Raw genomic sequence first — 52,489 nt, forward strand, 5'->3', positions numbered from 1 at the left:
GAAGGCAAGCCCAAAGCCACACCAGATGCACTCAGGCTGTGTCAGTCGCAGCACTCTTACCGCAGTCTCTGGATGTTGGACGCGACGCCGGACAGGCGGTATATCCCCTGCACCACGCCGTGCTGCTCAATGAACTCAGCGCAGCTCTGGAGGACCTGGGGGACTGAAGAACACGTGCCAGCCGTCAGTGGAGCTCCTGATTCAGTCGTGCTGCAGGCTGTGCTTCACATCCCATCCACTAAGCCCAGCCAGGCTTGGCTGAAGCAAATACAGATGTGCTTGTCTCTTAGGAGCATCCGCCTCACTTTATCCTTCAGCCATCAACTCCCATTACACGTGTCTCCACGGCTATCAGCCTGCCCCCTGCTAGATATGAGCTCCCTTTCATCTTCTTTAGATGCCCAGCAGAGGAAGATCTCAGGAATGGGCAGCTCCTTACCATCACGACCGGAGTGGAGAAGATGCTCTCCCAGGTCACCGCCAAACACCCTTTCCTTCTCCACCTCCCGCTCGGTCGGTTTCTTTGGGCGGGCCTTCACCAAGGAACGAAGGAAGGTGAGGATCTTGCTGCGTTTCTTGGGCACTGCACAACAAAAGGAAGAAACCAGGTCATTTCAGGTCTGGCTCCGTTGTACGAGGCCGAGCACAGCACATTCTACAGAGCACGTCAGAACGGGAAGAACATTACCAACCAGTACATACAAAAAGGGATTTTCCCCATCTCTGGAGGAGCACAAGGCCAGGCTGGATGGGGCCCTGGGCAGCCTGATCTAGTCTCACATTAACTGTGGGGGCTGGGAGACCATCCTGAGGCAGGAGGGTTGGAGCATGATGATCCCTGAGGTTCCTTTCCATCCCAAGCTATTCCATGAGTATTCTATAGTTTCCCCAAGTCCAATCATAAAATCAGGAGGATTGGGCCAAATCTCTGCCCCATGGTGTGCATGAAGAATCATCAACTCAGAGGACAATGTGGGATGGATAAAGGAGGTACTAAACATGGAACGCACCCCCAAAAAGACTTCATTTTGCTTCCCCACACCATCAAATGTAACATCCCTACCTGGCTTTGGCACAGAGTTGATGAGTGCCTCAGGAATGTTCTTATTAATGAGTTCCACACACTCCCCTGGGAAAAATCCAACCTGTAACAAGAAGAAAAGAGAGGCCAACTATTGCATGCAGCACTTCTCAGATCTGAACTGTTAAACCAAAAGCCACGTAACATTTCCCTCGGAACGTGCTTGCCTGACGTTCCATAAGACTATCCAGCAGAAAATGGCCATAGTTCACAGCATAAAGGTAATAATTTTTCAACATTTGCAGCCAAAGGCAAGGTCCTCTGATACCGACACAGGGAAACTGTTTATGTCCTTTAGGCATCCTGAGCAGGCAGAGCAGCTCTAAGCTGAGATTCCTGCCTTTACTGCAGTTGCACTCTCCAGTCTGAAGCTTGTGCCTACCTGGAAGCCGAGCTTGCCTCTCCACCAGGGGGTCAGCTCCTTTGGTGGCATGTCGATGACACACACGATGTCTCCCACCTGCAAGAGATTGCAGCGTCAATCCCAGCTTCAGCACGGCTGGGAGGAAAGCACAGCTCAAATGACTGCATTCTTCTGCACTGCCAAACATCGCCGAGCATGAGAGCACTTGCACCAGTGCAGCTCTGAAGGCATTTGCCACTGTAAAATTGAACAACAAGGAACGCCTTGAACTGCTTACCTCAAAGGAGAGTTCATCCGCTGCCTGGGCAATGTATCTCTTAATAGCATGGGCAGCAGCAATAGCTGGAACATTCACAGGTGCCACCTCATGGTCCAGCAGGGGCTTCCCCTTGTTCTCAGTCTGAAACAGAGAGCACAGGCCACGGTGAGGAGCTGGGAACCAACAAGGAGGATTTCAAGGTGAGGAGCACATCTGCAGAGAAAGCTGCAGGAAATGCACTCGGTCCTTATCATGGGCACTTCAGAAGGAACTGCAAGTCTAATAACGGCTGTTTCTCTCCCTGGTGTGCAGCAGGCACACGCCAGGCAATGCAAAGATGCATCTCTCCCCACCCAGACTAATCAGCAATGGCACTGACGCAGACAGGTGGCCTTGTCCATTTTGCCCCCTCCTTTCCTGCGCTCTTTGTGCAGGAAGGCTGGCTGTTTAAGATGCTAGGAGACCGTGAAGAGGGAAACCAAAGCTACGGCTGCAGTTACAAGGTGCAAACAGTGCCATTGCAAGCACCAAGCAGCTCTCTTGAGCAGTCCAACCAACAGCGAGGCCAAACAGAGCAGAGAATGATTGTTGTTTCTGCAGCCATTTCAAGGGAAAAGTCAGTAGAGGACAAACACAACACCCGAGATGGCTCTGGTACTTTGATAAACTTGCCACACTTGCACTGCTGTCTTGCCACAGAGGAGCTCTCTTGGAAAGCAGGAGAGCACATCTGCGGCTCACTCTGCTGGCTGCAGTCAGGGAACAAAGACCAATCAGAGCTTCATACTCTACCTCTGTCCATGCCAGGTCAGGCCCACAGCTGATCTCGCTGCACGCCACAGCCATCAGCGTAGGTGTGACAAGCTGGAACTGAAAAGAAACACACTTTTATTTTCTCTGTTCACACCTCTGCTGTGCTCCCTACAGCTGTCGGGCACACTCACGCAGCCCAAGCACGCCTGCTGGTGTCCCTGGTGATGCTGTGCAGCTCTGCACAAGCTGGGGCTGGGACTCTTTGCCTAAGGGATTGGTTTCCTGTAGACCAGCTGGTCACAGCACCACAGACAGCATCCTTTTGAGGGCTGAGCTGCAGAGCACGTGGAGAAAACCCACACGTGACCAGCGTCCCATCAAAGCTGGATGAGGCTGTGTTACTAAACACGGGGCGTCACGGGCTGCTAAAGCATGTGGGGGGACAAACCATGGCAGGTACCTGGCAAGAGATCAGAACGAGGGAGACAAATCTCTCGAATCCGCAGCCGTTCCTTGTCACTTTGCTCTGATCTTCCACGAGCAAAAGCTGCAGCAGGGAAGCAGGCAGAGGGTGGAGAGAGGAGAGAGAAAGAGCAGGTCAGTTTGCTTCCACGGTTTAGCAAAGACTACGAGGGAAAAAACAAAATCTGCCCTCCCTCAACTTAAAAACTTAAGTTTTCAACTTAAAACCATTTCCCCTTGTCCTGCTGTTATCTACCCTTTCAAAGAGGTGATTCCCCTCCTCTTTTTAGGCTCCCTTGAGGTACTGAAGGCTGCCATGAGGTCACCCCACAGCCTCCATTTCTCCAGGCTGAACAAGCCCAGCTCCCTCAGCCTGTCTTTGCAGGGGAGGTGCTCCTGTCCCCTGATCATCTCTGTGGCTCGCCTCTGGACTCTCTCCAACAGCTCCCTGTCTTTCTGGACACTGTAGTGCAGCTGGGGCCTCACAAGAGCAGAGCAGGGGGGGACGATCACCTCCCTGTCCCTCATGGCCACCCCTCTGCTGATGGAGATAATGTGATCCTATGAGCTCCGCCAGCCAGCAGTTCTCAGCACTCACTGTCCCCCCGTCTCTCCCACACTGTCTCAGCTTACCTACAAGGTGCTGCACAGGACGGTGTGAAGACAAAGGGACGCAGTCGGTGCACAAGTGCAACAAGCGAGCTGCTCAGTCAGAGCTCCAGCGCTCCAATGAATGGACGCAGCACGCACTGCTCCTCCCCTCATTCTAGCCCTTATGACATCACTGAGGGCCACCAGGCTGCTCCACCACGACGGACAGGGTGGGGAGGCAAGACCAGTCACAAGGGCAGAAGATTCCAACAGCCCAGCCCAACGTTCTGGAATCAGGGGCTGCTTGGAATTCTACCCCAGCCAAATCCTGGAGAAGCTGGCACGGGGTCGTCATGACCAAAGCGCAGGACCTGGCGCTTGCTCTTGTTGAGCCTCGCACAACTGGCCTCAGTGCATCCCTCTGGAGGGCCTTCCTGCCCTCAGCCAGATGGACGCTTCCTCCCAGCAGCGTACCTTGCAGTGCTGGGCCCATGTCAAATCCACACTAGAGTGGCTTTTGTTACATTCAAGGGCATGTTGCAGCACCAAGCTATTTCACCTGGAAGGAAATAAAGCAGGAGATGGGAGAAACACAGAACTGCTGCCAGACTGCTTTATCCCTTTCTCAGCCCAACTTCCGTTGCCTCATCCCCTACCCCAACTCCTGGATGATGCCCACAGGCTGATAGTTGGATCTCAAATCCATAGGACTCCTTTCACAGGGCTCCATCAAAAAGGCTGTCACACTTGTTCCGTACACTCACACTGACCCAGCAGTGGTATCACAGTCACTTAACACACACACAACAACCAAACCCCGAGCATGCACATCCCTTCCTGCGTGACTGCAGCCCACAGCTCCCCTTCACACCTCCGTGGATCTCTGGTGTTTTACACTGATGCAGCCTCGCTGCAGCTCCGTGGCTGTCACACAAGGCCTGCAGGACCTCTTTCTCTGCAAACCCCGTCTGCAGGCATTGGTTCACGAGGTTCACCTCCTGCCCTCCTGAGCAAAAACAAGCACTAAGAGCAAGAGCAAAGCACACTGGACTCGACCTGGCCCGATCCCCAACCCTCAGTCCTGTCAGACGGACCCTGGTGTGGAGACTCATCCCCAAAGCCTGGCTGGACATCAGCACAGGCATCCTTCTTCAAACGCCCCATCCAAGCAGCAAGGGATCAAAGCGTTGGCACAGCTGAAACAGAAATGCTGTGTGAGTTTCCTGTTAGCACTGAGCAGGAACAAATCTACCGCTGAGCAGCAGGATGTGAGACAAGCAGCAGAAGACACCCAACCTGCAGAACCAGCTCGTTTGGGGTCGGTCCAGATGTTTGTCTGCTCCCTTCCCTGGCCCAGGCCAAGCTTGTGAGCTGCTCCTCCTTGGTGCAGGGGGAAATGGTGCAGATGCCATGTGGTGGCTATGCACAGCATGCCTTGCACTTGCTTTTCCTCTCTCCATCTGCCATTAGCAAACAGCATCTCCAGCCTCCAGAGATCACTGAGTCCAACCCCTGCACAACAGTGAAAAAAAGATATGATAAGTGGTACTTAAAGCACAGCATCTGTAATCAGATCTGTAATCCCCCTGCACCCAGGGCTGCAATAAAGTCCTGTTGGGTTTCTGACCTGCCAACCAGCAGCCCAGGCTGCCCAGAGCCACATCCAGCCTGGCCTTGGATGCCTGCAGGGATGGGGCATCCACAGCCTCCCTGGGCAACCTGTTCCAGTGCCTCACCACCCTCTGGCTGAAAAACTTCCTCCTCACATCCAACCTGAACCTCAACACCCCCCGTCTCAGTTTAAAGCCATTCCCCACTTGTCCCATCACTGTCCACCCTCCAAAACAAAACACCTCGGCTGTTCAACACTGAAAGAGCAAAATAACCCACAGCTCTTACTTCCACTGTATGCATTTAATTCCAGACTTAAGGTCACAGGTTAATTACTCAGGTGATCCTTCCTGACAGAAGAACTACTCGTAGTGATGTGTAGGAGTAAGGAACAGTTTGAAAAGGTCATGGACATATTAGAACTTGCAGCATTTATCTTAATAGATGCCTACATTGCACAGCATTTTGTAAAACACACGTTACAAGTACTGTGCATTGGATTACACTATATCAAACTCTAAGTAACAATACAGGTTGCTTTTAAATCTACACTTACATGTTTTCTTCTAACTCCTTGATAAAATTCCTTACTACCTTCAGTTTTACAGCCAAAGCAGTGTTTGAGCTGGTAATGTACTCTTGAACAGCACTGCTGCCTTCAGCATTTGTATGTTTAGATATGAAAAGAGAACTTGGTCATTATTTCATGATGAGAGAATCTTATATGACACAACAGAATTTCAAAAATCTGACAATACTGTAAAATGCCAGCGTAAGAATGTGGCTTTGATTTTTTTTTTTTTCTTTTTTTTTTTATATGGTGAGTGTACCATTAATTCAAGACAAGAATTTTGTTTGTAAGTCGATCTCTATAACTGTTCTTGGCATCATTCTGGAGCATGAACTAGATACATGGAATTTGGCACTGGCTCCCCAGGGCAGTGGTTTGGCACTGAGCTGACAAAGGCCAAAGAGCATTTGCACAATGCTCTCAGACACAGGGCTTGACCCATAGGAGGTCCGGTGTGGAACCAGGAGGTGGAATACATGATCCTCGAGGTCCCTTCCAAATACAGATATTCCATGATCCTCTAATACTTATATTCCCAAGTCCTGTACACAGTGCTCAGATGCTTAATTGAAAGGTTCCATGAAACAGTGAGGTATCTATGTCCCTTTACCACTCAGTTATTCAATTTGCCACATGGATCTTTTGTCCAGTCACATTAAAAAACCACTCAAAGTATTTCCTTCAGTCTTCCATTCTGATAGAGCTTTCTGGAGCAAATAAAGAGTTGCAACTAAGAATGTCCACACCTCCCTTCCTGCACCCTGCATACTTTTTTCATTGCACTGTGATTACGTACCATTCTATTGTCACCCTCATTCTGTCATTATCGAGGCAGTTTACTGCCATTAAATTTTCCAGCAACAGATGCCCACAAGTACAGCCAGCCTGGACTTATTTCCAATACTTATCTTTGTCCTGATGTCCTTGTAGGAGGTGGGACATTTCTCCATCTCAGCAGCAGAGGGCAGGAGGGGTCCAAGGTGAGGGCACACTCTCCTCTATTTTTCTGGCACTCAGAGACAAAGGGAACAAGAAAACCAGCTGTGTTTCCCTGCCCATGGCAAACACCAGCCTTTCCATCCTTACAGTCCTTCCTGCCATCAGCAGAGATATTTTGCTTTCTTGTGCCACTTCATCCCTTTAGCATCTGGCATTCCAACAAAAAAGTACTTACAAGGAATTTTAATATTTTCATATTAAATGTCAGAATTAGAACCTTATATTTACCAAATATTTAAAACGTTCAACCCAGTGAGAAGTGAAGTGATGTTGTATTTAGCATTCAGATAAGAACTTGTAAAGGAAGTAAAAAGTGCTGCTTTCATAAACTATAGTCTCATTGTCAAGCCTTGCACTGTGTCAGCAGATTATTACAGAATGTTCATTCAAGCAGGAATTAAGAGATGCGTCTGAATTGATAACAACAACGAGTAATTAAGAAAGCTTGACTGCAGTCTGCTTGAGGATTCCAGTCTGAAGTGTGTTCCACCTGATGACAACTGGGAATGTCTTTCTCTCACCATTAGAACCATTGCACCTCTGACTAAACACATAGCTAATCACCACTGAAAACCTAGGTGCAATTTCTGCAGTGCACAGACCAACTACGTGTTGGTTAACATTCAGAGAGATTGTGCAGGTGTCCTTTTAGGAACTGGCCTACAGTATGCTAAGAGGGATGGATGTGGGGACATTAGGATAACGTGCCCTCTGCCTTTTAAGACAGCCCCAGCAGAGCAGGTCAGCAGGCTGAAGAGCTGCGTGGGTCACCAGGGCTCAGAGACTTCACTCGGCCATCTGAAAGTGGAGGGACTTCAGCCCAAGCTGCCCTTTTCCATGCAGGCAAGGAGGCCAAGAGAAGGTGGATCGGCACGGTTCTGGTGCAGACAGGGGCTGCAGTGTGAGCAGGCCTACACAGACAAGGCTGTGCCCACACAGAGTGACAGCAGCTTTCGCTGTGAGCAGATTCCCAGGGGGCCTGAGCCATGGCAGTTCTTGATGGCAGCATGTTCCAATCAGCCCTGGAAGTCTTCTCTGGACGTCTGTCGCATTCTGGAATCCACACTGAGGACGCAGTCGCTGTGTCAGAGCAGCTGGCAGAGTCACGGGGAACCGTGACGTAGTTGGCCCAGGGAGCAACAACAAGGCCTGCACTGCTCAGCCAGCCCAGGCCAAAGGGGAGCACGAGAGAGAGCAGAGGAGAGAGGGGGGGAAAGAGGGCCAGGAAGGAAAGGCCTGTGCCTGAATGGACGTGTAGCAGCAGCTGCTGACAGCAAACTCGGTGATGGCAGGGGCACAGCAGAGCAGTGCAATGCTGGCAGCTTCCTGTGTCTTTCACACAGGCACTGCAGACATGGCCAGCACTGGGAGATCAGCAGAACTGCTGCACACCTCTGCCAGCCCAGGCCAGAGGAGTGCAGAACAGTGAGCTGCTGCTGAGGGGAGAGAGGATGGCCTGAGAGCTGACCTGAGAGGCAGGGCTGGCTGTGTGACAGCAGCCTCTGTGTCCTCCTCCTGTGTCTGTGAGGGCCAGAGGGCCAGAAGAGAACATGCCCAGACAACGAAGCCCTGCTGTCCTCTGCTGCTCAGCTGGAGAGATGTTCCGCCTTCCTGAAGGACGCTGATCCAAAGGGAAGGAATCAAAGGAAGTCCAGGCTGGCTGTCCTTGTGGGCATCAGCTGCTGGCAGCTGCCTCTGTGCTGCCATGGGCAGGGCACAGCACACACAGTGTTTGCAGTTCCCTGTGTGACACTGGCCCTGGTGACCTGACAGCCATAGGGAGACAATAGAAAGAGCTGCCTCCCTCTGCCAGATGAGGCAAAGGTGAGAATCCCAGAATCACAGCATGGCCCGGGTTGGAAAGGAGCTCAAGGTTCATGAATCTCCAACCCTTGGCTCTCCAAGGGTGCACAGGGGGCTTTGTTCTCCCTGTGGTGCAGCTTCAGTGCCAACTCACAGCTGAGCTGGTTGGCACACTGTGACAGCCTGCCGCTCTGAAGCTCTTGGGGCAGTGCTCAGTTCTTTCTGAAGTACTCTGGAAAATGCTGCTTCTCCTTCACCAAGTCTGTTTTCAGACAGACGTCTTTTTCTCCTCTGTACACACAAACAGTATCTTGTAACTCCCTGGCACAGTGCTCAGAAGTGATACTTCTGGAAGCACGTCAGAGAAAAGTGGCCTTGTCCCAGTGGACTTTCAGAGCAGATGAGAACAAGTCTTGGTTGACGGCTTTCTTCTGCTTCTGGAACTGCACAGGCAGGTTGTGTGTTGTCATACTTTATGCCAGAGTGCCAAACTGAAGCAGTTTCTGCAACTTCTTTTTTTCATACTTGTCACTCTTTGCTGAGACCTTAACTTAGTCATTTTTAATGCGCTCTCATCTAAACTACTGTGTCCTCCAGTGTCAGTGTTGTATGAATCAGGACTGTGGGATTTCATCAGTGAAAGGATTCTGCTCTAATGACTGTCATTCTAAAGCTGATATTGTTTCTACCGCATCAGGCTTGCATGAAGCATCTTTGATCAACAGAGAAATCAGAAAAATTGCTTTTCCTATTGCAGTTTCCTTTTAACTAGTGATGAAAGCTGTCAGTTTATTTTTGGCACCAGAAATCCTGGGATGCAACCAGGTTAGATAAGAAGTGACACTGAGTCAACAGTAAAGGAACATAGATGAGATAGCATCACACAGCTCTGGAAAAGATGTTCCAGCTCTGTGTCTACCTACACCTTCAGGAGATGAAAAGTACTGGCTTACTGAGGTGTCCTGGGTTGCAGGTTCTGTTAATCTCCATTTTTGGAAGAGCTGCTTGCAATAAATACCTTGTAAGGTGAATGAGCTTGATAGAAGTAGGGTGTGAAAGAGATGGATTTGCTGTTTCCCTGAAGGTGCAGGAGTATTGCTGTGCCTACAGTCAGTAAACAAGGCAGAAATCACTGTGTTCCTCAGAATGAAAAGCAAAAGAATAAAAATCTTTTTGGGAGTGACAGCACGCCTGAATGAAGCACAAATCTAAACATTTAAAATAAGGGCTAGTGTCAAAGGGACTTGCAGTATTTCTCGTGAAGAAATATTTGATGCTTCTTTATGAAAGTCATCCTAACAAAAGTGTACTGATGTCTTTGCTGAGGATTTCCTTGGTTCCAGCCTGAAGGTGTGCGCAGGCATGAGCAGGCAGTGCTGAGCTGCAGGTGAGTGCCTGTGTCCCACAGCAGGAAACCCGTGGATGTCTTCAGGGGTTTGAAATGGGCAGAGCTGTAAAACCTGAAGGCTTTCACTGAAATTGTCCTCTGCTTCATTTTGTAATCTTAGTTTCACCAATGCTTTCCAATATGATTTTCGTATGAATGCAGATACATGGGATAGGATTTAAAGTTTTTATGGTGCTGCTGTATAATTTTCTGTAGTCATCATTAGACAATAAAAAAAATAAATGGTAATCAGGCAATCTGTTAACAACCTGTGGCACGTGTCAAAACAATGAAATTCCTTGCAGGAAGACAATATTGCTATATAATACTGTGGCTATCCAAAACTGTTAATTATACTTGATGAGCTGGAGATAATCCTGAAATGCAGGACTTTGATCTTAGCCAAGAAAAATAAAACTTATTATCATTCTTAAATTGGCAGCTGCTATAAAAAGCCTGTGTCTTATTTCCCTTTTAGTAACACTGGCTAAATCAGAGAAAGTGATAAAAGAATTTCATGATTGCAGCTTAGTGATTCTTTCCCACTTGACCAGAAGTAATCAATGTCCAAAAATGTCGGTAAATACTTTTTCTATATTCTTTGGCCAGGTGTATTGATATTTGAGATGAATGGCAAAAACATTTTGCGTACATAGATAAGCAATGCAAATTTCCTGGATTGTTTTAGAGAAAAAAGCTCTGGTTATCAGATCGTTTCCATGCAGAAATAAGATTTACAGAAAAATTCTCATTATGATTATTCATGCATGAATAAGTTCAAAAAAGAGATGTGGGGGATGTTGTTTCAATTCCAGGTGATTGTAGGAAGGACTGTCAGGATGGAAAGGCTAGTGTCTGCATGGGCAAAGAAACACTTCTGGTTTTCATGTTCCCTTTGTCTTTGAGTGCAAGAGGCCATGAGGAGAGTGTGCCCTAAACTTGGACCCTTTTTGACCATTGCAGCAGAGATGGAGAAGTGTTCAACCTTCTAGAAGGACTTCAGCACAAAGATATGTAATGAAAATAAGTCCAGGTTGGCTGTCCTTGTGGGCATCAGCTGCTGACATCTGCATAGTTGTTACTATGGGAATGGCAGAACAGCTGGAATGTTGCATTTCCTTGTGTGACACAAGCACTGGTGAATTCAAAGCAAGAGGGGTATAATAGAAAGAGCATCACCTCCCTGCCAGATTAGGCAAAGGTGAGTGGGATGTTGTTTCAATTAGTGCTGATGGCAGGAAGGACTGTAAGGATGGAAAGGCTGGTGTTTGCCATGGGCAGGGAAACACATTTGCTTTTCATTTTGTCTTAATCTTTCAGTGCTAGATAAATAGAAAAGAGTGTGCCCTCACCTTGGAACTCTCCTGCCCTCGTCTGCTGCGACGGAGAAATGTTCCAGCTTGTAGAAGGACAACAGGACAAAGATATGTAATGAAAATAAGTCCAAGATGGCTGTCCTTGTGGGCATCAGCTGCTGGCATCTGCATTGCTGCTGCCATGAGCATGGCAAAGCAGGTAAAAGATTGCTTTTCCTTGTGTGACACAGGAGCTCTTGACTTGAAAGCTAGAGGGATGCAATAGCAAGAGCTGCAACCTCTGCCAGACATGGCAAAGGTGAGTGGGATGTTGTTTCAATTAGTGCTGCTGATGTCAGGAAGACTGTAAGGATGGAAAGTCTGGTGTTTGCCATGGGCTGGGAAACACATCTTGTTTTCATTTTCTCTTTCTCTTTCAGTGCCAGATAAAGAGCAGAGTGTGCCCTAACCTTGGAACACTCCTGCCTTCTTCTGCTGAGATGGAGAAATGTCCAAGCTTCAAGAAGGACATCAGGACAAAGATATGTAATGAAAATAAGTCCAGGCTGGCTGCCCTTGTGGGCATCAGATGCTGGCATCTGCATTGCTGCTGCCATGAGCATGGCACAGCAGGTCAAAGATTGCTTTTCCTTGTGTGACACAGGAGCTCTTGACTTGAAAGCTAGAGGGATGCAATAGAAAGAGCTGCAACCTCTGCCTGACATGGCAAAGGTGAGTGGGATGTTCTTTCAATTAGTGCTGATGTCAGGAAGGACTGTAAGGATGGAAAGTCTGGTGTTTGCCAAGGGCAGGGAAACACATCTGGTTTTCATTTTCTCTTTCTCTTTGAGTGCCAGATAAACAGGGGAGAGTGTGCCCTCACGTTGGACCCATCCTGCCCTCTTCTGCTGAGATGGAGAAATGTTCCAGCTTGTAGAAGGACATCAGGACAAAGATATGTAATGGAAATAAGTCCAGGCTGTCTGTCCTTGTGGGCATCAGCTGCAGGCATCTGCATTGCTGCTGCCAAGAGCATGGCACAGCAGGTAACAGATTGCTTTTCCTTGTGTGACACAGGAGCTCTTGACTTGAAAGCTAGAGGGATGCAATAGAAAGAGCTGCAACCTCTGCCAGACATGGCAAAGGTGAGTGGGATGTTGTTTCCATTGCTGCTGATGTCAGGAAGACTGTAAGGATGGAAAGTCTGGTGTTTCCCATGAGCTGGGAAACACATCTTGTTTTCATTTTCTCTTTCTCTTTGAGTGCCAGATAAACAGGGGAGAGTGTGCCCTCACCTTGGAACTCTCCTGCCCCCTGCTGCTCAGAGGGAGAATGTTCCAGCTTGTAGAAGGACATCAGGACAAAGATATGTAATGGAAATAAGTCCAGGCTGGCTGTCCTTGTGGGCATCAGCTGCTGGCATCTGCATTGCTACTGCCATGAGCATGGCACAGGAGGTAAAAGATTGCTTTTCCTTGTGTGATACAGGAGCTCTTGACTTGAAAGCTAGAGGGATGCAATAGAAAGAGCTGCAACCTCTGCCTGACATGGCAAAGGTGAGTGGGATGTTGTTTCAATTAGTGCTGATGACTGGAAGACTGTAAGGATGGAAAGGCTGGTGTTTGCCATGGGCTGGGAAAAACACTATTTTCATGTTCTCTTAATCTTTCAGTGCTAGGTAAATAGAGGAGAGTGTGCCCTCAACTTGGAACTCTCCTGCCCTCTGCTGCTCAGAGGGAGAAATGTCCAAGCTTCTAGAAGGACATCAGGACAAAGATATGTAATGAAAATAAGTCCAGGCTGGCTGTCCTTGTGGGCATCAGCTGCTGGCATCTGCATTGCTGCTGCCATGAGCATGGCAAAGCAGGTAAAAGGTTGCTTTTCCTTGTGTGACCCAGGAGCTCTTGACTTGAAAGCTAGAGGGATGCAACAGAAAGAGCTGCAACCTCTGGCAGACATGGCAAAGGTGAGTGGGATGTGGTTTCAATTAGTGCTGATGTCAGGAATGACTGTAAGGATGGAAAGTCTGGTGTTTGCCATGGGCAGAGAAACACATCTGGTTTTCATTTTCTCTTTCTCTTTGAGTGCAAGATAAACAGGGGAGAGTGTGCCCTCACCTTGGACCCATCCTGCCCTCTTCTGCTGAGATGGAGAAATGTTCCAGCTTCTAGAAGGACATCAGGACAAAGATATGTAATGAAAATAAGTCCAGGCTGGCTGTCCTTGTGGGCATCAGCTGCTGGCATCTGCATTGCTGCTGCCATGAGGATGGCAGAGCAGGTAAAAGATTGCTTTTCCTTGTGTGACACAGGAGCTCTTGACTTGAAAGCTAGAGGGATGCAATAGAAAGAGCTGCAACCTCTGCCAGACATGGCAAAGGTGAGTGGGATGTTGTTTCAATTAGTGCTGATGTCAGGAAGACTGTAAGGATGGAAAGGCTTGTGTTTGCCATGGGCGGGAAAAAACATCTATTTTCATGTTCTCCTAATCTTTCAGTGCTAGGTAAATAGAGGAGAGTGTGCCCTCACCTTGGAACCCTCCTGCCCTCTTCTGCTGCGATGGAGAGATGTTCCAGCTTCTAGAAGGACATCAGGACAAAGATATGTAATGAAAATAAGTCCCGGCTGCCTGCCCTTGTGGGCTTCAGCTGCTGGCATCTGCATTGCTGCTGCCATGATCATGGCAAAGCAGGTAAAAGGTTGCTTTTCCTTTTGTGACACAGGAGGTCTTGACTTGAAAGCTAGAGGGATGCAATAGAAAGACTGCAACCTCTGCCAGACATGGCAAAGGTGAGTGGGATGTTGTTTCCATTTCTGCTGATGTCAGGAAGGACTGTAAGTATGGAAAGTCTGGTGTTTGCCATGGGCTGGGAAAAACATCTATTTTCTTGTTCTCTTAATCTTTCAGTGCTAGGTAAATAGAGGAGAGTGTGCCCTCACCTTGGAACTCTCCTGCCCTCTGCTGCTCAGAGGAAGAAATGTCCCAGCTTCTAGAAGGACATCAGGACAAAGATATGTAATGAAAATAAGTCCAGGCTGGCCGCCCTTGTGGGCATCACCTGCTGGCATCTGCATTGCTGCTGCCATGAGCATGGCAAAGCAGGTAAAAGGTTGCTTTTCCTTGTGTGACACAGGAGCTCTTGACTTGAAAGCTAGAGGGATGCAATAGCAAGAGCTGCAACCTCTGCCAGACATGGCAAAGGTGAGTGGGATGTTGTTTCAATTAGTGCTGACGACAGGAAGACTGTAAGGATGGAAAGGCTGGTGTTTGCCATGGGCAGGGAAACACATCTTGTTTTCATTTTCTCTTTCTCTTTGAGTGCCAGATAAAGAGCAGAGTGTGCCCTCACCTTGGAACCCTCCTGCCCTCTTCTGCTGAGATGGTGAAATGTTCTAGCTTCTAGAAGGACATCAGGACAAAGATATGTAATGAAAATAAGTCCAGGCTGGCTGTCCCTGTGGGCATCAGCTGCAGGAAACTGCATTGCTGCTGCCATGAGCATGGCAAAGCAGGTAAAAGATTGCTTTTCCTTGAGTGCCCAGAAGCTCTTGACTTGAAAGCTAGAGGGATGCAATAGAAAGAGCTGCAACCTCTGCCTGACATGGCAAAGGTGAGTGGGATGTTGTTTCAATTAGTGCTGATGACAGGAAGACTGTAAGGATGGAAAGGCTGGTGTTTGCCATGGGCTGGGAAACTCATCTGGTTTTCATTTTCTCTTTGTGTGCCAGAAAAAGAGGGGAGTGTGCCCTCACCTTGGACCCCTCCTGCCCTCTTCTGCTAAGGTGGAGAAATGTTCCAGCTTCTAGAAGGACATCAGGACAAAGATATGTAATGAAAATAAGTCCAGGCTGGCTCTCCTTGTGGGCATCAGCTGCTGGCATCTGCATTGCTGCTGCCATGAGCATGGCAAAGCAGGTAAAAGATTGCTTTTCCTTGTGTGACACAGGAGCTCTTGACTTGAAAGCTAGAGGGATGCAATAGAAAGAGCTGCAACCTCTGCCAGACATGGCAAAGGTGAGTGGGATGTTGTTTCAATTAGTGCTGAAGTCAGGAAGACTGTAAGGATGGAAAGGCTGGTGTTTGCCATGGGCTGGGAAAAACGTCTGGTTTTCATTTTCTCTTTCTCTTTGTGTGCCAGATAAACAGGGGAGAGTGTGCCCTCACGTTGGAACCATCCTGCCCTCTTCTGCTGAGATGGAGAAATGTTCCAGCTTCTAGAAGGACATCAGGACAAAGATATGTATTGAAAATAAGTCCCGGCTGGCTGCCCTTGTGGGCTTCAGCTGCTGGCATCTGCATTGCTGCTGCCATGAGCATGGCACAGGAGGTAAAAGATTGCTTTTCCTTTTGTGACACAGGAGCTCTTGACTTGAAAGCTAGAGGGATGCAATAGAAAGAGCTGCAACCTCTGCCAGACATGGCAAAGGTGAGTGGGATGTTGTTTCAGTTGCTGCTGATGTCAGGAGGACTGTTAGGATGGAAAGGCTGGTGTTTGCCATGGGCAGGGAAACACATCTGGTTTTCATTTTCTCTTTCTCTTTGAGTGCCAGATAAACAGGGGAGAGTGTGCCCTCACCTTGGAACTCTCCTGCCCTCTGCTGCTCAGAGGGAGAATGGCCAAGCTTCTAGAAGGACATCAAGACAAAGATATGTAATGAAAATAAGTCCAGGCTGGCTGTCCTTGTGGGCATCAGCTGCTGGCATCTGCACTGCTGCTGCCATGAGCATGGCAAAGCAGGTAAAAGATTACATTTCCTTCTGTGACACAGGAGCTCTTGACTTGAAAGCTAGAGGGAAGCAATAGAAAGAGCTGCAACCTCTGCCAGACATGGCAAAGGTGAGTGGGATGTTGTTTCCATTGCTGCTGATGTCAGGAAGGACTGTAAGGATGGAAAGGCTGGTGTTTGCCTTGGGCAGGGAAACACATCGATTTTCATTTTCTCTTTCACTTTGAGTGCCAGATAAACAGGGGAGAGTGTGCCCTCACCTTGATCCCCTACTGCCCTCTGCTGCTCAGAGGGAGAATGGCCAAGCTTCTAGAAGGACATCAAGAAAAAGATATGTAATGAAAATAAGTCCAGGCTGGCTGTCCTTGTGGGCATCAGCTGCTGGCATCTGCATTGCTGCTGCCATGAGCATGGCAAAGCAGGTAAAAGATTGCTTTTCCTTGTGTGACACAGGAGCTCTTGACTTGAAAGCTAGAGGGATGCAATAAAAAGAGCTGCAACCTCTGCCAGACATGGCAAAGGTGAGTGGGATGTTGTTTCCATTGCTGCTGATGTCAGGAGGACTGTAAGGATGGAAAGGTTGGTGTTTGCCATGGGCAGGGAAACACATCTGGTTTTCATTTTCTCTTTCTCTTTGAGTGCCAGATAAACAGGGGAGAGTGTGCCCTCCCCTTGGAACTCTCCTGCCCTCTGCTGCTCAGAGGGAGAAATGTCCAAGCTTCTAGAAGGACATCAGGACAAAGATATGTAATGAAAATAAGTCCAGGCTGGCCGCCCTTGTGGGCATCAGCTGCTGCCATCTGCATTGCTGCTGCCATGAGCATGGCAAAGCAGGTAAAAGGTTGCTTTTCCTTGTGTGACACAGGAGCTCTTGACTTGAAAGCTAGAGGGATGCAATAGAAAGAGCTGCAACCTCTGCCAGACATGGCAAAGGTGAGTGGGATGTTGTTTCAATTAGTGCTGATGACAGGAAGACTGTAAGGATGGAAAGGCTGGTGTTTGCCATGGGCAGGGAAACACATCTCGTTTTCATTTTCTCTTTGTGTGCCAGGAAAAGAGCAGAGTATGCCCTCACCTTGGAGCTCTCCTGCCCTCTGCTGCTCAGAGGGAGAAATGTCCAAGCTTCTAGAAGGACATCAGGACAAAGATATGTAATGAAAATAAGTCCAGGCTGGCTGTCCCTGTGGGCATCAGCTGCTGGCATCTGCATTGCTGCTGCCATGAGCATGACACAGCAGGTAAAAGATTGCTTTTCCTTGAGTGACATAGACTCTGTTGACTTGTAAGCAAGAAGAATGCAATAGAAAGAGCTGCAACCTCTGGCAGACAAGGCAAAGGTGAGTGGGATGTTGTTTCAGTTGCTGCTGATGTCAGGAAGGACTTTAAGGATGGAAAGGATGGTGTTTGCCATGGACAGAGAAACACATCTGGTTTTCATCTTCTCTTTTTCTTTGTGTGCCAGATAAAGAGGAGAGTGTGCCCTCAGCTTGGACCCCTCCTGCCCTCTGCTGCTGAGATGGAGAAATGTTCCAGCTTGTAGAAGGACATCAGGACAAAGATATGTAATGAAAATAAGTCCAGGCTGGCTGTCCTTGTGGGCATCAGCTGCTGGCATCTGCATTGCTGCTGCCATGAGGATGGCAGAGCAGGTAAAAGATTGCTTTTCCTTGTGTGACACAGGAGCTCTTGACTTGAAAGCTAGAGGGATGCAATAGAAAGAGCTGTAAACTCTGCCAGACATGGCAAAGGTGAGTGGGATGTTGTTTCAATTAGTGCTGATGTCAGGAAGGACTATAAGGATGGAAAGGCTGGTGTTTGCCATGGGCAGGGAAACACATCTGGTTTTCATTTTCTCTTTGTGTGCCAGGAAAAGAGCAGAGTATGCCCTCACCTTGGACCCATCCTGCCCTCTGCTGCTCAGAGGGAGAAATGTCCCAGCTTCTAGAAGGACATCAGGACAAAGATATTTAATGAAAATAAGTCCAGGCTGGCTGTCCTTGTGGGCATCAGCTGCTCGCATCTGCATTGCTGCTGCCATGAGCATGGCACAGGAGGTAAAAGATTGCTTTTCCTTGTGTGACACAGGAGCTCTTGACTTGAAAGCTAGAGGGATGCAATAGAAAGAGCTGCAACCTCTGCCAGACAAGGCAAAGGTGAGTGGGATGTTGTTTCAATTATTGCTGAAGTCAGGAAGACTGTAAGGATGGAAAGTCTGGTGTTTGCCATAGGCAGGGAAATAATGCTGGTTTTCATCTTCTCTTTCTCTTTGAGTGCCAGAAAAATAGAGGAGAGTGTGCGTGCTTTCTACCCGTCTTGCCCTCTTCTGCTGAGATGGAGAAATGTCCCAGGTTCTACAAGGACATCAGGACAAAGATATGTAGTGAAAATAAGTCCAGGCTGGCTGTCCTTGTGGGCATCAGCTGCTGGCTTCTGCATTGCTGCTGCCATGAGCATGTCACAGCAGGTAAGGGATTGCTTTTCCTTGTGGGACAGCTGTTAAGCCATTCTGATTCACCCTTTGCATCCACAGCATACAGTTTTTTCCCACACTGCTGTTTCTATCCAGCAGTGTGCATATGTGCAGTGCTACAGATGTTGGTGGTCCTGCCTGTGGCAGGGGGTTCGCGATTCCTGATCCTTGAGGTCCCTTCCAACCCGGGCCATTCTGTGTGTGTGTGTGTGACTGGCTAAACACCAATTGTTGCTAGCTCAGCAGGTATACTGCTAATTATTGAACGTCTGACAGCTGCTTATCAACACTTGGCCACTATTTCTGGACACCTGCTCATCCCTGAAGAGAGAGAAGTTTGGAAGGAGGACAGAGGGGAGTCTCTTGATGCCTGCCTGTTGCATCCCAACCTGCCCACAGAGTGAGTCAGTTCGGCCTTGTGTGGAGGCCCTGGCTTCTTTGGAGTCTGTTTTTCTTTTGCTGAGCTTCTCCTATCCAAACAGAATGGCCTTACAACATGCTTTCTGGTCCTTAATACTAAACACATGCAATTTGTAACTATTACAGTTCTGTAAGTGAGAATTGATCACATGATTGAACAACTGTATTTCTAAAATATGTTATGAAATAACTTCTTTTTACTAATACTAATACTAATAAAGTCTTTCTACTTTTTCAAACTGTTTCTAAGGGCAAATTACAAAACACATCGTGCTGTACTGCTTCAGAGCAATCCCACATTTGATAGCCAGTGCAGAAACAACATTCCATCCTACAGCATTAGCTAGTTCAGAGGTACCAGACGTGTATCTGGATGTGGCTGTTGTGCATAACTGGGGCTGAGGGATCAGAAATGACAGCTCCACTCTTGGAGACCACAGAGTTAAAATGGAAAGATAAAATAGTTGCAGGGCAATTGTTCTCTGTGCCTGAAGCAGGGACCGATTTATGGGGGAGAGATTTAACAGTTAAATGAGCATTACAGCTGCAAGTCTGTGAAACAGATATCAGGTGTCAATGAATGTGTTAACAGGTGGTGATGAGAAGAAATGAATCCAAAGGTGTGGGCAGGGGAAGGAAATTGGGGTGGACTCACAATTTTCCCTTACAAAGAACTGCCCAAGGAGGGAGTGGAGCTGTGAAACAGCAACAATATCCCATAGCCTTAGAAGGGAGAGTGGGTCTAAAAGCTGTAACACAGACAGTGGTTAAGGATGGTCTTCTGGAACCTTGTCTGTGGCCTTATAACACCCCAATCCTGTCGGCACGGAAGGCAGACGGCACGTATCGGCTGGTGCAAGATGTAAGGAAATGACTGAACCCGTTCTCAAAAGACAGCCTGTGGTTCCTAACCCCTATACCCTAATGAGTCAGATCCCACACGGACAGCAGTGGTTTGGTGTGAGAGACCTCAAAGATGCTTTCCGGACAGCCTTTGGACTCAGAGAGAAATGGCTGCGTTTGTATGAGGACACATTGTAATCCTATCGTGATTCGTGATGATACTGTAGATACTGGAACTCCTGCTAATCCTTGTCTTTGCAGCGTTTGAAGCAAGCAACTGGTGCTGCTGTCATGCAGAAAGCTCCCTTCCAACCACTCAGCAAGCATTTGGATGAGACAGCTTCCTGCTGGGGAGCCCTCCGACATCACTGCTGCCTCCTCCAGAACCATACCTGCAGATGCTTCAGAGCTCTTCAGCATGGACTTCCTTCCTCCCATCAGCAGCTGCTCCTGCACTGACCTTCATTCACACTGGGATACCATCTGCTTCCAGCAGGAGCTGACCTGCGAGACAGAGAAAGGAAACGTGGGATGAGCACCAATGCAGAAGCACAAGGCTGTGTCACCACCACGTCTTGCAGCCTTGGGAAGTCAGCTGCAACTGCAGCCTTGGTCAGAATTACAACGGGCACCGTAAATTAAGTGTGACCTCTGAAGTTGTTGCCATGATCAGAAATAGACGCTGAAATCGCTCACATAACTGTCGGTGGTTCCCTCCAAATTCTTTTGCTTTGGGGAACAGATGGACTCGGAATGGAAGGACACGAGAAAAATGACATCTGTTTGAGCTCAGCAGACTTGAGAGGTGGGCCTGGGTGAACCTCATGAGGTTCAGCACAGCCAAGTGCAAGGTTTGGCATTTGGGCCGGAGGAATCCCAGGCATTCTTTTGTCATCGTGGTGGTTTCCAATAGACCCCAACAATGAGACATCAGGTCGCCGTGTGGGCTCCTGGGTGACACTGCCATTTCCCAGCCATTGCAGCCTAGGGGCAAATAAAGTAAAATACTTCAGAAAGATCTCACACTGATTGCATATTTTACTGTTCTTTTACACAAAACAGAAGGGGAGGGCAGCAGATGCATGCAGCTGCATCAACACCCAGGCTGCTAAAGGAATGGAAAGACAGAAACAGCAAATATCAATGCCTTATTCTAATGCAAGGAGGGAAGCTTTTTTCAATGTTACTTTTTATCACTTAAAATAAGCAGTTGGCACTCTAAGGAAAATCCTGGGCCCCAAGTTCTGGCAGTGTGGCAATCTGGCACGGACTCCGCTGTGACTGATCCAAACAGTCTGTTCCAGATTTTAACATCCCTTATATGCATTCACAAGTTTTCTCTCTTGACTTCCCCTTACAGCCGTTAGATGCCAGCAAAACATCCCACAAACACTCCTTACCTCTGTGCACACAGGCACCCATCCAACCAGAGCCATCAGTCATTCCCAGCCATGCGCTCTTCCTCCAATCATGGTCAGCATCACACGGCCGTCACGCAGCTCACTTGACTCCGTTTTTCTCTTCTTTCTGGAGGTGTCCTTGCTTCTCAGCCTTACCTTCTCGTGATGTTTATCTCGCTCTGCAGCTCCTGCTCTGAATAGGCTTTCTTGGATTCCCGCATGACAGGCACAAAATGCAGCCACAGCCCCTGCCACCAAGGTCAGCTCTTCAGCACACATTACCTGAGGAGCACTTGGCAACTCCTGCAACCTGAGCAGTGCCAGGAAGACTGTTTCACTTCTGCTTCTCCTGGCTCAGAAATTCATTTTCCTACCTAGAAAATGGAAAAAGAAAAGAAAGAAAAAAAATCCTGACATTAGCAGACACAATTGATACTATGGAATTCTGGAAGGCAAGGGATTTGCCCTCTATGATGAGAAGTTGAGTGCAAAGAACTAAGAAGAGCCATGAGCAGGTTGTGAACTTGTGGGTAAAATTAGGAAGTGCAGCAGTGCAGGGCTTCTGGAGGTGAGGGTCTGCTACAGCCGCCTGGAAAGAGAGCCTGTTGGTGGGAGCTGCTTACTGCAGCCAGCAGAAGCATCGCACTCACTGACTCTCATCCTGATGGGGGATTCCAGTCAGTCTGGGAAATCAGCATGGCTGGCTGCAAGCAATCTGACAGACTCCTGGAGTGCAGTGAGAATCACTCTGTGGTGCAGGCATTGGGCACAGCAAGCAGAAGGGAAGCATTGCTGGACATGGTGCACACCAGGGGTTACGACAGGAGGCGGTCAGGGCTGCAGTGACCATGCCCTCCTTGAGTTGGTGATCTCAAGGAATGCGGGCCTGGCAGGAAGCAAAGGCAGGAGCCTGAACTTCAGGAGAGCCAGCTGCAGGCTGTTCCAGGAATTCTTGGACGAGATCCTCTGGACAACTGTTTGTAGGGGCAAAGGGATGGAAAAGAGATGGTCACTTTCTCAGAAAAAAACTTGCTCAGGTTGCAGGCTGAGCTGCAGGAGAGGAAGGGGAGGAGGTGCCAGCACGGCTCTGCACGATGCTCTGCCACACTGGGCAGCTTGATCATGGCTCAGCAGTGGGATCAGACGAGGAGAAGGGGAGAAGGAAATCAATGATGGGAGGGAACCATCAGACACAGCCGGTGAGTGTCTGTGAAGTCTTGCAAACCAGAGATTCCCAGGTTGTTTCTGCTTTTGCAGCATTTGTGTGGTGCAGGGTGAGCAAAAGGTTCTCCTGCTTGATTCTTCTGCAGGAGCCGCCTAAAAGGGAAATGGCCACTGAGCTGCAGACCAAGCAGTACTGCCTGACGTTGGCCAGGGGAGCTTCTCCTGCCGCAGTGTGCTGATGACAGGTCTGGAGATGATCTGCAGGGCCAGCTCGTAGATGGGAGCCAGGAAAGGACATGATGGGAAGAGAGAGGTGTTAAGCAACATCCAAGGCATCAAAATGCATCAGAAGGCCCTGAAAAGCATCACAAAGCCACAGCCAGGAAGCTTGGGAGTATCATGAGCAGCATCCAGGATGCGAGAGATTATTTGCTACCATGCCAAATGGTAGCAGAGCTCCCCCTGCAGACATCCCAAAGCCAGACAAAACAGGAACAAACCCGGAGCTGTGCTGCACGCACCCCACAGCCACAGCATTGCAAGCTGGGGTGCCTTGCTGTGTGCTGCATTCATCCCAGTCCGTGTGAATGAAGACTCTGGAGGCAGTCAAGGCGTTGATTGAGCACGAGTGTGCTTTTATTATTATAGAAAGGACAGGAGGGTGTGAGAGGTCCATGGTGAAGTAGGGACTCATCCTGTTTTGTCATGGAGAGAGTGGCTCAGAGCTCTCAGTGCTGCTGTCCGGTGCCTGGGACTGGAGGCCTGATTGAAAGTCCCCCTGCAAGAGGCTCTGCTCCTCCTCACTGACGCTGACCTGCTCCTGCATGGAGGTGCTGCTGTCAGGGCACTCACACAGTGCCTGGGCTGGGCTGTACTGCAGAGACTCTGGGTGACAGACCTCACTTGTGACTGTGGTGTCTGGGAGGCTCACGTCACCAATTTCAGCAGAGCCAGGTGTAATGAGAGCTTGAACTTCGATGAGCTCCTTCTCTCCATCACTGTTGTCATGTGTAAGGCTGCTGTTGGAACTGCAGCGATTCGTGCTCCCTATGAGCTCTCCACTGATGGAAGCACAGAGAGCATCCTCGCTACTTGCCCTGGATCTTGTGGGTTGGCAAGGGCTCGATTCACCTAGAAAGGATACACAGGGGTTAGTGTCAAACTTTCACAAGCTGAATTACGACAGTAGTTCTTGATCAGGGGTGAACTGAAGATGCTAGGCAGGGGCTGGAATGCCAGGAGGAGCTACAAGTGCACTGCAAGCTTGAATTCGATGTTCCTGAAAAGCAGGGATTTGGAAGCTGCATTTGCACCCTTACCTGCCAGGACTACCACTTCTGTTTCTGAGGGCTGCCTGGCATTGCGCTGCAGTTGGCATTTGCTCCCAGAGGATGGCTTTCTGAGGCTGAAGCAGCAACACCAACTGCTAGCTGGTGATTCCTCAGTTTTGCTGGGTGGATTTTGCCTGGAGAGAGAAAACAGCCAATGCTGTGAGTCGTGCGTGGTGCAGGGTGAGGGAAGAGCTGCACTGAGCTCATGGCAGCAGTTGCTTGTTCCTAGCACTGCCTGGTTTCTGCAGAAAAACAGAAAAACCCACCCAAACAATGATGCTAGGTGCTGGAAAAGAAAGTCCTCTTTACCTGTCAGATGGAAAGTCGATGACGGTGTGGAATTTGCCCTGCCCAGCTGCAGGGCTTTCTTCCACTTCAATGTCCCGGCTGCTCTCTGTCACAGGGGGAGAGCTGCTGTGGCCTCGCCTCTGTGCCTGTGCCTCCTCCAGGCTGAGCAGCTTTGTGGCAGCAGAAGAGACCCCCACAGACTTGGGCCCTGGGAGAGAATTGTGCCCTGTCAGGGAAAACCACAGGTAAGAGCGAGGATCAGAAAGCAGCAGCACAGCCACCACGGTTCTGGGGGAGGTGCTGTATTTTTCTCAGGCTTGCTTATCCGAGCCACTGGAAGAAGAGGAGCTCAAAATAACCATGTGGGCAGAGGTGTGTTTATGGCAAAGGACACGGTCATCATTAAGAGCAGCTTACTGTATCAAAATAGGCAAGGAAAAACCCAAGGAAATGGGGGCAGGGAACTGAGAAAGCTTCGCTGCCACACTTGCATCAATCTTCTCCTGCGTGCAAACATAATAATGACAGTTTCCTCCTTGTGAAGTTTGGGCTTGGACATTCTCAGCATCCAGCAACAGGATGCCATATCCTAATGGAAGTCCAGAGGTCTGCTGTCCCCTTGATGGTAAAAGAGTATCTCAAACATCCTGGAGAAGGCCTGCATTTGGTCAAGGTGTCAGGTCATGATCAAGCTAATGGAGGAAGAAACTCACCTGCTGCATCTGCGATGTCTGTTCCGGATTTGGAGCCGAAGAGGACGTCGGTGTGGTTGATGATGAATTCCACCACATCCGACTGCGTCTGCAGCTCCATGCAGGCAGCTCTTCCGCTGGCGCAGGCAGACTCGTTCTGCTGTGATCTGTAGAAAAGGCAGATTTTAGAAGTCATTTCTCCAAGACCGTTTCCCCGAGTCTGAATTGTTGCAGCCAAAAGCTGTCAGCTGAGGCTCTGGAGACTTCCGCAGTGGGCAATCAGTGATGCCACTGCAGAAATTCCCCTGGATGATCAAGGACACGTCAGTCCCATCTCAACAAGACTGCAGAAATTGTCACCTAGACATTGTGCCCGTGAGGATGGAGAACAGCTCAGGCTCCTGCTCTTCTGTCAGCCACAGATTTTACAGGAGAAGAGCACATTTGATGGAGAAAAAGGGAGCACTGTTGTTTTTTTTACTGGAGAACAGATGTAAGCGTTGTGTTGAAACAGAAGCAGAAGTTTACCTTAAGAGGTTTGGAGCCCACACAATGGCTAGGTTCTTGGCATGCATGTTTGTGATGGTGGAGCTCCCAGCCAGACACGCCAAGTGTCTCATCAGGAACTCCAGTGTCCTGGAAAACAAGAGAGGCAAACGTTCAGCACCAACGAGCATGCCGTGCTGCAATTCAGAAAGCAAACCTCCATTCATGCTACTTCTTGTGATTGCTACTGTCACCGAAGATGAAGTAGATCCAACCTGACTGAGTGCCACGCTGCAGCACCAAGCCCCAGCACAGCACAGCCGCAGCCATCAGCTGCACCAAGCGTGCCCCCGTGCCCAGGAACTGACCCCATAAAGTAAGCCCATGGAGCCTTCAACCCTTCAGCATACACAGGCATCGTGTTGCCGGCGTGAGACAGAGCCTGGAACCGCATCGTTGCCCTCTGCAATGCAGCAGGGCTGAGCTCAGCAGGCTGAGGGCAGCACTGACCTGTAGTGAGGAGCGGGCAGCTGCTGGATGACGTCCTGCATTCTGAGCAGCCGCTCCTCCTCTGTAGCGGCACCAACAGCATCCTGGAGTAGTGCAGAAAGGGAGCGAGACACCAATCAGGCTAGTACACCACTGCGAGTAAACCTCGTGGGGCTGACAGCAAAAGGGCCTCCGAGCTGGGGCACTGCTGCAGCCATCTGCCAAGAGGCCCAGGAAGAGGGAAATGAAAGACGTGGCCTTGTGCTTACCGAGAACTTGCCGTACAGCTGGTGGGTGAGCAGAGGGTTCGGGAGCTCCCTGAAGTACATCTTGCAGAGGGAGCTCACGCTGTGAATGTCGCGGACGGTGAGCTCAGGAATCTGCTCAGACTCAAATTCCTGCCTGGAGAGAGGGACGCAAACCCGGTTGAGCGAGAGGAAGGCAAGCCCAAAGCCACACCAGATGCACTCAGGCTGTGTCAGTCGCAGCACTCTTACCGCAGTCTCTGGATGTTGGACGCGACGCCGGACAGGCGGTATATCCCCTGCACCACGCCGTGCTGCTCAATGAACTCAGCGCAGCTCTGGAGGACCTGGGGGACTGAAGAACACGTGCCAGCCGTCAGTGGAGCTCCTGATTCAAGTCCTGCTGCAGCTTGTGCTTCCGGGAGTCACATCCCATCCACTAAGCCCAGCCAGGCGTGGCTGAAGCAAATACAGATGTGCTTGTCTCTTAGGAGCATCCGCCTCACTTGATCCTTCAGCCATCACCTCCCATTACACGTGTCTCCACGGCTATCAGCCTGCCCCCTGCTAGATATGAGCTCCCTTTCATCTTCTTTAGATGCCCAGCAGAGGAAGATCTCAGGAATGGGCTGCTCCTTACCATCACGACCGGAGTGGAGAAGATGCTCTCCCAGGTCACCGCCAAACACCCTTTCCTTCTCCACCTCCCGCTCGGTCGGTTTCTTTGGGCGGGCCTTCACCAAGGAACGAAGGAAGGTGAGGATCTTGCTGCGTTTCTTGGGCACTGCACAACAAAAGGAAGAAACCAGGTCATTTCAGGTCTGGCTCCGTTGGACGAGGCCGAGCACAGCACATTCTACAGAGCACGTCAGAACGGGAAGAACATTACCAACCAGTACATACAAAAAGGGATTTTCCCCATCTCTGGAGGAGCCCAAGGCCAGGTTGGATGGGGCCCTGGGCAGCCTGGTCTAATCTGACATTAAATGTGGGGGCTGGCAGCACAGCCTGATGCAAGGAAGTGGAAGCTTGAGGATCCTTAAGGACCCTACCATCCCAAGCCATTCTATGAAGATTCTATAGTTTCCCCAAGTCCAATCATAAACACAGGAGGATTGGGCCAAATCTCTGCCCCATGGTGTGCATGAAGAATCATCAACCCAGAGGACAATGTGGGATGGATAAAGGAGGTACTAAACATGGAACGCACCCCCAAAAAGACTTCATTTTGCTTCCCCACACCATCAAATGTAACATCCCTACCTGGCTTTGGCACAGAGTTGATGAGTGCCTCAGGAATGTTCTTATTAATCAGTTCCACACACTCCCCTGGGAAAAATCCAACCTGTAACAAGAAGAGAAGCCAACTATTGCATGCAGCACTTCTCAGGTCTGAACTGTTAAACCAAAAGCCACATAACATTTCCCTCGGAACGTGCTTGCCTGACGTTCCATAAGACTATCCAGCAGAAAATGGCCATAGTTCACAGCATAAAGGTAATAATTTTTCAACATTTGCAGCCAAAGGCAAGGTCCTCTGATACCGACACAGGGAAACTGTTTATGTCCTTTAGGCATCCTGAGCAGGCAGAGCAGCTCTAAGCTGAGATTCCTGCCTTTACTGCAGTTGCACTCTCCAGTCTGAAGCTTGTGCCTACCTGGAAGCCGAGCTTGCCTCTCCACCAGGGGGTCAGCTCCTTTGGTGGCATGTCGATGACACACACGATGTCTCCCACCTGCAAGAGATTGCAGCGTCAATCCCAGCTTCAGCACGGCTGGGAGGAAAGCACAGCTCAAATGTCTGCATTCTTCTGCACTGCCAAACATCACCGAGCATTAAAGCACTTGCACCAGTGCAGCTCTGAAGACATTTCCCATTGTAAAATTGAACAACAAGGAACGCCTTGAACTGCTTACCTCAAAGGAGAGTTCATCCGCTGCCTGGGCAACGTATCTCTTAATAGCATGGGCAGCAGCAATAGCTGGAACATTCACAGGTGCCACCTCATGGTCCAGCAGGGGCTTCCCCTTGTTCTCAGCCTGAAACAGAGAGCACAGGCCACGGTGAGGAGCTGGGAACCAACAAGGAGGATTTCAAGGTGAGGAGCACATCTGCAGAGAAAGCTGCAGGAAATGCACTCGGTCCTTATCATGGGCACTTCAGAAGGAACTGCAAGTCTAATAGCGGCTGTTTCTCTCCCTGGTGTGCAGCAGCCACACGCCAGCAAAGATGCATCTCTCCCCATCCAGACTAATCAGCAATGGCACTGACGCCGACAGGTGGCCTTGTGTATTTTGCCACATCCTTTCCTGCGCTCTTTGTGCAGGAAGGCTGACTGTTTAAGATGCTAGGAGACCGTGAAGAGGGAAACCAAAGCTACGGCTGCAGTTACAAGGTGCAAACAGTGCCAGTGCAAGCACAAAGCAGCTCTCTTGAGCAGTCCAACCAACAGCGAGGCCAAACAGAGCAGAGAATGACTGTTGTTTCTGCAGCCATTTGAAGGGAAAAGTCAGTAGAGGACAAACACAACAGCCGAGATGGCTCTGGTTGTTTTATAAAATTGCCACACTTGCACTGCTGTCTTGCCACAGAGGAGCTCTCTTGGAAAGCAGGAGAGCACATCTGCGGCTCACTCTGCTGGCTGCAGTCAGGGAACAAAGACCAATCAGAGCTTCATACTCTACCTCTGTCCATGCCAGGTCAGGCCCACAGCTGATCTCGCTGCACGCCACAGCCATCAGCGTAGGTGTGACAAGCTGGAACTGAAAAGAAACACACTTTTATTTTCTCTGTTCACATCTCTGCTGTGCTCCCTACAGCTGTCGGGCACACTCACACAGCCCAAGCACGCCTGCTGGTGTCCCTGGTGATGCTGTGCAGCTCTGCACAAGCTGGGGCTGGGACTCTTTGCCTAAGGGATTGCTTTCCATAAAACCAGCTGGTCACAGCACCACAGACAGCATCCTTCTGAGGGCTGAGCTGCAGAGCACGTGAAGAAAACCCACACGTGACCAGCGTCCCATCAAAGCTGGATGAGGCTGTGTTACTAAACACGGGGCGTCACGGGCTGCTAAAGCATGTGGGGGGACAAAGCATGGCAGGTACCTGGCAAGAGATCAGAACGAGGGAGAGAAATCTCACGAATCTGCAGCCGTTCCTTGTCACTTTGCTCTGATCTTCCACGAGCAAAAGCTGCAGCAGGGAAGCAGGCAGAGGGTGGAGAGAGGAGAGAGAAAGAGCAGGTCAGTTTGCTTCCACGGTTTAGCAAAGACTACGAGGGAAAAACCAAAATCTGCCCTCCCTCAACTTAGAAACTTAAGTTTTCAACTTAAAACCATTTCCCCTTGTCCTGCTGATATCTACCCTTTCAAAGAGTTGATTCCCCTCCTCTTTTTAGGCTCCCTTTAGGTACTGAAGGCTGCCATGAGGTCACCCCACTGCCTTCTTTTCTCCAGGCTGAACAAGCCCTGCTCCCTCAGCCTGTCTTTGCAGGGGAGGTGCTCCTGTCCCCTGATCATCTCTGTGGCTCGCCTCTGGACCCTCTCCAACAGCTCCCTGTCTTTCTGGACACTGTACTGCAGCTGGGGCCTCACAAGAGCAGAGCAGGGGGGGACGATCACCTCCCTGTCCCTCATGGCCACCCCTCTGCTGATGGAGATAATGTGATCCTATGAGCTCCGCCAGCCAGCAGTTCTCAGCACTCACTGTCCCCCCGTCTCTCCCACACTGTCTCAGCTTACCTACAAGGTGCTGCACAGGACGGTGTGAAGACAAAGGGACGCAGTCGGTGCACAAGTGCAACAAGCGAGCTGCTCAGTCAGAGCTCCAGCGCTCCAATGAAGGGACGCAGCACGCACTGCTCATCCCCTCATTCTAGCCCTTATGACATCACTGAGGGCCACCAGGCTGCTCCACCACGACGGACAGGGTGGGGAGGCAAGACCAGTCACAAGGGCAGAAGATTCCAACAGCCCAGCCCAACGTTCTGGAATCAGGGGCTGCTTGGAATTCTACCCCAGCCAAATCCTGGAGAAGCTGGCACGGGGTCGTCATGACCAAAGCGCAGGACCTGGCGCTTGCTCTTGTTGAGCCTCGCACAACTGGCCTCAGTGCATCCCTCTGGAGGGCCTTCCTGCCCTCAGCCAGATGGACGCTTCCTCCCAGCAGCGTACCTTGCAGTGCTGGGCCCATGTCAAATCCACACTAGAGTGGGTTTTGTTACATTCAAGGGCATGTTGCAGCACCCATCTATTTCACCTGGAAGGAAATAAAGCAGGAGATGGGAGAAACACAGAACTGCTGCCAGACTGCTTTATCCCTTTCTTAGCCCAACTTCCCTTGTCTCATCCCCTACCCCAACTCCTGGATGATGCCCACGGGCTGATAGTTGGATCTCAAGTCCATAGGACTCCTTTCACAGGGCTCCATCAAAAAGGCTGTCACACTTGTTCCGTACACTCACACTGACCCAGCAGTGGTATCACAGTCACTTAACACACACACAGCAACCAAACCCCGAGCATGCACATCCCTTCCTGCGTGACTGCAGCCCACAGCTCCCCTTCACACCTCCGTGGATCTCTGGTGTTTTACACTGATGCAGCCTCGCTGCAGCTCCGTGGCTGTCACACAAGGCCTGCAGGACCTCTTTCTCTGCAAACCCCGTCTGCAGGCATTGGTTCACGAGGTTCACCTCCTGCCCTCCTGAGCAAAAACAAGCACTAAGAACAAGAGCAAAGCACACTGGACTCGACCTGGCTGGATCCCCAACCCTCAGTCCTGTCAGTCGTACCCTGGTGTGGAGACTCATCCCCAAAGCCTGGCTGGACATCAGCACAGGCATCCTTCTTCAAACGCCCCATCCAAGCAGCAAGGGATCAAAGCGTTGGCACAGCTGAAACAGAAATGCTGTGTGAGTTTCCTGTTAGCACTGAGCAGGAACAAATCTACCGCTGAGCAGCAGGATGTGACACAAGCAGCAGAAGACACCCAACCTGCAGAACCAGCTCGTTTGGGGTCGGTCCAGATGTTTGTCTGCTCCCTTCCCTGGCCCAGGCCAAGCTTGTGAGCTGCTCCTCCTTGGTGCAGGGGGAAATGGTGCAGATGCCATGTGGTGGCTATGCACAGCATGCCTTGCACTTGCTTTTCCTCTCTCCATCTGCCATTAGCAAACAGCATCTCCAGCCTCCAGAGATCACTGAGTCCAACCCCTGCACAACAGTGAAAAAAAAGATATGATAAGGGGTACTTAAAGCACAGCATCTGTAATCAGATCAGACTCCTGCACTGTGAAGACTTCCATGAGTATTCCTGCAGAGTGCATCACTTAGTCTCTCTTTAGCCTTGTGTTCATGGTTTTCCTGTAAGAGCTTGTCTAAACACTACCTGTAATCGTGGTTATGCTAGAAGCATTTGGATTTCTTGATCCTTACTGTAATTTCAATTACAAATTTAGATGTTTTTTTGTTAGGGACAACTTTCAATTTCTCAACTGAAATTTCAATATTGCATTAGGTGTTGACAACCACGGGGCTGCAGTACAGAGAATTACAGGAAGATTAATTTCTCCATCTCCATGCTCCTAGACATTTATGGTTACAGTTATGTAGTTATATACAAAGTCGCAAGATACCAAGGCTAGAATAACCTCTTGGTGTTGTGAAATTGAGGTTCACAAATACAAATGACAAAATTCGATGAATCTGTGATTCTGAATACAAGAAGTGACTCCACTCTGATCAGAAATGCCTATTAATTGTGTTTATTCCTTACATGTCTGAATTTTCATTTCAGTGGTCCCTCCAGAAAGAAAAAAATCAGATCTCAGACCCTCAAAATGATTCCAGACAGACATTACTGATACCACGATTGTTACAGCAGACCTTGGTAAAGGCAAACAGAAAGTTACTCAGAATTACTGAAATGATGGGTAGCACAGCCGTCATCTCCTCTGGCAAAAAAAAATTCAGTGTTAGATTGATACCTTGCAATTAATTCGGACATCAGCACTGAATTAAGAGCATTCAGGACAGCGATGCTCTGTCTAGGGAAGGATGTTTTTTCCATCCTTACAGTCCTTCCTGACATCAGCACTAATTGAAACAACATCCCACTCACCTTTGCCATGTCTGGCAGAGGTTGCAGCTCTTTCTATTGCATCCCTCTAGCTGTCAATTCAAGAGCTCCTGTGTCACACAGAGAAAAGCAATCTTTTACCTGCTGTGCCATGCTCATTTCAAAACCAATGCAGATGTCAGCAGCTGATGCCCACAAGGACAGCCAGCCTGGACTTATTTTCATTACATATCTTTGTCCTGATGTCCTTCTAGAAGCTGGAACATTTCTCCATCTCAGCAGAAGAGGGTAGGAGGAATCTAAGGTGAGGGCACACACTACTCTTTTTCTGGAACACAAAGAGAAGATTAAAACCATATGTGTTTCCCTGCCCATGCCAAACACCAGCCTTTCCATCCTTACAGTCCTTCCTGACATCAGCAGCAATGGAAACAACATCCCACTCACCTTTGCCATGTCTGGAAGAGGTTGCAGCTCTTTCTATTGCATCCCTCTAGCTGTCAAGTCAAGAGCTCCTGTGTCACTCATGGAAAAGCAATCTTTTACCTGCTGTGCCATGCTCATGCCAGCAGCAATGCAGATGCCAGCAGCTGATGCCCACAAGGACAGCCAGCCTGGACTTATTTTCATTACATATCTTTGTCCTGATGTCCTTCTAGAAGCTGGAACATTTCACCATCTCAGCAGAAGAGGGCAGGAGGGGTCCAAGTTGCAGGCACACTCTCCTCTTTTTCTGGAACACAAAGAGAAGATGAAAACCAGATGTGTTTCCCTGCCCACGCCAAACACCAGCCTTTCCATCCTTACAGCCCTTCCTGACATCAGCACTAATTGAAACAACATCCCACTCACCTTTGCCATGTCTGGAAGAGGTTGCAGCTCTTTCTATTGCATCCCTCCAGCTGTCAAGTGAAGAGCTCCTGTGTCACTCATGGAAAAGCAATCTTTTACCTGCTGTGCCATGCTCATGCCAGCAGCAATGCAGATGCCAGCAGCTGATGCCCACAAGGACAGCCAGCCTGGACTTATTTTCATTACATATCTTTGTCCTGATGTCCTTCTAGAAGCTGGAACATTTCACCATCTCAGCCGAGGAGGGCGGGAGGGGTCCAAGTAGCTGGCACACTTTCCTCTTTTTCTGGAACACAAAGAGAAGATTAAAACCAGATGTGTTTCCCTGCCCATGCCAAACACCAGCCTTTCCATGCTTCCAGTCCATACTGACATCAGCAGCAATGGAAACAACATCCCACTCACCTTTGCCATGTCTGGCAGAGGTTTCAGCTCTTTCTATTGCATCCCTCCAGCTGTCAAGTCAAGAGCTCCTGTGTCACTCATGGAAAAGCAATATTTTACCTGCTGTGCCATGCTCATGCCAGCAGCAATGCAGATGCCAGCAGCTGATGCCCACAAGGACAGCCAGCCTGGACTTATTTTCATTACATATCTTTGTCCTGATGTCCTTCTAGAATATGGAACATTTCTCCATCTCAGCAGAAGAGGGCAGGAGGGGTCCAAGGTGAGGGCACACACTCCTCCATTAATCTAGCACTGAAAAATTAAGACAAAATGAAAACAGATGTGTTTCCCTGCCCATGGCAAACATCAGCCTTTCCATCCTTACAGTCCTTCCCGACATCAGCAGCAATGGAAACAACATCCCACTCACCTTTGCCATGTCTGGCAGAGGTTGCAGCTCTTTCTATTGCATCCCTCCAGCTGTCAAGTGAAGAGCTCCTGTGTCACTCATGGAAAAGCAATCTTTTACCTGCTGTGCCATGCTCATGGCAGCAGCAATGCAGATGCCAGCAGCTGATGCCCACAAGGACAGCCAGCCTGGACTTATTTTCATTACATATTTTTGTCCTGATGTCCTTCTAGATGCTGGAACATTTCTCCACCTCAGCAGAAGAGGGCAGGAGGGGTCCAAGTTGCCGGCACACTCTCCTCTTTTTCTGGAACACAAAGAGAAAGAGAAGATGAAAACCAGATATGTTTCCCTGCCCATGCCAAACACCAGCCTTTCCATCCTTACAGTCCTTCCTGACATCAGCACTAATTGAAACAACATCCCACTCACCTTTGCCATGTCTGGCAGATGTTGCAGCTCTTTCTTTTGCATCCCTCTAGCTTTCAACTACAGAGCTCCTGTGTCACACAAGGAAAAGCAATCTTTTACCTGCTGTGCCATGCTCATGGCAGCAGCAATGCAGATGCCAGCAGCTGATGCCCACAAGGACAGCCAGCCTGGACTTATTTTCATTACATATTTTTGTCCTGATGTCCTTCTAGATGCTGGAACATTTCTCCACCTCAGCAGAAGAGGGCAGGAGGGGTCCAAGGTGAGGGCACACTCTGCTCTTTTTCTGGCACACAAAGAGAAAATGAAAACCAGATGTGTTTCCCTGCCCATGGCAAACACCAGCCTTTCCATCCTTACAGTCCTTCCTGACATCAGCACTAATTGAAACAACATCCCACTCACCTTTGCCATGTCTGGCAGAGGTTGCAGCTCTTTCTTTTGCATCCCTCTTGCTTTCAAGTCAAGAGCTCCTGTGTCACACAAGGAAAAGCAATCTTTTACCTGCTGTGCCATGCTCATGGCAGCAGCAATGCAGATGCCAGCAGCTGATGCCCACAAGGACAGCCAGCCTGGACTTATTTTCATTACATATCTTTGTCCTGATGTCCTTCTAGAAGCTGGAACATTTCTCCATCTCAGCAGAAGAGGGCAGGAGGGGTCCAAGTTGCAGGCACACTCTCCTCTTTTTCTGGAACACAAAGAGAAGATTAAAACCAGATGTGTTTCCCTGCCCATGCCAAACACCAGCCTTTCCATCCTTACAGTCCTTCCTGACATCAGCAGCACTAATTGAAACAACATCCCACTCACCTTTGCCATGTCTGGCAGAGGTTGCAGCTCTTTCTATTGCATCCCTCCAGCTGTCAAGTGAAGAGCTCCTGTGTCACTCATGGAAAAGCAATCTTTTACCTGCTGTGCCATGCTCATGCCAGCAGCAATGCAGATGCCAGCAGCTGATGCCCACAAGGACAGCCAGCCTGGACTTATTTTCATTACATATCTTTGTCCCGATGTCCTTCTACAAGCTGGAACATTTCTCCACCTCAGCAGAAGAGGGCAGGAGGGGTCCAAGTTGCCGGCACACTCTCCTATTTTTCTGGCACACAAAGAGAAAGAGAAGATGAAAACCAGATATGTTTCCCTGCCCATGCCAAACACCAGCCTTTCCATCCTTACAGTCCTTCCTGACATCAGCACTAATTGAAACAACATCCCACTCACCTTTGCCTAATCTGGCAGGGAGGTGATGCACTTTCTATTATACCCCTCTTGCTTTGAATTCACCAGTGCTTGTGTCACACAAGGAAATGCAACATTCCAGCTGTTCTGCCATTCCCATAGCAACAACTATGCATATGCCAGCAGCTGATGCCCACAAGGACAGCCAGCCTGGACTTATTTTCATTACATATCTTTGTCCTGAAGTCCTTCTAGAAGGTTGAACACTTCTCCATCTCTGCTGCAATGGTCAAAAAGGGTCCAAGTTTAGGGCACACTCTCCTCATGGCCTCCTGCAGTCATAGACAAAGGGAACATGAAAACCAGAAGTGTTTCTTTGCCCATGGCAGACACTAGCCTTTCCATCCTGACAGTCCTTCCTACAATCACTTGGAATTGAAGCAACATCCCCCACATCTCTTTTTTGAACTTATTCATGCATGAATAATAATAATGAGAATTTTTCTGTAAATCTTATTTCTGCATGGAAACGATCAGATAACCAGAGCTTTTTTCTCTAAAACAATCCAGCAAATTTGCATTGCTTATCTATGTACGCAAAATGTTTTTGCCATTCATCTCAAATATCAGTGCATCTGGCCAAAGAATATAGAAAAAGTATTTACAGACATTTTTGGACAGATTACTTCTGGTCAAGTGGGAAGGAATCCCTAAGCTGCAATCATGAAATTCTTTTATCACTTTCTCTGATTTAGCCAGTGTTACCAAAAGGGAAATAAGACACAGGCTTTTGATAGCAGCTGCCAATTTAAGAACGATAATAAGTTTTATTATTCTTGGCTAAGATCATAGTCCCCCATTTCAGGATTATCTCCAGCTCATCAAGTATAATTAACAGTTTTGGATAGCCACATTATTATATAGCAATATTGTCTTCCTGCAAGGAATTTCATTGTTTTGACACGTGCCACAGGTTGTTAATAGATTGCCTGATTACCATTTATTTTTTTTATTGGCTTATGATGACTACAGAAAATTATACAGCAGCACCATAAAAACTTTAAATCCTATCCCATGTATCTGCACTCATACGAAAATAATATTGGAAAACATTGGTGAAACTAAGATTACAAAATAAAGCAGAGGACAATTTCAGTGAAAGCCTGCAGATATTTATTGCAAGCAGCTCTTCCAAAAATGGTGATTAACAGAACCTGCAACCCAGGACACCTCAGTAAGCCAGTACTTTTCATCTCCTGAAGGTGTAGGTAGACACAGAGCTGGAACATCTTTTCCAGAGCTGTGTGATGCTATCTCATCTACGTTCCTTTACTGTTGACTCAGTTTCACTTCTTATCTAACCTGGTTGCATCCCAGGATTTCTGGTGCCAAAAATAAACTGACAGCTTTCATCACTAGTTAAAAGGAAACTGCAATAGGAAAAGCAATTTTTCTGATTTCTCTGTTGATCAAAGATGCTTCATGCAAGCCTGATGCGGTAGAAACAATATCAGCTTTAGAATGACAGTCATGACAGCAGCATTTTGCAGAGTACTTCAGAAAGAACTGAGCACTGCCCCAAGAGCTTCAGAGCGGCAGGCTGTCACAGTGTGCCAACCAGCTCAGCTGTGAGTTGGCACTGAAGCTGCACCACAGGGAGAACAAAGCCCCCTGTGCACCCTTGGAGAGCCAAGGGTTGGAGATTCATGAACCTTGAGCTCCTTTCCAAGCCGGGCCATGCTGTGATTCTGGGATTCTCACCTTTGCCTCATCTGGCAGAGGGAGGCAGCTCTTTCTATTGTCTCCCTATGGCTGTCAGGTCACCAGGGCCAGTGTCACACAGGGAACTGCAAACACTGTGTGTGCTGTGCCCTGCCCATGGCAGCACAGAGGCAGCTGCCAGCAGCTGATGCCCACAAGGACAGCCAGCCTGGACTTCCTTTGATTCCTTCCCTTTGGATCAGCGTCCTTCAGGAAGGCGGAACATCTCTCCAGCTGAGCAGCAGAGGACAGCAGGGCTTCGTTGTCTGGGCATGTTCTCTTCTGGCCCTCTGGCCCTCACAGACACAGGAGGAGGACACAGAGGCTGCTGTCACACAGCCAGCCCTGCCTCTCAGGTCAGCTCTCAGGCCATCCTCTCTCCCCTCAGCAGCAGCTCACTGTTCTGCACTCCTCTGGCCTGGGCTGGCAGAGGTGTGCAGCAGTTCTGCTGATCTCCCAGTGCTGGCCATGTCTGCAGTGCCTGTGTGAAAGACACAGGAAGCTGCCAGCATTGCACTGCTCTGCTGTGCCCCTGCCATCACCGAGTTTGCTGTCAGCAGCTGCTGCTACACGTCCATTCAGGCACAGGCCTTTCCTTCCTGGCCCTCTTTCCCCCCCTCTCTCCTCTGCTCTCTCTCGTGCTCCCCTTTGGCCTGGGCTGGCTGAGCAGTGCAGGCCTTGTTGTTGCTCCCTGGGCCAACTACGTCACGGTTCCCCGTGACTCTGCCAGCTGCTCTGACACAGCGACTGCGTCCTCAGTGTGGATTCCAGAATGCGACAGACGTCCAGAGAAGACTTCCAGGGCTGATTGGAACATGCTGCCATCAAGAACTGCCATGGCTCAGGCCCCCTGGGAATCTGCTCACAGCGAAAGCTGCTGTCACTCTGTGTGGGCACAGCCTTGTCTGTGTAGGCCTGCTCACACTGCAGCCCCTGTCTGCACCAGAACCGTGCCGATCCACCTTCTCTTGGCCTCCTTGCCTGCATGGAAAAGGGCAGCTTGGGCTGAAGGCCCTCAACTTGCAGATGGCCGAGTGAAGTCTCTGAGCCCTGGTGACCCACGCAGCTCTTCAGCCTGCTGACCTGCTCTGCTGGGGCTGTCTTAAAAGGCAGAGGGCACGTTATCCTAATGTCCCCACATCCATCCCTCTTAGCATACTGTAGGCCAGTTCCTAAAAGGACACCTGCACAATCTCTCTGAATGTTAATCAACAGGTAGTTAGTTTTCAGTGGTGATTAGCTATGTGTTTAGTCAGAGGTGCAATGGTTCTAATGGTGAGAGAAAGACATTCCCAGTTGTCATCAGGTGGAACACACTTCAGACTGGAATCCTCAAGCAGACTGCAGTCAAGCTTTCTTAATTACTCGTTGTTGTTATCAATTCAGACGCATCTCTTAATTCCTGCTTGAATGAACATTCTGTAATAATCTGCTGAGACAGTGCAAGGCTTGACAATGAGACTATAGTTTATGAAAGCAGCACTTTTTACTTCCTTTACAAGTTCTTATCTGAATGCTAAATACAACATCAATTCACTTCTCACTGGGTTGAACGTTTTAAATATTTGGTAAATATAAGGTTCTAATTCCGACATTTAATATGAAAATATTAAAATTCCTTGTAAGTACTTTTTTGTTAGAATGCCAGATGCTAAAGGGATGAAGTGGCACAAGAAAGCAAAATATCTCTGCTGCTGGCAGGAAGGACTGTAAGGATGGAAAGGCTGGTGTTTGCCCTGGGCAGGGAAACACGTCTGGTTTTCTTGTTCCCTTTGTCTTTGAGTGCCAGAAAAATAGAGGAGAGCGTGCCCTCACCTTGGACCCCTCCTGCCCTCTGCTGCTGAGATGGAGAAATGTCCCACCTCCTACAAGGACATCAGGACAAAGATAAGTAATCAAAGTATTTCCAGGCTGGCTGGACTTGTGGGCATCTGTTGCTGGAAAATTTAATGGCAGTAAACTGCCTAGATAATGACAGAATGAGGGTGACAATAGAATGGTACGTAATCACAGTACAATGAAAAAAGTATGCAGGGTGCAGGAAGGGAGGTGTGGACATTCTGAGTTGCAACTCTTTATTTGCTCCAGAAAGCTCTATCAGAATGGAAGACTGAAGGAAATACTTTGAGTGTTTTTTTAATGTGACTGGACAAAAGATCCATGTGGCAAATTGAATAACTGAGTGGTAAAGGGACATAGATACCTCACTGTTTCATGGAACCTTTCAATTAAGCATCTGAGCACTGTGTACAGGACTTGGGCATAACAGTATTAGAGGATCATGGAATATCTTTATTTGGAAGGGACCTCGAGGATCATGTATTCCACCTCCTGGTTCCACACCGGACCTCCTATGGGTCAAGCCCTGTGTCTGAGAGCATTGTGCAAATGCTCTTTGGCCTTTGTCAGCTCAGTGCCAAACCACTGCCCTGGGGAGCCAGTGCCAAATTCCATGTATCTAGTTCATCCTACAGAATGATGCCAAGAACAGTTATAGAGATCGACTTACAAACAAAATTCTTGTCTTGAATTAATGGTACACTCACCATTTAAAAAAAAAAAAAAAAAAAGAAGAAGAAAAAGAAAAAAAAAATCAAAGCCACATTCTTACGCTGGCATTTTACAGTATTGTCAGATTTTTGTAATTCTGTTGTGTCAGATCAAGGTTCTCTCATCATGAAATAATGACCAAATTCTACTTTCAGATCTAAACATACAAATGCTAAAGGCAGCAGTGCTGTTCAAGAGTACATTACCAGCTCAAACACTGCTTTGGCTATAAAACTGAAGGTAGTATGGAATTTTATCAAGTAGTTAGAAGAAAACATGTAAGTGTAGATTTAAAAGCAACCTGTATTGTTACTTAGAGTTTGATATAGTGTAATCCAATGCACAGTACTTGTAACGTGTGTTTTACAAAATGCTTTGCAATGTAGGCATCTATTAAGATAAATGCTGCAAGTTCTAATATGTCCATGACCTTTTCAAACAGTTCCTTACTCCTACACATCACTACGAGTAGTTCTTCTGTCAGGAAGGATCACATGAGTAATTAACCTGTGACCTTAAGTTTGGAATTAGATGCATACAGTGGAAGTAAGAGCTGAGAGTTATTTTGCTCTTTCAGAGTTGAACAGCCGAGGTGTTTTGTTTTGGAGGGTGGACAGTGATGGGACAAGTGGGGAATGGCTTTAAACTGAGACGGGGGGTGTTGAGGTTTAGGTTGGATGTGAGGAGGAAGTTTTTCAGCCAGAGGGTGGTGAGGCACTGGAACAGGTTGCCCAGGGAGGCTGTGGATGCCCCATCCCTGCAGGCATCCAAGGCCAGGCTGGATGTGGCTCTGGGCAGCCTGGGCTGCTGGTGGGCAGGTTAGAAACCCAACATGACTTTATTGCAGCCCTGGGTGCAGGGGGATCACTGCTCCTAGCATGCACACAGAAGAGCTGGAGCACACAGGTGATGTCCATTCCACTTGTGAACATTCCTGCAATTGCAGAGAGCGTGCGCCTGTTCCAATCACTGCTGCACAGATTAAAAACTGATTGCAGATGAGCTGTTTTGGTATGGGGTTCTTGCAAACGGTCTGCAGTGGCTGTGTGATTCCTCGGGGAGTTGCTCTCCAGCCAAAAGGTCATGTCCTAAGTCGACCAGATCCCGTTTGTGTCCAGAAATGGCTGACAACAGATCAGCTGCTGGTCAAGTTTCTAACAGCACACTGGCCTTGCTCCAGTGTCTGTGTCATCAGCCCCAGCACATACGGTGCACCTCTTCAAGGCTTTGGAACACTGAGACTCTGCACTTGGGCTCCAGACATCCTGCTGCACCAAGAGGTTATTCTAGCTTTGGTATCTTGCAACTTTGTATATAACTACATCACTGTAATCATAAATGTCTAGGAGCATGGAGATGGAGAAATTAATCTTCCTGTAATTCTCTGTACTGCAGCCCCGTGGTTGTCAACACCTAATGCAATATTGAAATTTCAGTTGAGAAATTGAAAGTTGTCCCTAACAAAAAAACATCTAAATTTGTAATTGAAATTACAGTAAGGATCAAGAAATCCAAATGCTTCTAGCATAACCACGATTACAGGTAGTGTTTAGACAAGCTCTTACAGGAAAACCATGAACACAAGGCTAAAGAGAGACTAAGTGATGCACTCTGCAGGAATACTCATGGAAGTCTTCACAGTGCAGGAGTCTGATCTGATTACAGATGCTGTGCTTTAAGTACCCCTTATCATATCTTTATTTTCACTGTTGTGCAGGGGTTGGACTCAGTGATCTCTGGAGGCTGGAGATGCTGTTTGCTAATGGCAGATGGAGAGAGGAAAAGCAAGTCCAAGGCATGCTGTGCATAGCCACCACATGGCATCTGCACCATTTCCCCCTGCACCAAGGAGGAGCAGCTCACAAGCTTGGCCTGGGCCAGGGAAGGGAGCAGACAAACATCTGGACCAACCCCAAACGAGCTGGTTCTGCAGGTTGGGTGTCTTCTGCTGCTTGTGTCACATCCTGCTGCTCAGCGGTAGATTTGTTCCTGCTCAGTGCTAACAGGAAACTCACACAGCATTTCTGTTTCAGCTGTGCCAACGCTTTGATCCCTTGCTGCTTGGATGGGGCGTTTGAAGAATGATGCCTGTGCTGATGTCCAGCCAGGCTTTGGGGATGAGTCTCCACACCAGGGTCTGACAGGACTGAGGGTTGGGGATCCAGCCAGGTCGAGTCCAGTGTGCTTTGCTCTTGTTCTTAGTGCTTGTTTTTGCTCAGGAGGGCAGGAGGTGAACCTCGTGAACCAATGCCTGCAGACGGGGTTTGCAGAGAAAGAGGTCCTGCAGGCCTTGTGTGACAGCCACGGAGCTGCAGCGAGGCTGCATCAGTGTAAAACACCAGAGATCCACGGAGGTGTGAAGGGGAGCTGTGGGCTGCAGTCACGCAGGAAGGGATGTGCATGCTCGGGGTTTGGTTGCTGTGTGTGTGTTAAGTGACTGTGATACCACTGCTGGGTCAGTGTGAGTGTACGGAACAAGTGTGACAGCCTTTTTGATGGAGCCCTGTGAAAGGAGTCCTATGGACTTGAGATCCAACTATCAGCCCGTGGGCATCATCCAGGAGTTGGGGTAGGGGATGAGACAAGGGAAGTTGGGCTAAGAAAGGGATAAAGCAGTCTGGCAGCAGTTCTGTGTTTCTCCCATCTCCTGCTTTATTTCCTTCCAGGTGAAATAGATGGGTGCTGCAACATGCCCTTGAATGTAACAAAACCCACTCTAGTGTGGATTTGACATGGGCCCAGCACTGCAAGGTACGCTGCTGGGAGGAAGCGTCCATCTGGCTGAGGGCAGGAAGGCCCTCCAGAGGGATGCACTGAGGCCAGTTGTGCGAGGCTCAACAAGAGCAAGCGCCAGGTCCTGCGCTTTGGTCATGACGACCCCGTGCCAGCTTCTCCAGGATTTGGCTGGGGTAGAATTCCAAGCAGCCCCTGATTCCAGAACGTTGGGCTGGGCTGTTGGAATCTTCTGCCCTTGTGACTGGTCTTGCCTCCCCACCCTGTCCGTCGTGGTGGAGCAGCCTGGTGGCCCTCAGTGATGTCATAAGGGCTAGAATGAGGGGAGGAGCAGTGCGTGCTGCGTCCCTTCATTGGAGCGCTGGAGCTCTGACTGAGCAGCTCGCTTGTTGCACTTGTGCACCGACTGCGTCCCTTTGTCTTCACACCGTCCTGTGCAGCACCTTGTAGGTAAGCTGAGACAGTGTGGGAGAGACGGGGGGACAGTGAGTGCTGAGAACTGCTGGCTGGCGGAGCTCATAGGATCACATTATCTCCATCAGCAGAGGGGTGGCCATGAGGGACAGGGAGGTGATCGTCCCCCCCTGCTCTGCTCTTGTGAGGCCCCAGCTGCAGTACAGTGTCCAGAAAGACAGGGAGCTGTTGGAGAGGGTCCAGAGGCGAGCCACAGAGATGATCAGGGGACAGGAGCACCTCCCCTGCAAAGACAGGCTGAGGGAGCTGGGCTTGTTCAGCCTGGAGAAAAGAAGGCAGTGGGGTGACCTCATGGCAGCCTTCAGTACCTAAAGGGAGCCTAAAAAGAGGAGGGGAATCAACTCTTTGAAAGGGTAGATAACTGCAGGACAAGGGGAAATGGTTTTAAGTTGAAAACTTAAGTTTTTAAGTTGAGGGAGGGCAGATTTTGGTTTTTCCCTTGTAGTCTTTGCTAAACCGTGGAAGCAAACTGACCTGCTCTTTCTCTCTCCTCTCTCCACCCTCTGCCTGCTTCCCTGCTGCAGCTTTTGCTCGTGGAAGATCAGAGCAAAGTGACAAGGAACGGCTGCGGATTTGTGAGATTTCTCTCCCTCGTTCTGATCTCTTGCCAGGTACCTGCCATGCTTTGTCCCCCCACATGCTTTAGCAGCCCGTGACGCCCCGTGTTTAGTAACACAGCCTCATCCAGCTTTGATGGGACGCTGGTCACGTGTGGGTTTTCTCCACGTGCTCTGCAGCTCAGCCCTCAGAAGGATGCTGTCTGTGGTGCTGTGACCAGCTGGTCTACAGGAAACCAATCCCTTAGGCAAAGAGTCCCAGCCCCAGCTTGTGCAGAGCTGCACAGCATCACCAGGGACACCAGCAGGCGTGCTTGGGCTGTGTGAGTGTGCCCAACAGCTGTAGGGAGCACAGCAGAGATGTGAACAGAGAAGATAAAAGTGTGTTTCTTTTCAGTTCCAGCTTGTCACACCTACGCTGATGGCTGTGGTGTGCAGCGAGATCAGCTGTGGGCCTGACCTGGCATGGACAGAGGTAGAGTATGAAGCTCTGATTGGTCTTTGTTCCCTGACTGCAGCCAGCAGAGTGAGCCGCAGATGTGCTCTCCTGCTTTCCAAGAGAGCTCCTCTGTGGCAAGACAGTAGTGCAAGCGTGGCAAGTTTATCAAAGTACCAGAGCCATCTCGGCTGTTGTGTTTGTCCTCTACTGACTTTTCCCTTCAAATGGCTGCAGAAACAACAGTCATTCTCTGCTCTGTTTGGCCTCGCTGTTGGTTGGACTGCTCAAGAGAGCTGCTTGGTGCTTGCAATGGCACTGTTTGCACCTTGTAACTGCAGCCGTAGCTTTGGTTTCCCTCTTCACGGTCTCCTAGCATCTTAAACAGCCAGCCTTCCTGCACAAAGAGCGCAGGAAAGGAGGGGGCAAAATGGACAAGGCCACCTGTCTGTGTCAGTGCCATTGCTGATTGGTCTGGGTGGGGAGAGATGCAGCATTGCCTGGCGTGTGCCTGCTGCACACCAGGGAGAGAAACAGCCGCTATTAGACTTGCAGTTCCTTCTGAAGTGCCCATGATAAGGACCGAGTGCATTTCCTGCAGCTTTCTCTGCAGATGTGCTCCTCACCTTGAAATCCTCCTCGCTTGTTCTCTGCTCCTCACTGTGGCCTGTGCTCTCTGTTTCAGACTGAGAACAAGGGGAAGCCCCTGCTGGACCATGAGGTGGCACCTGTGAATGTTCCAGCTATTGCTGCTGCCCATGCTATTAAGAGATACGTTGCCCAGGCAGCGGATGAACTCTCCTTTGAGGTAAGCAGTTCAAGGCGTTCCTTGTTGTTCAGTTTTACAATGGCAAATGCCTTCAGAGCTGCACTGGTGCAAGTGCTTTAATGCTCGGCGATGTTTGGCAGTGCAGAAGAATGCAGACATTTGAGCTGTGCTTTCCTCCCAGCTGTGCTGAAGCTGGGATTGACGTTGCAATCTCTTGCAGGTGGGAGACATCGTGTGTGTCATCGACATGCCACCAAAGGAGCTGACCCCCTGGTGGAGAGGCAAGCTCGGCTTCCAGGTAGGCACAAGCTTCAGACTGGAGAGTGCAACTGCAGTAAAGGCAGGAATCTTAGCTTAGAGCTGCTCTGCATGCATAGGATGCCTAATGGACGTAAACAGTTTCCCTGTGTCGGTGTCAGGGGACCTTGCCGTTGGCTGCAAATGTTGAAAAATTATTACCTTTATGCTTTGAACTATGGCCATTTTCTGCTGGATAGTCTTATGGAACGTCAGGCAAGCACGTTCCGAGGGAAATGTTATGTGGCTTTTGGTTTAACAGTTCAGACCTGAGAAGTGCTGCATGCAATAGTTGGCCTCTCTTCTTGTTACAGGTTGGATTTTTCCCAGGGGAGTGTGTGGAACTCATTAATAAGAACATTCCTGAGGCACTCATCAACTCAGTGCCAAAGCCAGGTAGGGATGTTACATTTGATGGTGTGGGGAAGCAAAATGAAGTCTTTTTGGGGGTGCGTTCCATGTTTAGTACCTCCTTTATCCATCCCACATTGTCCTCTGGGTTGATGATTCTTCATGCACACCATGGGTCAGAGATTTGGCCCAATCCTCCTGGGTTTATGACTGGACTTGGGGAAACTATAGAATACTCATGGAATGGCTTGGGATGGAAAGGAACCTCAGGGATCATCATGCTCCAACCCTCCTGCCTCCCAGCCCCCACATTTAATGTGAGACTAGATCAGGCTGCCCAGGGCCCCATCCCACCTGGCCTTGGGCTCCTCCAGAGATGGGGAAAATCCCTTTTTGTATGTACTGGTTGGTAATGTTCTTCCCGTTCTGACGTGCCCTGTAGAATGTGCTGTGCTTGGCCTCGTCCAACAGAGCCAAACCTGAAATGACCTGGTTTCTTCCTTTTGTTGTGCAGTGCCCAAGAAACGCAGCAAGATCCTCACCTTCCTTCGTTCCTTGGTGAAGGCCCGCCCAAAGAAACCGACCGAGCGGGAGGTGGAGAAGGAAAGGGTGTTTGGCGGTGACCTGGGAGAGCATCTTCTCCACTCCGGTCGTGATGGTAAGGAGCTGCCCATTCCTGAGATCTTCCTCTGCTGGGCATCTAAAGAAGATGAAAGGGAGCTCGTATCTAGCAGGGGGCAGGCTGACAGCAGTGGAGACACGTGTAATGGGAGTTGATGGCTGAAGGATAAAGTGAGGCGGATGCTCCTAAGAGACAAGCACATCTGTATTTGCTTCAGCCAAGCCTGGCTGGGCTTAGTGGATGGGATGTGAAGCACAGCCTGCAGCACGATTGAATCAGGAGCTCCACTGACGGCTGGCACGTGTTCTTCAGTCCCCCAGGTCCTCCAGAGCTGCGCTGAGTTCATTGAGCAGCACGGCGTGGTGCAGGGGATATACCGCCTGTCCGGCGTCGCGTCCAACATCCAGAGACTGCGGTAAGAGTGCTGCGACTGACACAGCCTGAGTGCATCTGGTGTGGCTTTGGGCTTGCCTTCCTCTCGCTCAACCGGGTTTGCGTCCCTCTCTCCAGGCAGGAATTTGAGTCTGAGCAGATTCCTGAGCTCACCGTCCGGGACATTCACAGCGTGAGCTCCCTCTGCAAGATGTACTTCAGGGAGCTCCCGAACCCTCTGCTCACCCACCAGCTGTACGGCAAGTTCTCGGTAAGCACAAGGCCACGTCTTTCATTTCCCTCTTCCTGGGCCTCTTGGCAGATGGCTGCAGCAGTGCCCCAGCTCGGAGGCCCTTTTGCTGTCAGCCCCACGAGGTTTACTCGCAGTGGTGTACTAGCCTGATTGGTGTCTCGCTCCCTTTCTGCACTACTCCAGGATGCTGTTGGTGCCGCTACAGAGGAGGAGCGGCTGCTCAGAATGCAGGACGTCATCCAGCAGCTGCCCGCTCCTCACTACAGGTCAGTGCTGCCCTCAGCCTGCTGAGCTCAGCCCTGCTGCATTGCAGAGGGCAACGATGTGGTTCCAGACTTTGTCTTTCTGAATTGCAGCACGGCATGCTCGTTGGTGCTGAACGTTTGCCTCTCTTGGTTCCAGGACACTGGAGTTCCTGATGAGACACTTGGCGTGTCTGGCTGGGAGCTCCACCATCACAAACATGCATGCCAAGAACCTAGCCATTGTGTGGGCTCCAAACCTCTTAAGGTAAACTTCTGGTTCTGATTCAACACAACGCTTCATCTGTTCTCCAGAAAAAAAACCAATCCTCCCTTTTTCTCCATCAAATGTGCTCGTCTCCTGTAAAATCTGTGGCTGACAGAAGCGCAGGAGCCTGGGCTGTCCTCCATCCCCACGGGCACAATGTCTAGGTGACAATTACTGCAGTCTTGTTGAGATGGGACTGACGTGTCCTTGATCATCCAGGGGAATTTCTGCAGTGGCATCACTGATTGCCCACTGCGGAAGTCTCCAGAGCCTCAGCTGACAGCTTTTGGCTGCAACAATTCAGACTCGGGGAAACGGTCTTGGAGAAATGACTTCTAAAATCTGCCTTTTCTACAGATCACAGCAGAACGAGTCTGCCTGCGCCAGCGGAAGAGCTGCCTGCATGGAGCTGCAGACACAGTCGGATGTGGTGGAATTTCTCATCAACCACACCGACGTCCTCTTCAGCTCCAAATCCGGAGCAGACATCGCAGATGCAGCAGGTGAGTGTCTTCCTCCATTAGCTTGATCTTGACCTGACACCTTGACCAAATGCAGGCCTTCTCCAGGACCTTTGAGATACTCTTTTACCATCAAGGGGACAGCAGACCTCTGGACTTCCATTAGGGTATGGCATACTGTTGCTGGATGCTGAGAATGTCCAAGCGCAAAGTTCACAAGGAGGAAACCGTCATTATTATGGTTTGCATGCAGGAAAAGCTTGATGCAAGCGTGGCAGCGAAGCTTTCTCAGTTCCCTGCCCCTTTTATCTAGGGGTGAGATCTCTTAATGATGACCGTGTCCTTTGCCATAAACACACCTCTTCCCACATGGTTATTTTGGGCTCCTCTTCTTCCAGTGGCTCGGATAAGCAAGCCTGAGAAAAATACAGCACCTCCCCCAGAACTGTGGTGGCTGTGCTGCTGCTTTCTGATCCTTGCTCTTACCTGTGGTTTTCCCTGACAGGGCACAATTCTCTCCCAGGGCCCAAGTCTGTGGGGGTCTCTTCTGCTGCCACAAAGCTGCTCAGCCTGGAGGAGGCACAGGCACAGAGGCGAGGCCACAGCACCTCTTCTGTGGTAACAGAGAGCAGCCGGGACATTGAAGTGGAAGAAAGCCCTGCAGCTGGGCAGGGCAAATTCCACACAGTCATCGACTTTCCATCTGACAGGTAAAGAGGACTTTCTTTTCCAGCACCCAGCATCATTGTTTGGGTGGGTTTTCCTGTTTTTCTGCAGAATCCAGGCAGTGCTAGGAACAAGCAACTGCTGCCAAGAGCTCAGTGCTGCTCTTTCCTCACCCTGCACCACGCACAACTCACAGCATTGGCTGTTTTCTCTCTCCAGACAAAATCCACCCAGCAAGACTGAGGAATCACCAGCTAGCAGTTGGTGTTGCTGCTTCAGCCTCAGAAAGCCATCCTCTGGCAGCAAACGCCAACTGCAGCGCAATGCCAGGCAGCCCTCAGAAACAGCAGTGGTAGTCCTGGCAGGTAAGGGTGCAAATGCAGCTTCCAAATCCCTGCTTTTCAGGAGCATAGAATTCAAGCTTGCTCTGCACTTGTATCTCCTTCTGGCATTCCAGCCCCTGCCTAGCATCTTCAGTTCACCCCTGATCAAGAACCACTGTCGTAATTCAGCTTGTGAAAGTTTGACACTAACCCCTGTGTATCCTTTCTAGGTGAATCAAGGCCTTGCCAAGCCAGAAGATCCAGGGCAAGTAGCGAGGATGCTCTGTGTGCTTCCATCAGTGGAGAGCTCTTAGGAAGCACAAATTGCTGCAGTTCCAACAGCAGCCTTCCATCTAACAACATTAATGGAGAGAGGGAGCTCATGGAAGTTCATGCTCTCATTACACCTGGCTCTGCTGAAGTTGCTGACCTGAGCCTCCCAGACACCACAGTCACAAGTGTGGTCTGTCACCCAGAGTCTCTGCAGTGCAGCCCATCTGAAGCACAGTGTGAGTGCCCCGACAGCAGCACCTCCATGCAGGAGCAGGTCAGTGTCAGTGAAGAGCAGCAGAGCCTCTTGCAGGAGGACTTTCAATCAGGCCTCCAGTCCCACGCACCGGACAGCAGCACTGAGAGCTCTGAGCCACTCTCTCCATGACAAGACAGGATGAGTCCCTAAGTCACCGTGGACCTCTCACACCCTCCTGTCTTTTATACAATAATAAAAGCACACTCGTGCTCAATCAACACCTTGACTGCCTCCAGAGTCCTCATTCACACGGACTGGGATGAATGCAGCACACAGCAAGGCACCCCAGCTTGCAATGCTGTGGCTGTGGGGTGTGTGCAGCACAACTCCGGGTTTGTTCCTGTTTTGTCTGGCTTTGGGATGTCTGCAGGGGGAGCTCTGCTACCATTTGGCATGGTAGCAAATAATCTCTCGCATCCTGGATGCTGCTCATGATACTCCCAAGCTTCCTGGCTGTGGCTTTGTGATGCTTTTCAGGGCCTTCTGATGCATTTTGATGCCTTGGATGTTCCTTAACACCTCCCTCCTCCCATCATGTCCTTTCCTGGCTCCCATCTACGAACTGGCCCTGCAGATCATCTCCAGACCTGTCATCAGCACACTGCGGCAGGAGAAGCTCCCCTGGCCAACGTCAGGCAGTACTGCTTGGTCTGCAGCTCAGTGGCCATTTCCCTTTTAGGCGGCTCCTGCAGAAGAATCAAGCAGCAGAACCTTTTGCTAACCCTGCACCACACAAATGCTGCAAAAGCAGAAACAACCTGGGAATCTCTGGTTTGCAAGACTTCACAGACACTCACCGACTGTGTCTGATGGTTCCCTCCCATCCTTGATTTCCTTCTCCCCTTCTCCTCGTCTGATCCCACTGCTGAGCCATGATCAAGCTGCCCAGTGTGGCAGAGCATCGTGCAGAGCCGTGCTGGCACCTCCTCCCCTTCCTCTCCTGCAGCTCAGCGTGCAACCTGAGCACGTTTTTTTCTGAGAAAGTGACCAGCTCTTTTCCATCCCTTTGCCCCTACACACAGTTGTCCAGAGGATCTCGTCCAAGAATTCCTGGAACAGCCTGCAGCTGGCTCTCCTGAAGTTCAGGCTCCTGCCTTTGCTTCCTGCCAGGCCCGCATTCCTCGAGATCACAAACTCAAGGAGGGCATGGTCACTGCAGCCCTGACCGCCTCCTGTCGTAACCCCTGGTGTGCACCATGTCCAGCAATGCTTCCCTTCTGCTTGCTGTGCCCAATGCCTGCACCACAGAGTGATTCTCACTGCACTCCAGGAGTCTGTCAGATTGCTTGCAGCCAGCCATGCTGATTTCCCAGACTGACTGGAATCCCCCATCAGGATGAGAGTCAGTGAGTGCGATGCTTCTGCTGGCTGCAGTAAGCAGCTCCCACCAACAGGCTCTCTTTCCAGGCGGCTGTAGCAGACCCTCACCTCCAGAAGCCCTGCACTGCTGCACTTCCTAATTTTACCCACAAGTTCACAACCTGCTCATGGCTCTTCTTAGTTCTTTGCAGTCAACTTCTCATCATAGAGGGCAAATCCCTTGCCTTCCAGAATTCCATAGTATCAATTGTGTCTGCTAATGTCAGGATTTTTTTTCTTTCCTTTCTTTTTCCATTTTCTAGGTAGGAAAATGAATTTCTGAGCCAGGAGAAGCAGAAGTGAAACAGTCTTCCTGGCACTGCTCAGGTTGCAGGAGTTGCCAAGTGCTCCTCAGGTAATGTGTGCTGAAGAGCTGACCTTGGTGGCAGGGGCTGTGGCTGCATTTTGTGCCTGTCATGCGGGAATACAAGAAAGCCTATTCAGAGCAGGAGCTGCAGGGCGAGATAAACATCACGAGAAGGTAAGGCTGAGAAGCAAGGACACCTCCAGAAAGAAGAGAAAAACTGAGTCAAGTGAGCTGCGTGACGGCCGTGTGATGCTGACCATGATTGGAGGAAGAGCGCATGGCTGGGAATGACTGATGGCTCTGGTTGGATGGGTGCCTGTGTGCACAGAGTTAAGGAGTGTTTGTGGGATGTTTTGCTGGCATCTAACGGCTGTAAGGGGAAGTCAAGAGAGAAAACTTGTGAATGCATAGAAGGGATGTTAAAATCTGGAACAGACTGTTTGGATCAGTCACAGCTGAGTCCAGATTGCCACACTGTCAGAACCTGGGGCCTAGGATTTTCCTTTAAGAGTGCCAACTGCTCATTTTGAATGATAAAAAGTAACATTGAAAAAAGCTTCCCTCCTTGCATTAGAATAAGGCATTGATATTTGATGTTTCTGTCTTTCCATTCCTTTAGCAGCCTGGGTGTTGATGCAGCTGCATGCATCTGCTGCCCTCCCCTTCTGTTTTGTGTAAAAGAACAGTAAAATATGCAATCAGTGTGAGATCTTTCTGAAGTATTTTACTTTATTTGCCCCTAGGCTGCAATGGCTGGGCAATGGCAGTGTCACCCAGGAGCCCACACGGCGACCTGATGTCTCATTGTTGGGGTCTATTGGAAACCACCACGATGACAAAAGAATGCCTGGGATTCCTCCGGCCCAAATGCCAAACCTTGCACTTGGCTGTGCTGAACCTCATGAGGTTCACCCAGGCCCACCTCTCAAGTCTGCTGAGCTCAAACAGATGTCATTTTTCTCGTGTCCTTCCATTCCGAGTCCATCTGTTCCCCAAAGCAAAAGAATTTGGAGGGAACCACCGACAGTTATGTGAGCGATTTCAGCGTCTATTTCTGATCATGGCAACAACTTCAGAGGTCACACTTAATTTACGGTGCCCGTTGTAATTCTGACCAAGGCTGCAGTTGCAGCTGACTTCCCAAGGCTGCAAGACGTGGTGGTGACACAGCCTTGTGCTTCTGCATTGGTGCTCATCCCACGTTTCCTTTCTCTGTCTCGCAGGTCAGCTCCTGCTGGAAGCAGATGGTATCCCAGTGTGAATGAAGGTCAGTGCAGGAGCAGCTGCTGATGGCAGGAAGGAAGTCCATGCTGAAGAGCTCTGAAGCATCTGCAGGTATGGTTGTGGAGGAGGCAGCAGTGATGTTGGAGAGCTCCCCAGCAGGAAGCTGTCTCATCCAAATGCTTGCTGAGTGGTTGGAAGGGAGCTTTCTGCATGACAGCAGCACCAGCTGCTTGCTTCAAATGCTGCAAAGACAAGGATTAGCACGAGTTCCAGTATCGACAGTATCATCACGAATCACGATAGGATTACAATGTGTCCTCATACAAACGCAGCCATTTCTCTCTGAGTCCAGAGGCTGTCCGGAAAGCATCTTTGAGGTCTCTCACACCAAACCACTGCTGTCCGTGTGGGATCTGACTCATTAGGGTATAGGGGTTAGGAACCACAGGCTGTCTTTTGAGAACGGGTTCAGTCATTTCCTTACATCTTGCACCAGCCGATACGTGCCGTCTGCCTTCCGTGCCGACAGGATTGGGGTGTTATAAGGCCACAGACAAGGTTCCAGAACACCATCCTTAACCACTGTCTGTGTTACAGCTTTTAGACCCACTCTCCCTTCTAAGGCTATGGGATATTGTTGCTGTTTCACAGCTCCACTCCCTCCTTGGGCAGTTCTTTGTAAGGGAAAATTGTGAGTCCACCCCGATTTCCTTCCCCTGCCCACACCTTTGGATTCATTTCTTCTTCATCACAGCTGTTAACACATTCATTGACACCTGACATCTGTTTCACAGACTTACAGCTGTAATCTTCATTTAACTTTTAAATCTCTCCCCCATAAATCGGTCCCTGCTTCAGGCACAGAG

General features: G+C 49.5%; 3 protein-coding genes and 1 long non-coding RNA gene across 4 annotated transcripts; 3 read left to right on the plus strand and 1 right to left on the minus strand.

The window, feature by feature from the left end:
• The first annotated feature begins 16,959 nt into the window (after positions 1–16,959).
• LOC149912307 (uncharacterized) lies at positions 16,960–18,050 on the plus strand. The gene is made up of 3 exons (XR_016462262.1): positions 16,960–17,240; positions 17,366–17,651; positions 17,771–18,050. It is a non-coding gene; the product is annotated as an uncharacterized LOC149912307 (long non-coding RNA).
• Positions 18,051–22,866: 4,816 nt separating this feature from the next.
• Positions 22,867–28,681, minus strand: LOC149912308 (rho GTPase-activating protein 32-like). Its single transcript, XM_090130768.1, has 6 exons — positions 28,417–28,681; positions 27,649–27,771; positions 27,365–27,467; positions 23,841–24,045; positions 23,520–23,665; positions 22,867–23,331 (listed from the first exon to the last, which is right to left on the minus strand). The coding sequence occupies exons 1-6, from the start codon at positions 28,468–28,470 to the stop codon at positions 22,904–22,906; spliced, it is 1,059 nt and encodes a 352-aa protein (XP_089986894.1). The 5' UTR covers positions 28,471–28,681; the 3' UTR covers positions 22,867–22,903.
• Positions 28,682–42,301: 13,620 nt separating this feature from the next.
• Positions 42,302–46,024, plus strand: LOC149912309 (rho GTPase-activating protein 32-like). Its single transcript, XM_090132044.1, has 6 exons — positions 42,302–42,563; positions 43,112–43,198; positions 43,542–43,619; positions 44,266–44,647; positions 44,961–45,042; positions 45,512–46,024. The coding sequence occupies exons 4-6, from the start codon at positions 44,597–44,599 to the stop codon at positions 45,772–45,774; spliced, it is 396 nt and encodes a 131-aa protein (XP_089988170.1). The 5' UTR covers positions 42,302–42,563; positions 43,112–43,198; positions 43,542–43,619; positions 44,266–44,596; the 3' UTR covers positions 45,775–46,024.
• A 140-nt stretch (positions 46,025–46,164) lies between these two features.
• LOC149912310 (rho GTPase-activating protein 32-like) lies at positions 46,165–48,438 on the plus strand. The gene is made up of 6 exons (XM_090130769.1): positions 46,165–46,262; positions 46,428–46,510; positions 46,647–46,754; positions 47,112–47,257; positions 47,721–47,925; positions 48,435–48,438. Exons 1-6 carry the CDS (start codon positions 46,203–46,205, stop codon positions 48,436–48,438), a joined length of 606 nt encoding a protein of 201 aa, XP_089986895.1. The 5' UTR covers positions 46,165–46,202.
• Positions 48,439–52,489: the final 4,051 nt, after the last annotated feature.

This window comes from Phasianus colchicus, chromosome Z (genome assembly GCF_987193195.1).
Source record: "Phasianus colchicus chromosome Z, bPhaCol1.hap1.1, whole genome shotgun sequence".
In the NCBI taxonomy this organism is placed as follows: domain Eukaryota; kingdom Metazoa; phylum Chordata; class Aves; order Galliformes; family Phasianidae; genus Phasianus; species Phasianus colchicus.

What these genes read in the sequence shown, in the direction of transcription:
- LOC149912309 (XM_090132044.1), top strand. Translation starts at nt 44,597, where the DNA reads ATGCCACCAAAGGAGCTGACCCCCTGGTGGAGAGGCAAGCTCGGCTTC. An exon ending in GAGGCAAGCTCGGCTTCCAG is followed by an intron (nt 44,648 to 44,960) that starts GTAGGCACAAGC and finishes TTCTTGTTACAG; the next exon opens with GTTGGATTTTTCCCAGGGGA. An exon ending in CAACTCAGTGCCAAAGCCAG is followed by an intron (nt 45,043 to 45,511) that starts GTAGGGATGTTA and finishes TTTGTTGTGCAG; the next exon opens with TGCCCAAGAAACGCAGCAAG.
- LOC149912310 (XM_090130769.1), top strand. Translation starts at nt 46,203, where the DNA reads ATGTACTTCAGGGAGCTCCCGAACCCTCTGCTCACCCACCAGCTGTAC. An exon ending in AGCTGTACGGCAAGTTCTCG is followed by an intron (nt 46,263 to 46,427) that starts GTAAGCACAAGG and finishes GCACTACTCCAG; the next exon opens with GATGCTGTTGGTGCCGCTAC. An exon ending in CTGCCCGCTCCTCACTACAG is followed by an intron (nt 46,511 to 46,646) that starts GTCAGTGCTGCC and finishes TCTTGGTTCCAG; the next exon opens with GACACTGGAGTTCCTGATGA.
- LOC149912308 (XM_090130768.1), bottom strand. Translation starts at nt 28,470, where the DNA reads ATGGCTGTGGCGTGCAGCGAGATCAGCTGTGGGCCTGACCTGGCATGG. An exon ending in CACAAGCTTCAGACTGGAGA is followed by an intron (nt 24,046 to 27,364) that starts GTGCAACTGCAG and finishes TTTCCCTGACAG; the next exon opens with GGCACAATTCTCTCCCAGGG. An exon ending in AGAAGTGGTAGTCCTGGCAG is followed by an intron (nt 23,332 to 23,519) that starts GTAAGGGTGCAA and finishes TATCCTTTCTAG; the next exon opens with GTGAATCGAGCCCTTGCCAA.